Here is a 72,089-nt window from a genome sequence, read left to right on the forward strand (position 1 = left end):
AGGGGACCCACAAAAATTCAAGTTGGAGCTGACATTTTCTTCTTTGTAAAATAAGTAAGGTTTATACTAATGTACATTTCCTTGATACTCTCTGTTCAGTCTTGGATTTTTGGAGAATTATCCTGCTTCAAAAATTTAGCAAAGAAAACCCTGGTTACTGAAATTAGATACAGAACTAATACTTAGGAAGCATCTTGCAACATAAGTTAACAAAAGTACTTCCAGCTTTAAAGGGCTTGATCTCCATTTTACAGCCCAATTCCAACTTTTCACATACCATTTCCCAAACTTTTGCAGCACGAGGGCACCGCCACCACATGTGGATGAAATCACCCACCGGAGAATTACAACACCTGCAGTGCCCAGTTCAATTGTTACACATCACAGCTAACTTCTTCGGAGTAAGGTAAAGCCGGTGAACCATCTTAGCTAAATTTTCTTTGAGTGCAAGGGATATAGGTATGGAGAATACATAAAACAGGGTGAAACACAATACCATATTTTTCTAATTCAGGTGGAAACTATTAACATCACAATATGAAATGTGTTCACTTTTCAAAAATAATTTATGTTCCTATCAAACTCAGCCCAGAATTTCTTATGGTACATGTGTAAGGAGCTCTCACCGGCCGTTCAGCACTACCTGTCATTGTTAGAAGTAATAGTACAGGGTAAAAATGGATGGGCTCATGAGAGAAGGGCTCATGTAATGCGTTAGTGAAGAGAAGAAGCTTTTTTATTTTGCACGAGTGCATTGGATGCCTGCAAAACAAATACAGATACTGCCAGATGAGGTTTCTTAGCCTTGTCAACATGTATACTTATTTGTGTGTATACAAGGAAATGTTTTAAACAATGTGTTAATTTTAAAAGGTGCATCCCATGAAACCGAGCTATAATACTAAATCATATTTAAAGGTTGTGAGGAAGGGAGAGGAATGGGTGCTGGGGAGGGAGGAAGATGAGCATACCTTACTGCCTGCCAGCCCATTCCACCTTGGGTAGGAACCCCTGCTTTCTACCCCAGTGCTCCATTTCCATCAATCCTACCACATCTTCTGGTTCCAGTTTGGCAACCACTCACTTTTCCCTTTGGGTTGATTTGCTCTGGATTAGCCTGTAGGCAGGACATGATTTGGAGCAAAATAGCTTTAATTGGGCATCTAGTTTAAAGTAACACAACTGAACATTGTGTGAATTGAATGGCTTTTACTGACTCCTTGTCTTCTACTCCATATCTTGGTTAGGACAGTAAAGTTACTTGCTGCTGTCTCCCTTCCATCTTTTTCTCATTGGGACACTTAATGGGCCACGCTGGGACCCATGCATGCAAAGGACTTTAGCTATCCCTTTTCACCTTGGAATTCATAATCTAGTTCTTGATGTGTGGGGAATACCCTTCACATGACAATCAGAAAAGTAACGTTATAGCTCCACTTTTGGTGGTGCAATCTCCGAGATACATTGGCATAAGGGTCAGTCAGCTCCATCAGCCTATGTGTGCCCCCTCCCCAGGATTGCTCTGTTATTTATTTAGGATACATCTATGCTGCCTCTTCAGAGTGCTGCTTGAGGCAGCTTACAATAAAAAATACAAGCAGCATGAAACAGAAGTAGGGCATTAAAACGTTGATAAGGTAAAACCCTAATTAAAAGCCTGGGTGAAAATGTTATTAACTAGCTGGCTGCCATTTGGAGACTCATCTTTTTTGTAACCACTGGCCAGTTTAGTACATATGGAAGCAGAGCTACTGTATTTCTGGATTTATATCCCACCCTATCCCAGCTAAAGCTGGGCTCAGAGCGGATTACATAATAAAAACATATACATTATAAATACATAGTAAATAGTTTACCACTTAAAACCCTTAATACTAAAATCAGCTCTAAAATCCAATGACACCCATTTCATGGCATGGGGGTCAGTGGCCAGTCCAGAGGAAAGGCAGTCAGGTCTCCCAATTTATTCATAAGATCTAGTTTAACCAGATTTTTTTTTGTGGGGTGGGGAGGCCAACTGATGGAAACTGTTGCTGCCTGGTGGAACATCTCAGTCTTACAGGCCCTGCAGAACTGTGCAAAATTCTGCAGGGCCCAGGTCTCACTAGACAGAGAGTTCCACCAGGTTGGACCAGTGCCGAAAAAGCCAGATACTTCTTGGGCTGGGGTCTACCAGCAAGTTGTTATTCGTTGAATGGGGCATACCGGGAGAAATGGTTGCCAAGTAGATTTTTCATAATTACTTTCTTTACATTGGGGGGAAAAGAAACATTGTTTACTTTCCCATTTGAAAATGGTTGCTATTCCTTGGATGTAATTGCTGTTTAATAGACAGCAATGAAGGAAGAACAAGATGAGAAGTTTAATAGTGAAGAAAACTCTAGAAAACAAGAACTTGAATACAGGCTGCTTTTCCATCTTAAACATGAATAGTTTGCTATAAACTTTGGTCCTCAGAAATGGTGAGCAGCCAACCTCTTCCTATCTCGGACAATGGTAAAAGGAAAAAGAAAAAAAGGACCAGAGCTTCAGATCATTTCCCAGGAAGGTTTGAAGGTTGGTTTCGCATCTATATTGTATCTTGTATCAGTATAATCCTGCCTGATGTTATCAATTAAGATGTGTTAGTGATTTTTAGTTTCAACTTCTGTGTTCTTGTAGACATCAATATGAGTTGCGTCTGACCTTTATTTTCATTAGACTTTTTCCTATTTGTGCCTTGCTGCTTTTCCAAAGCAGCAAAATATCTGAACAGTCTAAATATTTTTGCATGCGTTGTTTGTCCTTGGAAATATTTAGAATTCTTTTGAGGGAAGGATCCCTAAGCATTTAACTCTGCACTCAAAACACTGTCCTTGAAGCTTTTGGACAATTTGCTCTCTGGATTATATCTCATGGTTAAATTTAAACTTACTATATTTCCTTGGGAGAACTGTGCTAGCCATAGATATGTTAGTTATCATGAGATTGGCCTGACAACTTGGATTTTTCCTGGAGAAAGATCTCTCTAAATTCAGGTCTAAAATTTTGGCTCAGTCATTATGTTGGCATTGGGCTATCGTTTTGTCCACTTTATCCTTTCTGGAGTTAATGGATTGTATCGAACTACTTTTTAAAACTAAGTGTGGAACCTTCTTCCAGTTCAAGGTAGCTCTTCCTCTAGAGGAAGCTCAGCACTTACTATTTTTAATGTAGAAAAGATTTACTCCCACATTGCTATTTGTTTTGACTTTGTTCTCATCAATGAATTAAATTGCTCATATAATTAAAACTGTTATCAACCCTGCTTGTTAGTACGGGAGCAACCGTTCTTGCCATATTGAAAAGAACCTTTAGCGCAATAGCCTGTCTTTGCCATTTTCCAGAGTGTCTTCTGCTAACTACATCTATATGCTGGTTTTCTTTGGCAGATTTATACAAACTTACTGCAGAGTTGCTTGGTGAAGGGTCCTATGCCAAAGTTCAGGGAGCTGTTAGCTTGCAAAATGGAAAGGAGTATGCAGTTAAGGTAAATATAGTTTAAGCTTTTTATTGCTTGGAATTCTCATGGAATCTTGGTAAGCATTCCCAAGAATGTTTGAGAAATAGAGATTGTCTGATATGCTGTAAAATTAATAGGCTATGAATAGGTAGAGTCATATAAATACATGTGGATCACCTTGTTACTTATGGCTTCTGGTCAAATGGATTATGAAAGCTTAGAAGCAATACAAAAACCTACTCTTCAAAGGTGAAGCTGAAATGCGTGCATGAACGATCTCTCAGATTGCCTGTAGTTGCTTAAAAATGTTTATAAAGTCAATAAGGTTCAAGTTTATGTCAGATTTAAGGCAGTTTTCGTTGTGTGTATTTTGGCAGGGGTTTTCCTTTAATTTTGTAACCCAGGCTTACTGTGTCTGTGTAAAGTGCCGTCAAGTCGCAGCCGACTTATGGCAACCCCTTTTGGGGTTTTCATGGCAAAAGACTAACAAAGGTGGTTTGCCAGTGGCTTTCTCTGCACAGCAACCGTGGTATTCCTTGGTGGTCTCCCATCCAAATACTAACCAGGGCTGACCCTGCTTCGCTTCTGAGATCTGACGAGATCAGGCTAGCCTGAGTCATCCAGGTCACAGGGCGACCCAGGCTTAATACTCTGTAGTCATTTGTTTCATTGTCCAGTCTTGTAACGCTGCATACTGTCTGCACTGTTGGTTCTGTGTATTGTACTGGCCTTACTTGAACTCCGCAAGAAAGGTGGGGACTATACATGATGGAAAGGTTGGAAAATTGATTTTATTTACATCTTTCAGTTACCAGCATGAAATAATTTAATGTCTAAGTTATTCAGAAGGGCCCATGGTGTGCACGTATGCTTGTGCGAATGCTTAACTTTTTAATCTGTGAACATGCATAGCAAGCAGTGCATGATGCTTTGGATTGTTGTAGCTGCTTAGTAAGAATCATTTCAACTGCTGAACTGGCAGCGTACCAATGTAGACACTAACTTTGTAGCTGTCAGTCATCATTTGCACTTAATGTTCCTGTATCAGCAAGATGACTGGAGGTTTTATTTATGCTGCCAGCAACAAATCTATTTATATTTGGGGTCTCTGTAAGAATTTACTCAATGCAGAGGTTCTTAGATTCAAAACTGTATCTGAATTATTCCTATCAAATGTCCTGAATAAATTATGTAGTTGGGAGTGTGTCTATTGACCTTGTGTGGCTGCCATAAGGATCTGTAAAAAAATTTGTTTGGATTTTTTGAGTACTAGGTTTAATGTAACAACCTGTGGTTTGGAGAGATGTGTGTGTGCATGTTAGCCTTCTTGAGTTCCTTAAAAAATAGAGCATTGCCCACCAACAATTTATTTTATTTTAAAATCTTTGGACTCTTCTTTTGAGAACGGGAGTGTTCTGCAGTCAAAGTACAGAAATAGAATTATGCCTCCTTGTATGGCTATCACTCATGGTCATTGACTAAATTAATGAGTCTGAGCTGCAAGAAGTTTAGTGAGAAAGTTAAGCTATGTATATTGAGAAGACTGTAATGTAGATGTGCCTATCTGTTGATTTCTCCTGTGTGTGTTTAAATATGTTAGGCTTATATGATGCCAGAAAAAAAATTACATTTTCAAAGAACAAAATTAAACATTTACTTTTTTAAATATAAGAAAGTTGCTGGGAAAATGCTGCCAGAACTGTCCAGGTGAATTTCTCACTTTGGAAAACAACATTCAATTTTTCTAACAGATAATTGAAAAAAGTGCTGGGCATAGCCGGAGTCGGGTGTTTCGGGAAGTGGAAACATTGTATCAGTGTCAAGGTAACAAGTAAGTAACTGTTGTAGCATTTAACAATATCTTTACACATTGCAAGAATTATTGATCTTTATGGCTTCTGTACAGTCCCACATGGGACTGCACATGTGTGCAGGTCTGCCACAGAGGCATTGAGCAGCTTGAGCTGGCTCGTCCCACTTAAACTAACACATGGCCAGGAAGGGAATGCTCCTTCCCTCAGTCCTTCCTTTCTCCTGCAGAGGTAGGAAATGCTGCATTTTCCTTTCCTCTGAGGTAAAATTGGCCTCTGAGGAGAATTTTTCTGTTCAACTGGAGAAAGATTTTTGGCAAGAGGAATTTGCTGATCTTCTAGCTGTTCATGTTCATCGTTTCTCTCAGTGGTGATTTTGTTGGGGGGAAGGAAGGTCATTGCCTCATGTTTCACGTTCACAATGGCCTTCTTCAAAAACTGAGTGTGGTACCAAGATGGCATAATCAGACGAGCACTCCCTGTGCCTGTTATGCCTGTGTGAATCCCGTAGTGTTGGTGCTTGTGATGCTTGCAAGCAGCTTACCCCAAAGGCCTTTAAGGGGAGGGCCTCCTGATTGAAAGCAGTTGCTATGGGAGAAGGCTCTTATGGCCCACAATGCCCAGTTTTGTTTAGCCCTGCTGAAGGTGAGAAACTGACCCATACACCCTCTGGTGTCTGCACAGTCGGCTATCATCTCAGCCAAAGCCTTGCCTAGGGCGGCTAACATCAATTAAAATATGAAAACAGAATAAACTACACGTTAATGTCAATACAGATTAAAACCAGTAATTCTAGAGCTAAAACACTGCCACTCAAGTTCTTTGGCTCACAGGATTCCAGCCAGCCCGTAACATGCAGTAAGTGTCCCTTATTTAGATGGCCTAATAAGATAAAAATGAAGGGGTGAGGGAGAGATGTCAGCAGTGATGGAAACTGTTGCTGCCCTCAGCCATGGGCCTGGCAGAACATTTCAGTCTTAGAGGCCCTGCAGAACTGTATTAGACCCCGCAGGGCCCTATTCTCATCAGAGAGAGCGTTCCACCAGGCCGGGACCAGGGCTGAAAAAGTATCAAGCCGTCTTCATATAAGAACTCTTCTGTTGTGTTCTTCACTATGTGGTGTTTTGAATATGCAGGGGGGGAAATCTGAACACGGTTTGTCCTTTCCTTTAAGGAACATTTTGGAATTAATAGAATTTTTTGAAGACGATGGAAGGTACTACCTTGTCTTTGAAAAACTGCTTGGAGGTATGGTATATACATCATGTGTGTGCATGTGTTCATAATAAATTGGCTTTGCAATATGTTAATTTATAAGTCTTTAAACTTCCAAGAGAAATTAGTATGGTGGAAAAAGTAATACAAGTACTTCCTTGATATAATATACATTATTCATTTTGCACTGTGCAAAATTCATCTGAAGAGATAATGCATATTGATATGTCTATGCATCCATTGATTATCCAGTCTCAAAGTGTCATAGCTTCTGAAGATTAGTCTATAAAGTCTACAAAGAATAGTTGTGTTATGTCCATTAGAGAGTTGGTGGGTAGGTTGGGTCAAGATTGGGGAAAAAAATGAACACATTAAAAGCTCAAAGTTTTTTCCTTGATGTAATTTACAACCTAAAAATCAAAGTCACTGTACCCTGCTATGCACTGTAATGAAATATTCTTTCAGCAATGCTAAATCTTATGAGTAAATATACAGCTGTATCATCCACAGCCTGCCTCACATGCCACTTCTGAGACTGTCATTTACCTTTATTTTAATTCCAAAATCCTGTCCTGCTTAAAAAAAATAGAAATTTGAGTGTGGTATGTGTTAGGATAACAAGTTTTACCCTTCACGGTTGTGGTAAAAAGCTTGAAAATGTGTGATGGTAACTCTAGATGGCTGAAGCATGAGAGGGATAATGTTAGGTTTCTGCAGTCTGTATACACATTTTCTCATTGGCTACTCTGCTCTTCGTGTTTACACCACTTGCGTATAAAAAGAGCACTCGACAATAATAGGGATAATAAAACCTAGATTGATACTCCTTATTTGCATAATTACTATCATTAGCAAGCTCTACACTCCCTGAATTCAACTTGACATTTTACTCCAGAGGGGTGGCAGTATTAAAGCAATAATAAGTAAGAATTTTGTGGCGCCTTAAAGATGAACAAGTTTTTATTTTAGCATAAGCTCTTGTGGACTGAAGTGCACTTCATCAGATGTGTACAAGTAGACCGCAGTCCACAAATGTTTATGCTGGAATAACTTGTTAACACGTTAAGATGCTGCTAGATTCCTCCTTAGTTCTGTTGCTTAGCATAACTCCTCTGAATGCATGAGGAGGAAAGGAAATACTGTGTACATAGTACTAATTTCTTGGTACTGCATAATATATAACATAGAAGAAAAACTGAACTCATTGTGTCAATGGCAGCAGGAGAGGAAGAGCCTCTTGTCTGGACACTTCTCAACCTCTTGTGCTTTCTTTCCCCATTGTTGGTGTCTCCTCTCTTAGTTCTGCTCCCCACAGAAATTTCTATCCTTTTTTCAGTTTCCCTCTTTTTGGTGGTGTCTTACTTCTTCCCATTTTTTTCCTTCAAACATCTCTCCCTGCCCCGTTCATATTTTTAGCTGGGGCAGGCAGGGAAATAGCATGGGAATTGAATGGCATGAGCACACCATGGTCTCATGTGACTTGAGTCATTCATCTGAGGTCCTGATCACGCAGAGGCACAGTTCATGTGGTTCTTGTCCTTTGCCTTTTATGCAGGGATACTTCCCCACAGTGACCCCATCGACTGCATTGGGGCTTCCTTTTGATTAATCATGCCTCCCCCCCCCCCATCAGAGGTTGCCTCACTCTCCCCGCGTGTTTTGCCCGCATTTTCCAGATTCTAGCTAAAACAGCATCTGGAAAACACGGGCAAATGCACAGGGAGAGAGAGGCGACCTCTGATGGGGGGGGGGAAGCCATTCATAATCAAAAGGAAGCCCCAAAGCAGTCGGCGGGGCTTTGTGTCCCTGCATAAAAGGCTCTTGTCTCTTTGGATGGTTCCATTCATGTATGTCTGAAAGGTTAAAAGTAACTCCCATGCCATTGAAGACAAATTAAATAATTTGGGTTTTACACCCCTAGCACTATGTCAGTTAGGGTGGGAGCAAGCTAAGTTAATTATAACTCAAAAGATTAAAGACATCGAGCGACAAGCAGATTTAGCAAGGGCGCCTCTATTCATGGCACCCATTCATTCTAAATTCATCCTTGCACCAGCAGCCTATCTCCATTACTTAGAGATTAATAATTATAGAAGGGCCTTTACCCTGGCCAGGTGTGCAGCCTTACCCTCTGCTATGCTAGAGGAGAAATTTAAGAAGATACCCAGGGAGGAGAGATTCTGCCCCTGTAAATCAGGGGACTTAGAAACTATTGAGCACGCCCTCCTGAACTGTAATTTTTACACGTTACCCCGTTCTAAGTTTATTGAGCCCCTCTTATTGAGAATGGTAACCGTCAGGCCAGGAGAAAACATTGAGTTGCTCCTATAAGGGGATAATCCTTCAATCGCTTTACAGGTTGCGAAATTTTGCTTGGCAGCAATGAAAATTCGACGCCATAGAACAGTCTCTTAGCCCAATTGGCAGAAGTGCTTCTGTTGTTTCTTTTTTTAAGTGTTATAAGACTCGGACTGTGATTCTGTGTTTGTAAGAATATTTTAGTCCATGTTTCTGGTTTTATTTGGCTAAGGGCCGTAAATAAACAATCTGAATCTAACTCCCATGCAACTTTTCCATGATACTATTTCAGTACCACTTATGCCTTAACTTAGGGGTCGGCAAACTCAATAGTCAAAAGAGCCAAATATCAACAGTACAATGATTGAGATTTCTTTTGAGAGCCAAATTTCTTAAACTTAAACTATATAGGTAGGTACACTGTTTATTAACTTAATAAACTTTAATTAAAGTTTTAAGTCTTCATTAAACTATAGGTACACTGAATAAAACTTGATATCATACTTAATAGTGATCTTATTTATTGATAAAAATTAAATTGTAAGTCCCTGCCATTTCATCCTCCCCGTCCGGAGTCCTTGTCTGGAGGCCTGGTCTACCGCCATAAAAGCCTATTGGTAGACCTGGCCTCCGGCTGAGTCCCATTGGGAGGCCAGGTCTACCCATTGGCTTTCTTGGCAGTAGACCTGGCCTCCGGAGGCCCATAGAAGCCAATTGGTAGACCTGGCCCCTGAAGGGGGACTTTTTCCCCTCCTCGGAGTCCAGGTCTACAGCCAAGAAAGCCAGTGGGTAGACATGGCCTCCCAATGGGACTCAGCCAGAGGCCAGGTCTACCAAAGGAAGCCCAAAAGCTGATAGGCGGGGGGGGCAGGAACTGCCAAGCCGCCTGCCCAGCAATCGCGCGACTAGAGGGGAGGGGAGGCTTTAGCCTCCCAACCATTGAGGGCAAGGGAAAGGGGGACCCGGCCATTCTCCACGGTGGGGGGGGGGAGAGACAGCGCGCCTGCTCGCCCGCTCTCTCTCTCTCTCTCTCTCAGGCACGCCGGCTCCGCAGCCTGGCTGCCGGCGCGAGCGTGCACAAGAGCAGGGGCTCCGAACCAAGTTCGGAGAGCTGCACTCAACGGGCCAAAGAGCCGCATACGGCTCTGGAGCTGCAGTTTTGAGACCCCTGCCTTAACTTATAAACTGAGGCGTTTGTGTTCCTTCTGATCTGTTTTCTGCAAACCTTTATTTCTCTTATGGCTCTCCTTCTTCTTCAAGGGTGAGCAAGACCTTATTTTTTAAGTTGGCAATCCTGTATCCACTTGTTTGGGAGTAAGTGTTGACATTCTTGATGGTGCCTCCTGTGAATTTGCAAAAGTGTTTGGCTGCATATTGCATAAAGTATTTATTGATGCAGCCAGTTTACCTACAAAAAGCAATACTTCTGGCCTGGTTGGCATTGAGCTCAGAAATATTGCTGTTCAGCTTGTATCAAACACATTGATTCAGAATAGATGATAGCATCTGTGGAATGTTGGAGTCTGGAATCACTTGCTTTTAAGTCCTTTTGTTCTAAAAAGCACCTGCTTATCCTCTTCACAGGCTCTATCCTGGCCCATATACAAAAGCAAAAGCACTTTAATGAGAGAGAAGCCAGCAGGGTAGTGAAAGACATTGCCTGTGCTCTGGATTTCCTCCACACAAAAGGTAAAATGCAAATGCTCCATTTTACAAACTCATTAATATTGCTTATCTTTCAGGTCAGACAGGGTCAATTCATATAAAGAATTCAGCATGAAACCTGGGATGTTTTTGGTAGTCATGTTAAAGGCTTATTATTTTCTCTTGGAAGACATAAAATGGGGTCTTTAGCAATACTATTGCTGGCTTTGTGCAACAGTTTCTGAAATTAGTAGAGATGAGCATGTTCTGTGCATAAGTCAGACCCAATGATTCAGGCTATGTACATGTCACTTGCAAAAGCCTGATTAAGGACTTCATGCCTGAAGCTGTCTGGTAGCCAAGTAAACTTACTGTTTTAGGAGGAAGGCTGGACAGATTTTTGGATTAAGGCCAATATGCACAGTTCCAGTCCATGACTAAAGAGGTGAGCTACAGATGTAGGCGATGTGTATGCCATTCTAGAGTGGCAGATGCTCTGCTGCACTGGTTCTTATATTGCCTCTTTAAATAGATTCAAGACCTTAAGTGGCTTCTGCAAATGCTTGTGGGGGGAGTTGATGCAGTGTCTGCAGTGCAGAAAATGGCACATCTTTTAGCAGACAATTACTGCAGCATCAGATGTGGTTTTGAATTGTTTGCATTTAATATAGCAAAAGTACTTATGTACTAGTTGGGACCTTCAGCAGAGTTTCAGATCATTATGACTTGCCAAAGGTGGCTATAAATGTGGGAATGATTCACAGGCATCTTGGGGGGGGGCGCTAAATTGCATATGCTGGGGCTGGCCTAGCAGATGATGCTGTCTATCACCTGAAGGTGGCTAGAAAATGTAAGACATGTGAGGAGTGAGAGGGAGTATCCCACCTCCCTGAACCCTTCTCTCTTAGTTTTTCCTGCTGTTGTGGACCATTTTTGTAGAAATACCATTGCTGAACTGAACAACTTGGCATATGATGAAGAAAGTTTGAACATAACTATTAAATTAGGGATTGTACAGTGTGGTTAAAGAATATGGTTTAGAATGAAAGACAATCTGGACAGGGAATGGGGAAGAAATGGACACCCCCCCCCAACAGATATAGCCATGTTGGCATTGAAGGTGTAGCATACTTGGAGGGAAGGAGATATTGCCCTGTGAAGTAACTCTGAAAAATAGTAAGTATTGCTAATATAACTGCAAATGTAATTATCAGCTGCTTTGGAGTCTAGTGAGTTGCTTGAGTTTTAAACTGTCCATTGAGAGTTTTCAGTTCCACTTGCTCATGTGAAGAAATGATGAGCAATAACTGGCAGAAAATACTTTAGAAGTTGCTGCTGGAATTATTTGAATAAGTTATGCAGCAAGGGATAAATGTTTGCAGAGTAATCTTCTGTAATATTTCTGATTTTTCATTTAGTATATGGTTCCACTGTGTAGTATTAAAATTCTTATTAAGTGATGACACACAGGCTATTAAATAGGAAGGTGAAACATTTGCTACAGATGACACTTAAGCATTTCACTGCTTCAAATTGTAGGCTTCTGAGAAGGGGACAGCCTTGCGCTTTATCACTCCTAAAATCTGCTAAAGATGAAGATCATAAGTTTCCTAGTGTGCTGCTTTTCTACTAGACGTCTTGTGTGAGATCTCTGTAGTGCATAGTATACTTAAAGAAATTACTTGTAGTCTGTGGCTTTAACAGACCTCTTACATATTTTATACTTTATTTTCAAAACATTTAACCTTTAAATGATGCTCAATGACTCAAATGACATTAATGCAAATGCCACCTTAAATTGGTTAGAATTCAAAATATGGCACTTAAACAAAAATATCCAAATCAGGACAGTCACAATGCAAAACTTGCAGTTAAAGCAATGTATTAGAACATTAGAAACAAAGCCACTTCTAACGCAACAAATATAGTTAGAACAGAGTTCCAAAACAATTACTAATATAATTTCTAAGGCTATGCCGGCAACGCTCGGCGAGATTCAGTTCGTAATCTGTAGTGTGCTAAACAGTCACTTCATGCAGCACCAGGAACCAAGAGTAGAGTAGCAATGGATATCCCGTAAAATTCCATTTCGTATAGACTTTCTCAAGCCTTTTGAAAGTTCCGTGCAATATTCTGTGAAGAGATGCATAATTCCATAACAGCCCATCTGTTGTAGAGCACCAATAAATAAATAAATACATAGCAATAAATACATAGCAATAAATAGTTAAATAGTTAAAATAGGATACCATTCAGAATTTGAAGGAGTGTACCTTTTCTTCTTTCTTGGGACGACAAAAGTAAGACGCTCCATAAGACGCACCTAGTTTTTAGAGGAGGAAAACAAGAAAAAATCTTGTTTTCCTCCTCTAAAAACGCGGGCAGGGAGCGGGCGCGCCAAGCGCTCAGAGCGGGCGGGGAGGAGGCGGGCGGGCGCTCCAAGAGCTCAGAGCGAGCTGGGAGGAGCCGGGCGGGAGAGGCGCGCCAAGCGCTCAGAGCGGGCGGGGAGGAGGCGGGCGGGCGCGCCAAGCCGCCCCCCCTCTGCTTCCCAGCTGGGAGGCGAGCAAGCGCACAGAGCCGGCTGGGCGGGTGCACAGAGCCGGCTGGGCGCGCTGGAACGGCGCGAGGCAGCTTTCCCCAGCTGCCTCCCAGCGCGCCCAGCCGGCTCTGTGCGCACATTCGCTCTATAAGACGCACCCACATTTCCCCTCACTTTTGAGAAGGAAAAAAGTGCGTCTTATGGAGCGAAAAATACGGTAAGTCTTTCTTTAGTTTATTCCCATGCCAACACTGGCCCTTTCAAACTTGGGCATTTCTGGAAGGGCAAAGGGCATAGAGTGGATATGTGACAAGAAGCTACACTTTTGTTGTTATGAATGCTACATGATGAAAGCTGTATTGCAATGATTTGTGTGTCCATAAAAGTAATTCTGTGTCTGTACACATCCATATGAAGTATTTTCCTTGTAATTCAGTGGTTGTTGTTTTATGCCCTGAAGTGACATTCAGCTGAGATTTCCTTGCTTCGCCTCCCCCCTGCCCTGCTCACTGATCAGTGCTTTGGGGTTTACAGTGCCCTCCAACAGGGAAAACGTTAAGAATACCCAATGCTGACATGGGGCAGGAGCTGTAAAAGGACTGTGCAAAATTCAGAGTAAAACACAAGCAAGTTTCTAGGCTTGGTATAGATGTTACATTTTATAATCTCAAGTTCATAAATTGTGGCTTGGCATCCTGCTTATGTCAGAATAACTTGGTAAACAGGAGTTTGTTATTGTTTCATTCATTGTGTTGCTTTTGAGTACTGTGAGTTCTGTTTCTGCAAAAAGTCATGCACACAATGAAAGGAGACTCTACTCTCCCATGCCCTGTCCCTGAATTCTCTGGCACTTGCAGAGTAGGTAGGGAAGTGCTTCTTCCCTTGCCAGGCTTTGGAGAAGGCAGAAGTCCTTTGAGTCTGTTGCCTTTTCCCTTTCTCTCCCTGAGGATAGTGGAAACTGACAGGGTCTCTTGTGTTGCTGCTTCCTTTCTTCAAAGGCAGTACAAAGGTGGCAGGGGAGAGCACGTTCATGGGGAAACTCTGGAAAGGGGCATTTGCTAGTGAGCGGGTGAGAATTTTGAGTACAGCTCATGACTTGCAGAATTTTATACTACCGTATATACTCGCGTATAAGCCGAGTTTTTCAGCCCAAAAAAAGGACTGAAAAAAGCCAACTCGGCTTATACGCGGGTCAATACGGTAGGGTAGGGGAGGGGGAGGAGGGAGGAGGGAAGAGAGAAACTTACCAGTGCAGCTGTCCTTCGCTGCTGGCCCGCTCGCCTTCCCGCGGCCTGGGAGCGGCCAGCGGGGCCTGCCTAGGAGCAGGCAGGCCTCGCGGCCGCCCCCCACACCCCCCACCCCACCCCGCCGCCGGCCCGCTCGCCTGGGAGCGGCCAACGGGGCCTGCCTGCTCCCAGGCAGGCCTCGCCACCGCCCCCACCGCCTCCCCGCTCTCCTTCCTGCGGCCTGGGAGCGGCCAGCAGGGCCTGCCTGGGAGCAGGCAGGCCTCGCCGCCCCCCCCCCCACCCACCCCCCCGCCGCCGGCCCGCTCGCCTGGGAGCGGCCAGCGGGGCCTGCCTGCTCCCAGGCAGGCCTCGCCGCCGCCCCCCCCGCCGCCGGCCCGCTCGCCTGGGAGCGGCCAGCGGGGCCTGCCTGCTCCCAGGCAGGCCTCGCCGCCGCCCCCCCCCCCCCGCCGCCACCGGCCCGCTCGCCTGGGAGCGGCCAGCGGAGCCTGCCTGGGAGGCTGCTGGGCCCGTGCCGCTTTCCGCCGCCCGGAGCGGCCTGGGGGCGGCCTCCAGCGGCTGCAGGAAAGCCGCCCCCACCGGGCCAGCGCCGCTTTTCGCCGCCAGGAGCCGGTCAGGTAAGCCTGCGGGGGGGGTGAGGAGTTATAAGCCGACCCTCGGCTTATACGCGGGTGCCTAATTTTTGCCCATTTTTGGGGAGAAATTAGGCACCTCGGCTTATACGCGGGTCGGCTTATACACGGGTATATACGGTACTTGCTAGCTTTAACCATGAAAAATCCAGCATGTCTAAATGCATAGATTCATATGAAAATATATAGAGCATTGGTGCTTGTAGTTTATCCAGGCTGTGTGACCGTGGTCTTGGTATTTTCTTTCCTGACGTTTCGCCAGCAGCTGTGGCAGGCATCTTCAGAGGAGTAACACTGAAGGACAGTATCTCTGAGTGTCAAGTGTGTAGGAAGAGTAATATATAGTCAGAAAGGGGGTGGGTTTGAGCTGAATCATTGTCCTGCAAAAAGTATCAAAGGTAATGTGCTAATCATTGTCCTGTAAGTATCAAGATAATGTGCTAATGAGGGTGTGGTATGTTAATATGGAACCATTGTATCCTAAAGTGATCTGTTAATGTGTGAAATCCAAAGCTAATCCGCATGGCTATTGTGTACAATTTGTCAGAATTCTTTATGGGTTGTTCTATGGTACAGAGTTAGTGGCTAAATTTTTGAGATTTTTCTTTTGGTTTCCTCTTGTGATCAGGAGGCGTGACCCCAACAGACCAGTTTCTTTGTTTAGTGCATATTTATCCTGCCCTTCCTCCAAGGAGCTCAAGGTGGTACTGTGTTCTGTTCTTCTCCGTTTTATCCTTGCAACAACCCAGTGAGGTAGGTTAGGCTGAATGTGCCTGAGACAGGCTTAATGTCACCCAGCAACTTCATCTCAGGGTAAGGATTTGAACTTGGGTCTCCCAGATCCAAGTTCTGTTATACCTTGCTGTCCAGAGCTTACACATAATCCTTTTTATCAGGCATCAGAAACTTGCATAGATTCTCACCAGGCACCCATCATGGTTGCACGAAAGGGGAGAAACTGAGGTGCAAAATTCTAGGAGAATGCTACAAGAGAATATTTGGGGGTAGCAGGGAAGAAAGCCAGGCATAGCTTTTCTCCGGAGATCTTTGGTAGAAGATCCAAAGACAACAGCTGAGCCAAAGCTCATGATCATCAAAAGGCTTAATCTTTGAGGCAGGCAAGCCTAGCATGGTAGATTCGTACAGCCGAGGACCTTGGTTAGGCAAGAGTCCAGGGAGCTTTTCCACTCAACAAGCCTCTTTTAATTTTTCCTTTCCTTTTCTTCCGTTAGCCTCTGCTTTAGTTTTTCACCTTGCCTTGTGAATACCTTCTCCATGGCTTCTGGGAGGAAATCCTATTTGCCTCTATCTTGTAGTCACAAGGCAGAGAGGTTGAGAGTTGGGGCAGTAAAGAAGATATAAATCATTTATCTTTTGGAGTGGAGAAACTCCCTGTGTTCCTTGGTTACCCAATATCTTGGGTCACTGTCTCTCTGGCAGTTCCTTCTTTCTAGGTGAACAGGGGCATAGAAGGAGGAATAGGAGGAATAGAAACCAAGCACTTGCGCCCCACCACACAGCGCTTTTTTTTGGGGGGGGGGAAGGTGTGAGGGCTTGCCCCTACACTTATGTTCTTAATTTTTTTTCTTGTTAGCTGATCTGACAGCTTTGGCCATGAAGTAAATTTAAACTCCAAGAATAATCATTGTTGCATTAGCCCAATTTTGGTTTATCTAGTACTGCTTAATATAATATTTCGCTGTGCCTTGAGATTGTTTTGGTACGTGGTGCAGTTGAAGAGCAATCTGTTTATAATTCTGTTTTTATGAGAACATCCCCTCAGTTTGACAGGACCTCTTTCTTTGTCTGTAGGCATTGCTCATCGAGATCTGAAGCCAGAAAACATACTGTGTGAATCTCCTGATAAGGTAATTCAAGTTTTGTAGTCCCTCTTGTTTATGTTTAACTGTTCTTCTGGATTAATAATTGCAGAGGGCCAGTTCTGTTACTGTTACTACAAGTTAATTTGTTTTACTGCACCTTAAAGACTAAACAGTTTGTATTCTAGCGTAAGTTTTGGACTAGAACCTGCTTTGTTATATGCAAGTTCTAGTTCATGGAAACTTATGTTAAAACAAACTTGTTAGTCTTTAAATTGTTGCAAGGTAAAGGTAGATAAAAATCAGTGATTTTTTAAAATTAAATTAAAATTAAATTAAATCAGATTTTTAAATTTAAATCAGATTTTTAAAAATAAGATGCTTTTTGAAGAAAAATCAAGTAAAGATACATTATAGTCCAAAGGTTATTCATCATGAAATAAGGATTAGTTTTAATTATGTGGCATGAGGCTATATACTCATGCAATATTTAAATTTTTTGGTAAATGAATTCCATCAATACATTCACAGTGTCATGCTCTTTCAGAGGTTTCTTTAAGACTGTTTTGGGCAATTTTGATATCTAAAATATCATAGATGCTTGGATTTGCAGTTCTCAAAACTGTGAATATGTATCTGCAGAGATAACATGCTTCTTCACAGCAAAAATGTTATAAAATGAACATACAGTTTAGAAAAAGACCTTAATCCCATTGTTCCTTTGCAAATCTGTGTACTCAGAATCAACCTTACCCCTCAAGTTTCAAGAAGTTCAGTGAATAGGAAATCGTTTGAAGTGGAATAGATCTGCACAAGGAGTTTAAGTGTGAGGAGGGCGCAAGCAGTAATAACGAAAGTGAAACTTTTTGAGCCGAATACTCCCCAAGTCTTGGGATCTTTGTGTGTCTATAGCCTGAGGTTTATCATGTTATACTGTCCCTGGAGGAGAAAACCTGTAATGGCAGCAAGCCGTAAAAGAGTGTAGAAAACCCTGGTTTAAATCTAGTCTTACTGACTAGTGATTTAAATTGATTTGATTTAAATCAAATCCACCCTGTGCAATATTTTAGTTTTCTTCAGGGTTGTGCTCATCATCTTGGTGCATTTTCCTCCATTTCAGGTGTCACCAGTAAAAATTTGTGACTTTGACCTTGGGAGTGGAGTGAAACTCAACAGTGCGTGTACTCCAATAACTACACCTGAATTGACTACTCCAGTATGTAGCTAAGTACATTCTTCTTACGTTTAGCTATGTTGTGGTAACGCAGGAGGAAGGAGAGGCATCAGTGAAATAAACTATTTTTTGCTTTAAAAATGTATAAACGTTGGGCATGTCACGCCATTCATGGCAGCTCTTGTCCTTGTCAAGACTTGTCTTCTGAAGATGAACCTCAAAATGTTGCTTAACTATTCCTCAGATCACCACCTCTGGCACTGATACCCATCAGCAAAATTGGGAATGGTGTTAGAGAGGTCTAAGTCAAAGGGACGGGCTACTTGCAAGCTTTATTGAATTTTTTCCCCTGGTAGTTTACCTGTCATACATAAAGCAATGTCAGATTTGGTTTCTCTCTGCAGTAAATCCCTTTCACATGAAATAGATACCTTCCACTCCTTCTTTTGTAAATTTGATTTACATCACCTGTGCACACCCACTTTGATATATTGGGTGGTGTTAAACATTAACAGCAGTGTGAAGCCCAGGTTAATTTGCATCTAGCAGAACTGCATTACACTGTACCTCAAAGCGCCCAATCTGCCTAGGTCTACTAATTAAATACAGCCTTCATCTTTGTTGGAGTGTCAAGCCCTATACCTAGCATGTGTTTCATGCACACTAGTCTTGAATCCAAACAGTCTTCAAACAAATATGTGCTAGGTGGCAGTCTAGTCCTTTAAACTTCGAAATGGATAACATGCAGGAGGTGCTCATTCTAGGTTCCTTCACCACCCGTATTTGGAGGGTTTGTCCCCTATGAACATCCTTTTGCACAGTCACTTCAGCCACTGATGCTGATTCACACGGACCTGGAATTTTAATGCAGTATATTGTCTGAAAATTGTACGCTGTACTTAAGTGAGGATGACACTCCGACATCATTCATTTATTTCCATCTGAGCATAGCCTAAAATGTGTGCATATTCAAATGCTGTATCGTGAAAAACCTAAGAATTAAAATTCTCCATTGCCTTCGTTTGCTTCTGCAGTAGCTGTTGCTCAGCAACTGGTACAGTAGTTTGCCAGTGTTGTGGGAGGCAGTCTCTTGCTTACTTGCAAGAAGCATGAAACTTGCCACGAGTGAAAAATCAGTGGGTTTAAATCTTTTGAATAAGGCTCTTATATAGAATTATAAGTATGAATTAGATCTGCATGCAGATTTCTCTGTTCCAGGTGTTTAATATCGGTATCTGCCAGCCCTGGAGCAAACAGTTTGTAATTTCAGAGCTTTAACTGCATTGCATCTGTGAGGTGCTTAACAGAGCTCTCAAGCTGAAGGTTACGGACTCTCTCCTATTACCTTAGGCAAAAATTTATGTGATTAAGTTCCCTCCTGGGCACTGACTCTGCTACTTGCTTATTGTCTTGCCTCGGTTTTTCTGGGCTTTGTGTTTAACGTTAATGATCCAGAGGTCTTCCTGTGTTGGGCTTATGCTCTACCAGTTGTGTGTGAAATGGCAGGCACTTCAGAGAGCCATGAGGTTTGGGGAAAATATTAATAATTGTAATCTGAAATACAAATATTGAAAAACTGTTTTAAATACCTTTAAACAGAACTTGTCAAAGGCAAATTCTCCCCGCCTCCAAAAGCACATAAATGTGCACTGTAAATCAGCCTTTGCTGTGATTTAGATGTTCTTAAATGCTAATATTGAATATTTCTGTTTTCATTTGGCCTTGATTGTGCTTACTTTATTTAACTTTATAATATGATCTCTCTTGCACATAAACTAGTGTGGTTCTGCAGAGTACATGGCCCCTGAAGTAGTTGAAGTATTCACAGATGAAGCCACGTTCTATGACAAGCGCTGCGATCTGTGGAGCTTGGGTGTGATTTTGTACATCATGTTAAGTGGCTATCCTCCTTTTGTGGGGAATTGTGGCACAGACTGTGGCTGGGACAGAGGAGAAGTCTGCAAAATTTGCCAGGTAACTAATTAAGTAAATTTGGGCATCTAATAGAAACTACAGTAGTGTCCTTGTTAATGAACAGCACTGGCCAAGTTGTTTATAGCCCGTCCAGCAGCAATCTGTAATATAACTCTTGAAGAGAAGGCTACAGTTGGTCCTATTCAGTACAATGTCTTAAGTCCCACGTTTCCTTCTTCCTGTTAGACCCCTTGTGCAGTAGAATGCAATGCACCACTTTGGACTGCAGGTGATGGTTCCAGTTTTGAATGTACCCTTGCGCTGTGAAAACATATTTAAAAAAAACACATTAGGAAGAGAGCTGCTGCCCCAGGGAGTTTTTTTTAACATAGACAAGCATTCCAAAGCATGGTCCTCTGCCTGTAGTCTAAAGTATTATTGTCTATTCTACAACCTCAGCATTTTTCCACCTATTCCCACCTCATTCTTTGGTTAGATTTATAGTTGCCTCTTAAGGAGGCTTACATTAGTAAGATGTGCAAGATATAGACTCTTGCCTTCAGCCTTACAGTCTAAAGACACACAAGAGAAGGGAGAGTATAGGGAAAAGGAAGAGCAAGGTAAATTTGAAAGAACTTAGAAAGAAAGCCTGAATTGTGAAATTTGAGGGTTGGGAGACGGAAGGGGAAAGTTTATGGTATGGGGGAATTCATACCCCGACACTAAAAGAAACATTTGCATGCAGAAAGTCCTGGGTTCAGTTCTTCCATCTGCACTTAACAGGATCCTAGGTGGGCTCTGAAAGACCCTGACAGAGCTCTAGTGCTGCTGCCAGTCAGATTGAACAGTACTGGCTGGTAGATTGAACCTTTAGAGAGCTTGATATGCATCCGGAGCAATGGGCATGTTCATTGCTAGAGTGAATTGTTATGCTATTTTATGATGAGTCAAAAATCAAAATCAAATTCAAAACTTTTAATGGCAAATATTATATGGTGAGTCATGAAATGCAGTGATGAGGAAAGGGGCCTCAAACCTGTCACAATTTTACGGTTGTGCAAAAAGGGTGGTATGGGCAAGCCCATGATAAATAAAAGGCTTGGGATTCTCAGACTGTCATCCATGTTTAACAGTGAATTGCTTAAGTAAATGTTCTGCACAAGACGTGGAGAATTTCAGCCCCACCGTTACACTGGCAGCTGACTTCTAGAATTCCCACACCTAAACGTGGAAAGCTGAATTGTAAGGACTTTAAGCAACCTTAAGCAGTAAAAATTTTAATGTAACCTTCAACATTTAGAGCAAGCAAATGTTTGTTGTTGTTAGAACAAGCTCTTTGAGAGTATCCAAGAAGGCAAGTATGAGTTTCCTGACAAGGATTGGTCTCATATCTCCAGTGATGCCAAAGATCTGATCTCCAAGTTGCTAGTTCGTGATGCCAAAGAGAGGCTTAGCGCTGCTCAGGTCCTGCAGCATCCATGGGTGCAAGGGGTAAGTAGTACTTTCCCAGGTCTTTACTTGTACACCATAATCTCAGCGTGCAGGCAGCGTTGCAGGAGCTGTCTCTGTCAATGGAGAAATCAATCTGTGTGGAGTCTAAGCACCCTTGGCTGCATTCCTTAATGCAGAATGCCCAACAACTGTTACGTCAGGTCCTTGTTATCTGTGTAGGTGCCATGCAAGAACCTGAATGTACAGCCTTCCCCATAAGAACACGTGTGTATTCTGCACCCCTACTCTTCCCATTCATCGTCAAAAGGCTGCTTCTAGCAATGTTGGGAAGGCTGTGCATTATGTTGCCAACGAAATTCTCCCGGTAATTGACATAAGTGAAATTCAGAGCCTTTTAGCTACTTCCGTTGTCTTATTACTTGGTCAGTGCACATTTAAATGTACACTGTCATCTTCCATGTTTTATCCTATAATTCATGTGGCGCATAACCCGCTCATGGAATGCTGTTCAAAATAGAGAGCTATGAAACATAACGATCATCTGTTTATCCTTCAGACAAACATTTATTATGCTAAAGAACCTCAGCTTATTTTTCCATGTTTCAAATCTTGTGTAGAATGCTTCTGAAAGAGGACTGCCTACACCACAAGTTCTTCAAAGGTAACTGTTTCTTAAGTACCTGTTGTAATGAGATGGAAAGTAATTGGAGGGTGACTACCTCCTGTCGGAGGATATTGGGAGAAAACGCTGGGCTGTATGAGCTGAACTGAGGGATAGAATTTTCTTGAGTGCCCTGTAGTTTATCTGATTTATTTCTTGGACAGCTGGGAATAACAGAGCCTAACCTGGTTATTTCTAAGCAAGAGAGTGAAGAGTCCTTGTGCCTTTTTCTAGCTTTAAGAACTGCATTTTTACTCTGCTGGTTTGTGTCATTCTTTTCACCACCTACAGGAACAGCAGCACAAAAGAGCTGACTCTCTTTGCAGCTGAGGCTATTGCTCTAAACCGCCAGCTGTCCCAGCATGAGAATCATCTCAGCGAAGAGGAAGAAAGTATCGCTCAGGCCATATGCTCCATGAAGCTTTCTCCCCCCTCGAAGTCCCGCCTTGCCAAACGCAGAGCTATGAGTCAGGCCACAAAGAACAGTGAATTCCAACCAGACACCCCTGCTGCCCTTTGATGCTAATTTTCTAGTTGTCAGCACTGGTTGGGGGGGGGCAGGGAGTGTCAATTTTTGTATAATTATTATAAAGGGCTCCAGCGTTTATCAGTGTTAAGACTTTGTAGAACAAAGCCTGTAATGAAGTAATTTAAAGGACAGTCTTGGAATGTCTTTTTAAAATTTGAAAAGTGTGATGAATTATATGAAGTTCTTAGATGATGTTACTGCTGCGTTAATGACACAACAAGACAGTATTTACACACCAGTTTTTGTAACTAGAGTATATACTTCCATGACCAGCCCTGTGGCTAGTAGAAATATGACGGAATGAGCTAGAAGTAGTTGTGTGATTCTGTTACTTTACCTGTATCTACCAGATAATTGTGGTGGTCCATCTTCCAGGAAGCTTCACATACTACAGCTTTCCTATAAGAGCAGAGTCAAATGTTACCCTTAACTTGTATGGGTGTATATAAGCATGATTTCAGAATGGACAGTGGCACAGCTGCTTCAATGTTAATGTGATCTTCATAGAAGTAACTGGCCCCTTCCATGTTCCATCACTGATGGAGACTGCCTCTTAAGTACGGCATTGACAAAAAGTGCTTTGAGGAGCAGCCCTTGCTATATAAAGGTTTCCGTCTTCAACAAAGTCTACATTGTAGTTCAGGTTTCCAAGTCACCCTATTACCTTGCTTCTACTTGAAGTGTTTTAACGTTTCTAAGCATTTTTCGAATGAGTGTACCTTCTCAATATCCATTACAGCTCCTACATAGAACGTCCTGGAAAATTCTTCCCTGTGATAATAGCATCTAAAAGCTCTTTTTTGGGTGTGTTTCTGCCCAAACATTTGCCATGAAAAATATGGGATGTTGTAGGTGTCTGAGCAGCAGTGGCGAAGTTTTATACTTCGCCGTTGTTTGGTGCATTCCCACCATAGGAAAGAGCTTACGGTGGTGCTTTGATTAGGTTGTGACTCAAAGGATGAGGGCATTCAAGGCTCAGTGCAGCGGATATGCTGTGCTGCTAGCCCCAGGTAAGTGTGTGTTGAAAAGCTTTAAGATGCCCAGTCTCTTGCTGCTGGTGGCCTTTGCAAGTAGACGCAAATGATTCTCAAAACTTTTGAAACTGGAGTCTTTGCATAGTACCTGCTTTCCCCCACCTCCCCCTTTGTCCTAGTAAGATACATCTAATTCTCCCAGTCACTTGCGTAAGCTTCCCCCCCCCCTGGTTTGATGTGCTAATTCCATATCTGTTTCCTTAATATTAGGATTGCGTTCTAGCAGGCACAAATTTTTGAACGTGTCTAGCATATTTGCAATCAATATTGCCTTTGCCATCTCACAAGCAAGCAGTTGGAGGCACCCAATTGTTTGAAATTGTATCATTTTGATAAGAATCTCTTCAGGTACAGTACTAAACTTCCAGTTGTACAAAAGTTTGCAGCTTTTGTGATAAGCAGTCATGTTTCAGTAAGAAAAAGGGTGCACCATATAGCTGGATAAACCAGTCCAACACTGCCTTTTTATTTTGGTCAGATTAGGAAAGTGTGACCTTGGGACATGCATTGCATTAGCAGTCTAAAGTTGATGGTGGGGCACCCATAGTATTGATGTATACAATTTCCTGGCCTGAAATGACATAACATTATCCCATGATCATCTATGCTTCTTTCCTTAGCTCAGCTGTGGCTGTGCCCCCACGTTCTGCCCTTCCCACAACAGAATTAGTCCAGTATTTCTCTCAAGCCATGCAAGCTCCAGCACCATGCAAGACCAGCTGATGGGAGCAAAATCATTATTTTTACATGTAACATACCACCGTGGTGCTAGTGTCTCTCAAAACCCAGTAGCTTCTGAAAACCGAGGTTCCATAATTGTCCATTTTAACACATAAGTTAATGACCATCTTGAGTACCCTAAGGAAAGTCTTTTACTGAAAGTGCTCAAGCTGATCACCCCAGCAAATACAATTCCCTTTTAAATTAAGATTGCTATTTCAATTTGTTTGCAGCTTTTGAAAGTTTAGGCCAGTGAATTATGAAAAACAGGGAGAAAATGCTTTTTAAAGAGATCTATCTATACTGGGCCTCCACTGTGCAGGAAGGAGAACAAATTAAACAAGCAAAAAAATCAGATTCTCCTAACTGTTCGCCAGAACAGCTTTGCATTTTTCCTTTAGGTGTAAAATGTGTATATTAAATACATGCTGCTGTGACATACTGGTGGTTAATGTGAAAAATGCATCATGCCATTATGTTGGTTTTAAATAATACTTTTAAACTGTTACAGTTGTCACATACTTCATAGTCAACTGTTTTTAAAAGCAATGGAAAACTCAGGAAGAAATATTGCTGTGATACATTTTTAGTATTGTGTACTGAAAATTAAACTTACCACGTTTCTGACCCTCTTGTTCTTGCGTTGATCTGTTAATCTTCCCTCCACAGTAGATCTAAAAAGTTCATACACTTGGGTATAATAGAGTGCTGATCTTTTGGAACCCCTTGCATAATTCTAGTCACAGGCTTCAAGGTTTTCAGGTTTCCAGCTGCTGGCTATTAGTCCGCTTAAGGAAGGCAATCTGGAAGCCTTTTCTATAGTAGTTCCCATCCTAAGGAATGGTTTCCTGAGGAGGGCTGAGCTTAGAAGGCCATTTTACTAGGCCATTTTATTTAGCAGGGCTTTTAAGGGTGTATAAACTGCCGGCATAATCTTGGGTTAATTAGAGCTTTATTCCTTATATGTGGTTAAATGTGGAATTGTGAGCTACAAGTGAACATTAGGGTGTAAATATTGAAATGTCTGAATCTATCAGTGACAGTTCTCCATGCTGCTTTAATTTCCACTGCAAAGGTAGGTGTTTGCAGCAGCAATAGAACCTCCACGTGATTGGTTGAGCAGTGAATTCCTGCTTTGCTCCAGCTGGCTTGCGGCTTCCTTCTCTCCCCATTCTTTTCCAGGTAATATGGGCAAAACCTGCCTGCACCTTTCCCCTTACATCTGCAATGGAAAGGGCTAGAGACTATCACATCTTTAAATGAAAGCAGGGAGTTCAGAGGAACTAATAAAATGTTGCAATAGATTATTATAATACTGTACCAATCGCTGTTTTTTTAAAAGTCCTTCAGTGATCTAGTGGGAAAAATCATGGCGATGAAGAGCCATCAAATACACACCTTCACATCAAGACAGAATGCAAATATATTGGACTGTATTTTTTTTTTTATCATAGTTAAGGAAGTTTACATAATAGCCTTGCTGGATCAGACCAGTGATCCTTCTTATCCAGCAGCCTGCTCACGCAGCCAACCAATGGCCCTGGAAGGTAAAAAACGGCATAGTTGCCAAGGCCTGCCCCCTGATGTTGCCTCCTAGCACTGTTGTTCAGAGGTTTGCTGCCTCTAAATGTGGAGATTCCCTTCAGTTGCCGTGGTGAGTAACTACTGATGGACCCATCCTCCATTAAGCTGTGTCAAGTTTATTAATACAGTCAATAGGCCAATCACATGCCAACACATCAAAATTTCCAGACACAGTAGTTTTGCACCGTAGACCATTAAGCTGTGAATGCTTATGGCTATCACTACCTCTGAAGGAAGTGAATTCTACAGTTCATTGAATAAAGAATTATTTCCTTTTGTCTGTCTTGAATCTGTTGCCCATCTCCTTCATTGGGTGCCTCTAAGTTCTAGTGTTTTGAACACACAAAGCTGCCTTATACTGAATCAGACCCTTGGTCCATCAAAGCCAGTGTTTTCTACTCAGACTGGCAGCGGCCCTCCAGGGTCTCAGGGAGATGTCTTTCATATCACCTACTTGCCTAGTCTCTTTAACTGGTGATGCTGGGGATTGAACCTGGGACCTTCTACATTCCAAGCAGAGGCTCTACCATTGAGCCACAGCCCCTTCCCTTAGGAGAGGGAGAAAAGATTTCCATCTTTCTCTACCCCATGTAAAATTTTATCAACATCTATCATGCCCCTCCATTTGTTTTCTAAATTGAAAAGTTCTCTTCTGCTTTTCCTCATGGGAAAGGTGCTCCAACTCAATCATTTTGGTTGTCCTCTTCTGTATTCTTTCCAGCTCTGCAATGTCTTTTTTGGGGCACAGTGACCAGGACAGTGTGCGTTACTCCAAATGAAACTGCACCATAGATCTGTACAGAGACATGACTATTGGCTGTTTTATTTTCAATTACAGTGCTCTGCCTAGTAACATCAGGGACCCGCAGGACCTTAAAGAGTTCTGCGGGGCCTGTAAGACACTATCCCACCTGGCCTATAACTGAGGGCAGCTGCAGGTGTGATCAATGCTGGCCTCCCTATTCCCCCCATTTCTTGATATTTAGTGTAATTGTGCTAAGTTGAGCCTGCCTATTTGACACAGTGGGTACTGCATGAATTGTGTGCCATCTATGTTTTAATGATTGGTATGTCTGGATATTGTTTTAAACATTTTAATGATATGTGTGTGTGTATAACAGGCAATTTTATTGTTGCTACCCACCCTCAGCCTGGCCTTGGCTGGGGAGGGTGGGCATCAAATTAAACAAATAATAATATAATAATAATTCTTTTCATGGTAATTCTCAGTATGGAGTTTGCCTTTTTGATCACTACTGCACACGGAGTCATTTTCATTGAGCTCTCTATCCCATCAGCATATACTGAAAGTTAAGGTTTCTTGTTCCAGCATGGATCACCTTACACTTGTTTACATTGAACTTCCTTTGCTGTGTTGTCCAATCTCCCAGTTTAGGGAGACCTTCCTGGATCTGCTGTGGTTTTTTGCCATCCATCAATTCTCACAATGGAGGGATGTGAGCAGTGTGGTTCCTCAGGGATCTGTTTTGAGACAGGTGCTTTTCAACCTGTTCATCAATTACCTGGAGTTGGGGGTGAACAGAGAGGTGGCCAAGTTTGCAGATGACACCAAATTATTTAGGGTGGTTAAAACAAAACTCAGACTGTAAAGAGCTCCAAAAGTATCTTCAAACTGGAGGAATGGGCATTAAAATGGCAAATGAGATTAAATGTGAGCAAGTGTAAAATGATGCATATTGGGGCAAAAAATCCCATGTTCACATATACACTGATGGGATCTGTGCTGGCAGCAACAGACCAAGAAAGGGATCTTAGTCAAGGAATAGAGACATGGAATTAGACAAGGAGTAGAGAATAAAACTGCTGCTGCCCTTGTACAAATCTATGGTGAGACCACACTTGGAATATTGTGTACAGTTCTGGTCACCACACTGAAAAAAGAATATTGCAGAGCTTGAGGAGGTGCAGAAAAGAGCAACCAAAATTATCAGGGGGCTAGAGCAATGGCCCTATGAGTAGCGGTTAAAATGCTTAGGGCTGTTTAGCTTAGAAAGAAGGTGGTTAAGGGGAGACATCATAGAGGTCTATAAAATTATGCACGGTATGCAGAGTGAACATGGAGAAGCTTTTCTCCCTCATAATACTAGAATGTGGGGTCATCTGCTGAAGCTGGAAAGTGAGCGATTCAAAACAATTCCTTTTAAGTATTTCTTCACACAATGCATAGTTAAATTGTGGAACTCCCTGCCCCAGGATGTGATGATGACTGCCAACTTGGAAGGCTTTAAGAGGGGAGTGGACATGTTAATGGAGGAGAGGGGTATTCATGGCTACTAGTAAAAATGGATATTACTCATGATGCATACCTATTCTCTCCAGGATCAGAGGAGCATACCTATTATATTAGGTGCTGTGAACACAGGCAGGACAGTGCTGCTGCAGTCATCTTGTTTGTGGGCTTCCTAGAGGCACCTGGTTGGCCACTGTGTGAACAGACTGTGCTGGACTTGATGGGCCTTGGTCTGATCCAGCATGGCTTCTCTTATGTTCTTATCCTGAATAATTTGATATTATCTCAGCACTTTTACCATACTTTCAAATAATTTGTGAACAAATTAAATGGCACCACTCCCAATACTGTTTCTGTACCACTGTTCGCATCCCTCCATTGTGACAACTATCCACTATTCCTCTTCTTTGCTTCTTGTCAATCAACTTTTAATCCAAAAGAGGATCCATCCTCTAATTCCATGACTGCTAATTTTTTTAGGAGTCTTTGGTGAGGTGCATTATCAAAAGCCTCTGGGAAAGATTGCAGCAAATCAAAGGAAAACTTGGGAAGCAGACAGTAGGTAGAGAACATCAAGTGGTTGTCCAAAGCACTCACTTTAAGAATCAAAAGTGGAGCAGAACGTCCATGTGGAAGCCGTGGTAGGAGATATGCTCTTGCGCTTCTGTATCAAGTTCTTTGTTTTATGCCAAGAATGTTTCTAATATTGGGATTCTCTAACGTTTTTAAACTTCAGCCAGGGAATTGGAATGGTGCTGCCTTATTAGTTAGTGTATCACTCTAAACTACTAGTGTGAAAGAGTTATGTTCATGTGTTTTAATCTATCTGGACCGGGTGAACAGTTAATTTTTGTTGCTTGCCTTTCTGCTTTTTTTTTTTTTGGGGGGGGTGTCATTTTGGAATATTGTGGTGTAGTGGTTAAGAGTGGAGGTTTGGAGTGGTGGAGTCTGATCAGTTGAACCGGGTTTGATTCCCCACTCCTCCACATGAGCGGCGGAGGCTAATCTGATGAACTGGATTTGTTTCCCCACTCCTACACATGAAGTCAGCTGGGTGTCCTTGGGCTAGTCATAGTTCTCTCTGAACTCTCAGCCCCACCTACCTCACAGGGTGTCTGTTGTGGGGAGGGGAAGGGAAAGTGATTGTAAGCCGATTTGAGTCTTCCTTAAGTGGGAGAGAAAGTCGACATATAAAAACCAACTCTTCTTTTGAGAGAAAGCAGGAGAAACATTTCCCCAAATATGTTGCGTGTGTTTGGCAAAGAATATTCCACAGGGTGGCCCAGCCCAGCCACTGTGCCAGGTCCAGTGGTGGTAAGAAAAATACAATGTAAGCATTTAATGATGATAAAGGAGACAATGACTTAACTTGTCCAGCCATTAATAAAGTAAAAATTCCCAAGATTTGATAATCTGTAGGTGGTTGTACCTATACTTCATTTGAGACCTGATAATCATCCAAATATGAATTTACTCTGAGTATATTGTAGAGATGCATAAAGGGGATAGTAGCAGCACTCACAATCCTTAAACACCCTTGCTAACTGAGGAAACTGAGAAAATGAATGAGAAGAACCCTGAACTCTGCATAACCACTTTCAAATTGTTTTGAAACTGACATTATCACATTGCTTTGTTAAAGCTGCGCTGAATGAATCCTCTGCAGAGAACATAAGAACATAAGAAAGGCCCTCCTGGATCAGACCAAGGCCCATCAAGTCCAGCAGTCTATTCACACAGTGGCCAACCAGGTGCCTTTAGGAAGCCCTCAAACAAGACGAGTGCAAAGCACCATCCTGCCTGTGTTCCACCGCACCCAAAATAATAGGCATGCTCCTCTGATAGAATAGGTATGCAGCATGACCAGTATCCATTCTAACTAATAACCATGAATACCCCTCTCCTCCATGAATATGTCCACTCCCCTCTTAAAGCCCTCCAAGCTGGCAGCCATCACCACATCCTGGGGCAGGGAGTTCCACAATTTAACTATGCGTTGTATGAAAAAATATTTCCTTTTATCTGTTTTGAATCTCTCGCTCTCCAGCTTTAGCAGATGACCCTGTGTTCTAGTATTATGAGATTGTGTGTTTTCTCCAGAAACTTTACGTTGGTAAACTTAATTCAACTCTAAAACATCTTGCTCTTGGGACCTTGTATTTTTTTTTTGGTGTGGGAATAAAATTTACCTGGACCTGTGCTCTAAACGCTGTGTTCAGGGTAATACATGAATTGTAGAAGGAAACATATGCCTGATTTGTCCCCAGTCCATACAAGCTCTCTTGCATATATTTTCGTTATAGCTTCTAGATCTGTGCTAGGCTGCTTAGAGGCAGAACTTGTGTGTGAACATCTCAGAAGTTCAAGCCTGGGTGGTACAAACAGAGCAGGTAGAAGGAAAGACACCAACATTTGCAAAAAGAAAATTGGAACCATTGTTTAAAGTGTTGACTAAACATTTGGTTCTGGATATATCTAGTAGGTCATTGTAAGGGTTGTGCAAAAAAATAATAATGGTGAATTTCAGGTTTGGGTTTATTGGCCCTGATTTTTTCGGTAAACTCTGAATAAACTGAATACCCACACCAGTAAATATTATTCGGCTTATTTCTGGGTTTACCAAAAAAATCAGGTCATTATACTCTATGGGGATTTTTTTCAAAGCTCCCGTGGGAGCATTTTTGGAGGTAGAGCCCCCAAATTTGCAGTGTGGCTGCAAGGGACTTTAGATGGTTACCAAAGTTTGGTGAACTTTGGGACAGGGGATCCAATTTTATGGGTCCTAAAGGGGTCGCCCCCATCCTCCAGGCATTTGCGAACCAAGCCATTCATCGGTTTTCAGGTTCAGAAGTTCAGCATTGCTGAGGACTGGCAGAAAGAGCTGATTGACAGGCTGGCGCCTCAATTTGGGGGGGCTCTGTTCGTATCTGGGGTGCATAGCATGATGTTCATGCAAACTAGCTTCCAAACTGAGGAAAAAGGCTTAAATGCAAGAAACGCAAAGCACAGAAAACATTTCTTTTGGTGGCAAATGACACCCTGTGAGCAGTCCTTTATTATAGTCATCAAAAATCTGATTTCAAGAGATGGTCACGGTGTGGGGAAACGAAGCCTCTATTCAGGGCGACCTTCAGTTTGAGAGCAAGTTTTCGGGGGGGGGGTTGATAATCGGAGCCAGCTGAAGTCTCGACCACGGGGACTGTCTGAAGGAGATTGCTCATCTGCACGGGTGAGGGAGTCTCCTTTGGAAGCTTGGTGGTAGCAGCAGTCGAAGCTGGCACTTTTTAGTTGGAGGGTATATCTCTCTGGACAGGAGTTGGTGAGCCCTGTCTTTTAAAAAAACCCTTATGCTTAATCCATATCAACCCACTAAATGGTTGGTCAGACCAAGCTGGCTCTGATTACACAACCTCGACCTCAAAAGGGCCTTAACTATGGGGCCCTAACAAAACCAGTAAAAAAAAAAAGATAGAAAAATGGGAGAAAGCACGGAGTTGTGCCTCTGAGCAAAAACAAAAAGCCGAATAATTTTTCGGGAATAATTTTTCAGGAAATGCCTAATTGGCTTCGGGAAGAGCCCCAGGTTTTGGTGTTCAGTAAACCTGAAAATTATCAAAACGACTTATTTTGGGATTATTTTTGGTTTGGGTTTATCGATGTGCACAACCCTTGTCATTGCACCTCTTCCTGCTCTTTCTAGTCCTTTCTCTGTGTATATATGCACACACCCTTCTGTGATGTCAATTGCACAGGCAGAGGAAGAAAAAACTGAGAGTGAGTGACCTGGGTATATAAGGGTCAGTGGTCTTATATATTGGCTGGATGAGTTGACTATTTTGTCTTGAAAGAGAGGTTATCAGACGTGAAGAATCATCATTCCTTGTGATGCACCTACTCACTATAAAAAAAATAAACACATGTATGAGCATTTCCAAACAATTTTAGCTATGCCGGTGAAACAGCAGCTGGATATATATTGCTTTTCTGTGGCTTACTTCACTTAGTAGAATGTTTACTGCTGGTTGATAATAGGACACATAACCTAGCAAATTTTGGAGTTTCTGATCTTGCAGTACAAGGGTTCGGCAGGTGTGCCCTTGGCTGGGCTCCTTATTTTTAGTAACCTTAAAACAGATAATTCATCTTTGAGCAGCTGTAGCATAGCAATGTACTGCTGTTAGATCCATGTAGTATGTTTTATCCACCAGCGACAGTAATTCAATGGGATCTTAGAAATAGGACTGGTTTATCAGTCTTTAAAAATCCTGTTTATTTAATTCTCACGGCTAATGTCTTTCTCTGGACCGGCCTGGTGACAAAGCACAAGTACCTAATTTGGTTTCTTTAGGAACATGCTACCATGGCAACCGAAGACTTGACAATTCCGAAGAAGCATATGCCGGTGCCCACTCTCTAAGCTTCCCCTCTTTCCGTACACTTTCATTTGTTGCTTCACTGTTTGCTTCTGACACAATCATGAAGACACTGCTAAAAACGTTGGCAGTGATTAAGGTGAAGTATCCAAGTTTTTAAATGCAAGATGTCATTTCTAGTTTTGAAGAAAGGACGCTCCGGAGGCTGGGTTAGTTCTTTCTATATGAGCCCCTACCCAATAAGGGTACATAGACTATAGATGGCCTTGCATGAATACCACACTGCTTACTGACCACTGTGGTGTGCTCTACTGTTGAGATCTAGGCAAGGTTGCTTCTTAAACAATTTGGAACTGCCTACCAAGGGTACTGAGTACTGAGGCCCTCTCTACCATGGGTACTGAGAAGTAACATGAGCACTAGGCTAACTTGCCTTGATTGGACTTCCTCATGGTGCAAGCTCCTGATCAGATTGCCTCCAATGTTGTTTGGGCAAAAATGTGCCTTGAGCACTGAGCTGAGCCGCTTTTTCTCCTGTGCAATAGCCAGTGCTGCAAGTAACACATTTGTGTTGTAGTTTGTGGTTCCTTTTAGATGGCGCAGCTCGCAAACAAAATCCACTTGATTGCGAAAGAAGAGGGAAGTGCACCCTGGGATCCAGCATGGGCCATTACAGTGACTGCCTTGCCCAGTACAGAATCATGTGCGCTTCATCCGTCCTTTGTGCCTGTGCATTTGGATGCATCCTTTAAATAGCTGGTGTCAGATCCATTGCCTGCTTTTTGCGCCTTGGCGGCTATTCATGAAGAGACTGTAAGAAGGGATCACAGGATTTGCTAGGTTCATGTTCAAGAGACATAAAAGAAATAACTAGATTCTTAAGCAACTTTCTCTCTCTTAACTTAGCCATATTTTTAATAAAGAATATTTACACTAACAGCCAAACTTATACCGAAGCATATACAAAAAATGATTTCCATCAGCCCAAACAAATTATGTGGGAGTACTGAAATCCATTTTCTAGGCAAGAAATTTGATATAATTGCATTGCAAGAGACCTGGACAACTGAGTTGTATGGTTATTTTTCATATAAGGTGGGAGCAATTACAGGGCGAGGGCTGGGGAGGCTAAAGAGTGGACTGGGTATCTTGGTGTCAAATGCCATCTTTAGACCAGCTGGCCATGGCCATTTTATTAAGCTGAGAGGTGAGAAAATTGCTAATTATTAATGTGTATTTACCCCCAAAGCATAGAGATAAGGATACTCTAACTTGGTGTCTTTTATCAACTGCTGGTAGTAGCAGCACCAGGTTGGAGGGGGGCAGCTGCAACAAAGCACTCTGATCAGTTGGATACTTTGGATTAGGGTTGCCAATCTCCAGGGACTAGCTGGAGATCTCTTGCTATTACAACTGATCTCCAGCCGATAGAGATCAGTCCCCCTGGAGAAAATGGCCACTTTGGCAATTGGACTCTATGGCATTGAAGTCCCTCCCCTACCCAAACCCCACCCTCCTCAGGCTCTGCCCCCAAAACCTCCGGCCAATGGCGAAGAGGGACCTGGCAACCCTACTTTGGATACATGCAAAGAGCTCTGAATGATTGGCTCCATTACTGTGTCTGGCAAGGAAGACACAAGTTGAACCAAGTGAGTGGTCAAGCATCCTTGTTTCCAGCTAGTACAAAGTACAGTGCCCTGACTACTGGTGGCAGTTGCAGACAGCCGAGAATGCCAGTCTTCTGTAAGCTCTAATGGCTGCCTGTTGGTTTCCAGGTCAAATCAAAAGTGGTAATGTCCTGCCTTTTTAAATTTAAGTTATTTACAGCAGAGAACAAGTTATCCATATCTCACTATCTTCCACATGTACACCCTGTCTATATATATCTAATAGACTCCTTGGAGGAAAGGTGGGATAAAAATGCCATAGATTAGTAGACCATTTGCAAGTACAGAACCAGTGTGACATAGTGGTTAGTGTCAGATTGCAACCAGGGAAACCAGGATCACATCCTCATTTTGCCATGAAGCTCTCTGGGTTATAGGGTTGCCAGGTCCCTCTTTGCCACCGGCAGGAGGTTTTTGGGGCGAAGTCTGAGGAGGGCGGGGTTTGGGGAGGGGAGGAACTTCAATGCCATAGAGTCCAATCGCCAAAGCGGCCGTTTTCTCCAGGTGAACTGATCTCTATCGGCTGGAGATCAGTTGTAAAAGCAGGAGATCTCCAGCTGATACCTGGAGGTTAAATACAATGATCACCTGTACTGTATAGTATATAATGCTAAAGAAAAGTCAGCACGTAGCTCTACTGTATATGCAAAAGTATCAAAACAGTGTATTACAATAAAGTGAAGACAATAGTGAAGTGCAAACAAACGTAAACACAACTAAACATAAATTCTATATACACTCAATATTGGTAACTCTTCTTAGTGAGTCCAAACAAAGACTTTTAAAGGTTACACATAAGAAAGTCTTAACTAATGTCTGAAAAGACTGAGTTACGTCTTGGCGCTTTCAAAGGAAAAAATCCCAGTTTTTTTGATGAGATGTTTGATGTTATAGATGAGATGGAAAACTTGGAAGGAAAAGAAGCAGCCCAATTTGCGGCGCCTATGAACTTCATTATTACAGGCTGAAGAAGCGGAACCCCACGAAAAACGTTTACAAATTCCGGAAGACGTTTCCATCTCATCTATAACATCAAACATCTGATCAAAAAAACTGGGATTTTTTCCTTTGAAAGCGCCAAGACGTAACTCAGTCTTTTCAGACATTAGTTAAGACTTTCTTATGTGTAACCTTTAAAAGTCTTTGTTTGGACTCACTAAGAAGAGTTACCAATATTGAGTGTATATAGAATTTATGTTTAGTTGTGTTTACGTTTCTGTTTGCACTTCACTATTGTCTTCACTTTATTGTAATACACTGTTTTGATACCTGGAGGTTGGTAACCCTACTGGGTTACCTTGGGTGAGTCACTCTGTCTTGGACTTGCCCACCTGGCAGGGTGGTAGTGAGGATAAAAGTGAAGAGGGGAAGAGAAGTATGCTATCCTGAGGTATTGGGAAGGGTGATTAAAAATGTAATGATTTAAAATGTAGCTGTAATTGCTTCAGTAAAATCACTGGTGATGGCAGAAATGATTTTCTTCTTAGTTCTGCAGTCTTGTACATCTTCTGCAAAAAACATCCATCAGTTCCAGGAGCTTTGTTCACCTAAATGAAAGCCTTATTTATTCTTATTAGGGTTTGACTGTGGGAAAATGCCAGTTAGAGCTGCTGTTGTTATTGCTTGTCACTGCAGTCTGAAATGATTTGATTGTCTTTACTGTTTGATTTATTGATTTCATTTTTGTTCTGTTGTTCCTTGCCGTAGGGATATCCTACTGAACCAGGTTAAAAGCTTTCTAAGTTTTATTATCAGTGATGAGAGCTTGAGGGAAGTAAGAGAGCCTCATTTCCTGATATCACTGGGAGGGATCAGTTTTGAATGGGAAGCATGAATTTCCTGGAAAGTTTGCCGAAGTTTTATCACTGTGTCTGTCTCAGAACATCAAATACATCTAATTGAAGTTAGTGTTTATTGTACTTTCAGCACACAAGACTTTTGATATTATTGAATTTAGTTTATTCTGCCTTTTTGCTGTACCCAAATGAAGTGATTTTATGTGCAAGGAAATTAATAAGGAAGTTTTGGACTGTTCTTGACTACATGTGACTGTCTGACAGGAAGCTACAGTAGTCTGTTATCTAAAGCTGCGGCATGCAGGGGGCACTTTCATTTCATTCTTGTTCCTGTAGAAAGAAATCTTGAACTTTTTCATATCAAGGAAATATAATACCATTTCCCCCCGTCTTCTGATGGCCACAGGTGCCCCGTCTTTCCATCCACTCCAGTCTGGAAGGCAAAGGTGAGCTACAAAACCATTTGCGGCTATTTTGTTCAGCCTGTCCTTGGATCCAGTTAAGGGTTCTGATAAGTGAACAATTCACTCTAAAATGAAGGAGCAATCTGCTAAAATAAGCAACAATATTCTCCACTAGTGACAAGCAAAAATAGGTATTTCGGAAAGAATTGGCCTCCCCCCCGCAAAGCCCCCAGAGGCAATCTGTGAGTTCTTTCTTGTTGGAGAAAAGGTGTCATCCTTACATGTGAATTTTTCTTCTAGAAACATGGTAGGCTCAATATTTTTTCCTGAGGATTTCAGAGAAAGCAGTGTGACATCCCTAGTGTGTTTCTAATTCTAGTTACATAGCCTCCAGCTTGTTCCTAATTGAGCTACACTAAATCTACTATAAATTCTCTGAAATAAGGTCAGGACATACAATGTCTGAGTTTTCCCCACCTTTAAAATTCGCACATTAGTTTCTGCTCAAGTATACAATCTCAGGATTTGTATGTGTTACATTTTATCAGGACCAGCATTTATTTGACTGTTTTTCTGGGCCCAATACACTTCAGGTCCTTTCAGTGTGAACGATATCCTGATGGGTAGTGTCTGCCATCAAGTATGCATATGTCATACTTGGGATTCCTTTCCCTTTCCAAGGGAAGGCACACTCCACCAGGGCATCAGCATCTTCTGCAGCGATTCTGGCCAGAGTCTCCATAGCTGAGGTCTGCAAGGTGGTGACTTGGTCCACGCCATCCACATTCATGAAGCTCTATTCAATAGACATTGATTCCAGGAGTGAGGCACATGTGGGAAAAGCAGTGCTTCAGATATTCTGGTAGCTGACCCACATGCTCCTCCAGAGCATCATGTGATCTTGCTATTCTCCCATGTGGGACTGCACAGAAGCCATGAAGATGCAAACGGGGTTGCACTTACCTGTAACTGTTGTTCATCTAGTGGTCTTCTGTGCGGGCACACATCCCTCCCTCCTTTCCTCCTTAAACCCTGGCTTTCCCAGGCTCCACCCCCAAATCTCCAGGAATTTCCCAACCCAGAGTTGGCAGCCTCATGGGGAAAGTAGTATATATGCTGCCCTAAGATCTTTGGAGAGCCCCGTGCTGCAGAGTGGTAAGCTGCAGTACTGCAGTCCAAGCTCTGCTCACGACCTGAGTTCGATCTCAACAGAAGTTGGTTTCAGGTAGCCGGCTCAAGGTTGACTTAGCCTTCCATCCTTCCGAGGTGGGTAAAATGAGTACCCAGCTTGCTGGGGGTAAAGGGAAGATGACTGGGGAAGGCACTGGCAAACCACCCCATAAACAAAGTCTGCCTAGGAAATGTTGAGATGTGATGTCACCCCATGGGTCAAGAATGACCTGGTGCTTGCACAGGGGACCTTTACCTTTTAAGATCTTTGGAGGAAGGGCTGGGTATAAAATAGGATGAGCCATTTCCCGCAGATCTTTTGCTCTGGTGTCCATAGCATTGACAGAAGGACTGAGGGAAGCTATGAGAAGCACTAGAAAGAAAACAACTTTTTAACTCAATACTTCTGCTGCAGGCCTACATGCATGTGTAATCCCATGTGTACCTGCAGAGAAGACCACTCGATGAACCACAGTTACAGGTAAGTGCAACCCCATTTTCTCCCTATGCCTAGGCTGTATGAGAGTCTCCCCACTGGCTCATCACAGGCAAGCAACCCTATTCTTTTGAGCCTTTCTTTACATATGATCCCTTTTCAATATCCTGTTCCTTCACAGGAAAATAGTTGGGCTGTATAATATTGGGGATGGTTGGGAAGGAGGACTTTGGAGTACTGCTGCCAGAATAAAGCCATTCCTTCTTGCCCCCAGAAACTATTTGGAACAAGAGTACAGTAAAAGCTGTACCAATCTGGTCAGCTACTGAGAGACTCAATTTCAAAGCTGTGAAACTCACAAGATGATCTTGGGCCAGCATTATTCATGTTTCAACTTAACCTTACTCTCACAGCTGTGGTGATAGGATGGGTAGATAGGGTTGCCAACCTCCAGTGGATCTCTCAGAATTACAACTAGGGCTGTTGAATTAAAAAAAATTCAGCATAGTTCGGATTCGGCTGAATTCGGCCCGTTTAGATTCGGGATATGCCGAAGTCCGAACTCCCCCGCTTCGGGTCCGTGCAATTCGGCGGGAATTCAAAGTTCGGAAAAGAAATTCGGCCGAATAAAGCCATTAAAAACACAACCGCGCCTTTTCACGGCTCTGGGGGGGCATTTTTGGGGGTAAAGGTCCCAAACTTTCAGAGGAGCTTCAAAGGATGCTTCTTGAAAGACCCCCCAAGTTTTGTAAAGATTGGGTCAGGGGGGGCTGAGATATGGGCCCCGAAAGGTGTCCCCCCACCCTTAATGTGTATCTCCCAGCAGAGCTTGCCGCCCACCCACAAAGCTCCCAGCCCCGACAAACAGCTGAGAGCAAGGGCGGGGCAGGTGTGAAAAAAATTGCAAAGCAATACAACTGCAAAGCAACACAAGCACGCAATGCAACACCTTTGCAACAGTGCAAAGCAACACCTGACACCTGGGAGTTTGCAAACCATGGAAAGGGACAGAGGCAGCTAGCTATACATAATGAGCAGGAAGGGGTGGAATTTCTCCTTTTGCATTGGACTTGGGACCAGGCAGATGCATTCTTTAAGTCACCATTTGAAAACCAGTTTTGAGCAAGCATCAAAATAACCTAACTGATCTTATGAATGAGGGAAAACCTGAAGACACAAAGCTGAAGCCCCCCCCCCTCAAACCAGGGAGAGAGAGACTGGAGGGGGAACACACACCCCAGGCAGAACCGGCAAAAGCCCCCTTTGGCTCCCCCCACCCAAAGAAACTGCTCCCTCCCCACACACACACAGACTCTGCTTCCCCCCCCACACACACACAGAAAGGAAAAATTATAGATTAAAGCCCCCAAAGGGGTCTTACTGTGGCTGTCTTCTGTTCCATCAGGAGGGGCTGGGAGGCTGGGTAATCCAATATGATTCCATTTGTATCCAATATGAGATCCATATGTATGCATCTCTCGAGGGTGATCCATTCATCCCAATAGGGAAAAGGGGAAAGCCCATATCTCGGGCCCCCCTGACCCAATGTTTACAAAACTTGGGTGGTCTCTTAAGAAGCCTTGTCTGAAGCTCCACTGAAAGTCTGGGGTCGGCACACCCAAAAATGCGCCCCCTGCAGCCACGGAAAGAGAAAAGGGGGGGAGCCGATATTTCTGCCCCCACTGAACCCATCTTTACAAAACTTGGGTGGTCTCTTAAGAAGGATTGTCTGAAGCTATGCTGAAAGTTTGGGGGCTGCACCCCCCAAAAAGCGCCCCCTGCAGCCACGGAAATGGAAAAGGGGGAGAGGAAAAAGGGGTGGAGCCCATATCTCGGGCCCCCCTGACCCAATGTTTACAAAACTTGGGGGGTCTCTTAAGAAGGCTTGTCTGAATCTCCGCTGAAAGTTTGGGGTCTGTACCCTCAAAAATGCACCCCCTGCAGCCACGGAAAGGAGCGAATGTGCACAAGCACCCCCCACCACACACAGGAGGATTTCCCTCTCTCTCTCTCTCCCCGGCCGGGCCGCACATCAGCTGATTCCTCCAGTATTCAGTCCTGACTGATTGGCCATAAGGAGGCCCAGCTTGGCCACCGATTGGCCGGGGCAGGAGAATGCTGCTTACTGACGGTTATGCTGCTTACTGACGCCCCGAATTTGCCGGATTTATTTGTGAACTCCCGAACTCGCTGAATTCGGCTCCCCGGTTGCCTGCCAGTTTTGAGTTCGGTTCGTCCCGAACTAAAAACCGCCGAATCAAGGGAAATTCGACTGATTTTCAGTTCGGGCCGAACCGAATCAACAGCCCTAATTACAACTGATCTTCAGATGACAGAGATCAGTTCCCCTGGAGAAAATGGCTGCTTTGGAGGGTGGACTCTATGATATTATATGCCACTAAGTACCCAGGTTGCTGGGGGTAAAGTGTAGAAGACTGGGGAAGGTAATGGCAAACCACCCCGTAAACATAGTCTGCCTAATAAATGTCGGGATGTGAGTCACTCCATGTGTCAGGAATGACCTGGTGCTTGCACAGGGGACTACCTTTACCTTTTAAGTTCCCTATCCTCCTCAAACCCTGGCTTTCCCAGACTCCACCCCCAAATCTCCAGGAATTTCCCAACCCAGAGTTGGCAACCCTATGAGGAAAGTGATGCCCTAAGATTTTTGGAGGAAGGGCTGGGCATAAAATAGGATTGAAATCCTATGCTTGCTTGCTAAAAGAGATCCTCTTTGAGTCCTAGTAAAGATAAAAGCATCATAAACATGGCTTCAAGTAGTTGTGTGTGTGTGGGAGCATCTGATGAGCCCTCTGGGTGAGGAGAGAGGAAGGTGGGAGTTTCAAATGTACTTGCAGCCTGCTTGCTTGGCTTGTGTCCTCTATCCTCAGTGGTTTCAGTAAAGTCTGTTAATCTGAAATGATGGAAGAAGGTAGCCAGGGTGTGTACATGCATAGGACTCAAACGGCAGGGAGAGGGGCAGTTCAGATCTAATTTCTGCTGTCACCATCTAGGTCAAGTGCTATGCTTGTCCCAGTCCCTGCAATCCAAAATGCATGAGAAGCAGGAGCAATAAACAGAACAATTCTGTGGTCAACTCCCCAGGGCCTAGGGTTGCCAACTTCCAGGTAATAGCTGGAGGTTGCCTGCTATTACAACTGATCTCCAGTCGACACAGATCAGTTCCCCTGGTGAAAATGGCCGCTTTGGCAACTGGACTCTATGGCATTGAAGTCCCTCCCCTCCTCAGGCTCCACCCCCAAAATCTCCAGGTGTTTCCCAGTCCACAGCTGGCAACCCTAATTGGTGCTTAAGAGGGGCTTCTGGGGGCCTGGCCCCTTAGTAGGGATGCCAAATCCCTCTTCGCCACCGGCGGGAGATTTTTGGGGTGGAGCCTGAGGAGGGTGGGGTTTGGGGAGGGGAGGAACTTCAATGCCATAGAGTTCAACGGCCAAAGCTGCCATTTTTCTCCAGGTGATGTGATCTCTATCGGCTGGAGATCAGTTGAATTAGCAGGAGATCTCCTGCTACTACCTGGCAGTTGGCAACCCTACCCCTCAGATATTCTAGGCCTCTGCTTTAAATTTTTCAACTTAAATGAAGGTGTATATCCATCTTAACTGTAGCACTCTCAGCTGAAACATGCAAGAGTGTTTTGCCCAGTTGCTCAGTAAGTAACAAAGCTGTTCTCACTTCCCAGTGTTCTGGCCAGAAGTTGTGAAGGCACTGCAAAACTTCCAAGCACTATGCCTTTAAAAAAGTTTAATGCAGTTAACTTTTTAAATTTGATATTACACTAAAACTCAATAAGCTGCATGCATTTAGGATCTGTGCTTGTTTTCTCTCCTGTGTTCTGGTTCCTTAGGGGCCCCCTCACCAAAACATTTCTAGCTGCAGGCTAGAAAGCATGTGCCAAAGTCCCATCCCACAGCTGCTGTCATACATATACTGTTTGTGTGTGGCTTCAAACACAATAGAAACTAGACTTCCTTCTGCTATTGAGTAGTCCATCATTAGTGTAACTAACTTCTGCCTGTACTGTATCTTACCATCCTCCTGGAATATGATGATTCAACCTCATGTAGAAGTGGGATGCTCAGTGCCTGAGGGTAAAAATAGGTGCCCAACGAGGGTCGTAGGTCTGATGGAATGATCCAGTAATTGTTCCTGATGGGCGGTAACAAAAGACTGCCAGAAGCACCACTTGAATCATGGTACCCTATTTTTAGATGCAGTTGCCTGTTGGTGTTACTCCGTTAAATATTTGATTAATTTTTTTATTTTGTAGCAGCTGAAGCAGTAATTGGATGAGGGATCTTCAATTAGGGTTGCCAGCTCCTGGTTGGGAAATACCTGTAGATTTTGGGGGAGCCTGAGAACGGTGGGGTTTGGGTAGGGTTGCCAACCACCAGGTACTAGCTGGAGAACTCGTGCTATTACAACTGATCTCCAGCCAATAGAGATCAGTTCACCTGGAGAAAATGGCCACTTTGACAATTGGACTCTATGACTTGAAGTCCCTCCCCTTCCCAAACCCCATCCTCCTCAGGCTCCACCCCCAAAATCTCCCACCGGTGGCGAAGAGAGGCAACCCTAGGTTTGGGGAGGGGGGGAGACTTCAATGAGGTATAATGCTATAGAGTCTACCTTCCAAAGCAGCCATTTTCTCCAGATGAACTGATATCTGTCGCCTGGAGATCAGTTGTAATTGTGGGAGATCTCCAGCCATGACCTGGAGGCTGGCAACCCTATGTTCAATATATTATCTAAAATGTCTTAGCTCAGTACCATCACTTGTTAATGGAGTATATAGTCTAGCTGCAAGTTCGAGAGGTAAAGCTTATACTTCCCCTCAGAACCTGATTCTCCCTACACTTCGGCTCAAACTACATGCCATTCCTGTTAGTCGAGCTGCTTCCTTTCCCCCCTTTTTTCAGTAAATTTGAAGACCTGCTTCTTCAGCCAAGCCATTTTTTGACTACCAGAAGAGCCAAATTAGATGTCACAAGGTCAGCCATTTTGTTGGTTCAGATGCTTTCCCAGAGGACATAGAAATATCTGATTTTAGCTTTAAATGGGGCTGAGCCCTTTCTTCTTACTACAGCTCATCACCTACAGTCCTCAGTCCACATCACTTGCAGTATCTAAACCTGAGATAAAGCAATTTGGCTACCAGCATGTAGAGAGGTAAGGTGCAGGAGAAGTATGGTTGCCAACCTCCAGGTACTAGCTAGAGATCTCCTGCTATTATAACTGATCTCCAGCTGATGGAGATCAATTCACCTGGAGAAAATGTCCACTTTGGCAATTGGACTCTATGGCATTGAAGTCCCTCCCCTCCTCAAACCCCACCCTTCTCAGGCCCCACCCCCAAAACCTCCTGCCGGGGGTGAAGGGGGACCTGACGATCCTAAGGAGAAGGAGGTTCAGCTCCCCTTACCTATGCACCCTGTTGATGTACAATTCATACCCCCATGTGTGTTTTCATTACTTATTGGTAGACCTTAATCCTCACCTTAACTTTTTTCCCTACTCTCCTGACTTCTCCCTTCCTTTCTACTCCACCACAACCAACAAGCTGTTAGCCCTTAACAACTTTTCCATTTGTTCTAGAGGTTTCTCTCCACCCCGCTCCCCCCAAGCAAGAACCATATCACTCTTCTGCTTAGCTAAAAAGCAGAAGTGGCAGCAGCGTGATGAGGGACACTTAGCTGGGGCATGAAGAGGCATGGTACAGACAGGACAATGTGCACACAGTTCTTAAAACATCATTTTTTCCCATTAAAACTGCAGGATTTTGCAATATGTGTTAATTTGCATATGCTGCTGGTTTCTCATAACTTGTTCTGCTGTGGCTAGTCAGAGTAGGGTGGGGAGAAACAAAGAACCTGACTGTACACTCAAGTGTTACTGGATATAACCCCCTGGAATGAATGCAAAATATTTACTTCTGAAGAAATTCAACAGTCCATGAATTTTCCCTTTCCCCTTTTACATTCTCTGTGGTGGCTCTCACTTCTGTGTTAATCCTTGCCAGTGAAGTCAAATAATTTTAGCTGCACCATTAAGTAGGGTTGCCAACCTCCAGGTGGTCAGCGAACTAGAAACAGCACTTCACAAGCTAGACACAATGAATATAAAGTAGTGGTATTTAATAACCATAACAGAACCGGGCTTCTGTTGAGAACAACTGCACTACTGAATTGCTACTCTCAAGAAGCATATCTGTGGAAGAAAGGGAGGTTGGCACCCCCTTTCATGGACTTACCTATAATACTGTTATTTGTTTGTAACAAGGCATAGTCCTCTCTCTGGTGTTACTTTTAAGGCAATAATTAACAACACATGTTTTTGCCTATATACTATCAGTGGTGGATATGTTATTAAATACCACTACTTTATATTCATTGTGTCTAGCTTGTGAAGTGCTGTTTCTAGTTTGCTGAGTATCCTACAGCACGCTAACCTTTGTTTACCAAACCTCCAGGTGGTGGCTGGAGATCTCCTGCTATTACTACTGATCTCCAGGCAACATAGATCATCAGTTCACCTGGAGAAAACGGCCACTTTGGATGGTAGACTCTATGGCACAATACCCCATAGAGGTTCCTGCCCAAGCCTCACCCTCCTCAGGCTCCACACTCAAAATCTCCAGGTATTTCCCAACCCAGACATGGCATTAAGGCACTCAAGAGCTGGAGTACTTAAAACCGTGTGCCATTTTCTACTGCCATAGACACTTGACTACAAAGGAGCATCAAAAACGTATATTAGAATAACATTTGGGATCTTGGCACAACATGAAGCTGCCTTATACTGAATCAGACCCTCGGTCCATCAAAGTCAGTATTGTCTACTCAGACCAGCAGCGGCTCTCCAGGGTCTCAGGCGAAGGTCTTTCACATCACCTACTCGCCTAGTCCCTTTAATTGGAGATGCCGGGGACTGAGCCTGGGACCTTCTGCATGGCAAGCAGATGCTCTACCCCTGAGCCACAGCCCTTCCCCAACATCAAAAAGTTGCTGTAGGAGGGATGAGTTGACACAAGCTATCAAGAATGGTTGGGGGAGGATTTGGTGTGGGATTTATGTTCAAGGTGTTCTCATATTTCTGACTGAAATATTGGTTGAAAAAGCCGTGTTTCAGCCTGAAACAAGTGCCTGAGGTCTGTTCACAGATGGTTATGCTATCTAAATGTGGGATACCATTCAGTCCAATAAGTATTCACGTTGTAGACTTGAACTGGCAATGTGTAAGGCTGCTCATCTTTTACTGTCATGCCCAGTTGTAGTGTGGGTTGATTATTCTGCTGTTGCAGCGCTTTTATCTTTTCTTGGCTCTGTCATGGTCTACTTTGTATCAGGGTCACCAATACAACTTGCTGGTTGAAGCAGGAATTGAATTTCTGGTTGGTGTCACCAGGGGAAGATATAAGTATGAAAGGACTTCCCTGCAACCTCTTCCTGGCATTTGGATCAGGATTCCAGTAATACAGATAAAATTGCCAGTTTCAAACAAGGAATTCTAAAGCTCAGCCGGGGTGGTGATTGTGGAAGATGCTTTAATTCCAGTTAATTTCACACTGGAATGAGATTGTCACCATGCTCCCAAATACACAGCCCTGAAAAATGTCTGCAGCAGCAAAGGGAGACCATCATTTATTTATGATTTTTTGTGTATGGGGAGGTTCAACTAATTGCCAGCCAATCTTCTATAGTTCTGTACAGAAAAATGAACAAACAGTAAGGAGTGTGTAGCAGCCTGCAGGAGCTGGCAATTGTTCTGTTTCTTCCAAATACGCTATATATAACAATGTAAACAGGAAAAAAAAATTGGAGGCTAATCATGGAAAATACTCTTAAGAAGAAGAAGGTGCTGCAGACTGAAGAATCATGGCAGTGTGAATGATACCTAATGACCAGCAGCTGGACTATATTATGAATAAGCTCTATGGTTGCCAGGTCCCTCTTTGCTACCTGCGGGAGGTGTTTGGGGTGGAGCCTAAGGAGGGTGGGGAATGGGGAGGGGAGGGACTTCAATGCCATAGAGTCCAATTGGCAAAGCGGCCATTTTCTCCAGGTGAACTGATCTCTATCGGCTGGAGATCAGTTGTAATAGCAGGAGATCTAGTACCTGGTGGTTCGCCACCCTAGTAAGCTCTAAAGCTTTTGTGCAAACAAAATGATTGCCATGTGAGGAGGCATGTATAGCCTATTTCCTTTTGGGCAGTTCATATTCAGTGGCCTGCTGCATTATTGAGGGGATTTTCTCTGCCCAATTTATCTTTTTCTTTAATATGGGGTAGAACTCCTTGTGATCCATGTGGTGTCCTGCAGTTCATGGAGGGATAGGAGGACAGCTGCATGTCATCCGTTTTGTGTGCATCAGTTCTTAGAATTGTGAGACACAGTGCAAGTGAAAAATTGATATTAATGCATTACAGCCTTACTGTCTTCAATATGCCTTATTTTTAAAATCAATGTACTATCTAGCACTTTCAACTTGAACCAGTTTCCTTATGACTGGTTCATTAAAAAGCATGACTCTAACGATGATCCAAAGGTCTGCCAAGAACTTGCTGTTGCTATTTTCCTATTTTATGGGTGCAAGAGTTTATCCGCAAACAGCTAGTGTGTGCGCATTATTAAAGTCTAGTTGAGCATGATTTCAAAACAATTTCCTGTGGCAGGTAAAAGTACACTAGACTGGCAGTGTCTGTGCTGGTTTTTAAAGCCTAAAAATAGAATATATGATGTCTAGATGAAATCCATTTTTTTAATTAAAAGAGACTGGGTAGCGTGATAATTAATCATCCTGCCACTCCTTGGAATCTAACTGTCCAATCCTAAGGAGAGTTACACCAGTCTAAGCCCATTCATTTTAATGGGTTTAGAATGGAGTGACTGCATAGGATTGCACTGGGGCAGCCCATTCCTGAAAAAGGGGGGAAGCCTCATAGGAGCCAGCATGACTCCTAGGCCAGCGTCTGTGCCACTTACACCATGCACACTGGCACCGATTCCAGTGTAGGGCAACTGATGCCGGCCCCACTGGATGCCGGCAGCAGTGCAGGGCTCGGACACCAGCACTGCCTCCTGGCAGCTTTTTTCCAGTGTATCTCCCCACCCCGACATTCAGGGGGGCGTTCCCAGGGGCAGAGCTGCCTTTAGGCAGCTTCCTAAGCCCTTTCGGGCCAGGAAGGCACCATTTTTCAGGCATCAGTTGCGCCTGCAAAAATCGTAGTGTAGCCCAGTGGAACTCTATGGGGAGTTCCATAGGGTTTTTTTATCCAGAAAAATTCATTTTAATTCTTTTTTTCAGATTGCTGTGCTAGCAAGTTGCTCTGGAGGCAGCATACTTGTGCCGCCTCCGGCCGCTGTCTAACCCCCCCCTTCAGGAATGGGCTGTTAAGTCTGTATAATACTTCTGAGGCCCACAGATGCCTTTTATCTCCCTTGGGTTTTTAAATAAATCACTTAGGATAATAGCATGTATTAAAAATAAATTGCAAAACACACCACGAACAATGGCAACTACAGCGTAATGATTTTAAGAGCCCCTCTGCAGAATTCACTGCATATTCCATGTAGGAGATTCACAGCTGAATCTCATGCATATTGATGTGGAAGCAAGTCCCACAGCATTTAACGGAGCATTCTTACAAGAAAGTAACCCTAGGGAAGAGTGGGAGTGTATGGCCCTAACACTTTTACTGGGCACAGAATTAATGGAGTAATTTTACCACACCTGTATTTTAATATTTTGTATACGCTGCTTAGACCAGATAAAAATAGATGTCCCTTTTTTGTCATAATCCATGGTGACTAATAGCTCACTGTGCAAGTCTAGACTCCCTTGCACAGTCTCTTTGCTCAGGACTATTTATTACTGCACTGTGTGTGTACAAGGAGCTTTTTATAACAACACAGCAAAGAGGTCAGTTCTTTTCCCCAGACTATTACAATCTAACATATGGTGGGGAACAAAAGTAACAATTAGAATCGAAAGTAGAATGAGTAAGGCGAGGGTGGAAAAGGATAGCTGTGAGCAGATTCACTCTAAATAGGCACAGGATTTAGTCCTAACCTTTGAAGCGTCTTTTGGTAGCCAGAACCCCTTCAGCCAGTGTCTAGGGTTGCCAGGTGGTCGCTGGAGATCTCCTACTGGAGAAAATGGCTGTTCTGTGACATTATACACTGATGAAGTTCCTCCCTTCTCAAACCCTGCCCTCCTCAGGCTTCACCTCCAAAATCTTATGAGGAAAGCCAACTGAATGTATAGGGTTGCCAACCTCCAGGTACTAGCTGGAGATCTCCCGCTATTACAACTGACTTCCAGCTGATAGAGATCAGTTCCCCTGGAGAAAATGGCCGCTTTGGCAATTGGACTCTATGGCATTGAAGTCCCTCCCCTCCCCAAACCCCCCGCTCCTCAGGCTCTGCCCCAAAAACCTCCCACCAGTGGCGAAGAGGGACCTGGCGACCCTATGAATGCAACATAATGGGATTTAATCCTGAGTAAACATGTACAGGCTCAGGCTACTTCATGAGTGTAGGGTAACCGCTTAAGTTGGTGGTGCACTATAAAATTTAAGATATTTTGGGCCAAAGCCAAAAGGGACATGCAATCCCCCAAGAGGAGGTGCAAGTGTTGGTCCTTACCACCTGACTGGCTGTTACTAATGCAAGATGGCTTTGAGATCCTCCTGGAGCTCTTCACAGTCAGCCTTGGTTTTCACCATCCTGAATAATTTTGTGTCATCTGCAGACTTGGCATCTACACTGCTCACACTCAGTTCCAGATGCCAGCCAACTAATTTTTCAAAACCTCGGTACAATCTGCTTGCATCCCAGACCATGCCTCCTAATGTGACATGACTGTGAGGGTCAGATGTGCTGATGCTGAAGTTATGAGCTTGATACCCTGGGATAGCTCAGGCAAGATGCTTGGTTTGTCAGTGCAGAAGGGGCAGGGACAACAACGAGCAGAATGGGGCCAGGGTGTGCAGATCCTGTGCCCACCTGCCTCCACCCTGCTTGTTGCTCCTGCCACAGTTTGGTGCATTTGCCCATCCAAAATGGCAACAGCCCCCTTAGTTACTTTTATGGCTCCTTTCACCACCCTGGCTATTTCAGTCTCCTCTCCTAAGGAAGGTACCACACCCACCTCCTGATAATTTTGCTTGTGTTTCTCGGTACCTGTTCCAGATGATACAGGAAAGCTTCCCACCCGAACTTCAGAGAACACACACATCTCTTACTGTTTTATGATAAATAAAAATGTTTTCTTGATCTCTAAAGGAATTTCGGAGAGCTTGTATACTGTTGCACACCACCAATCCTCTTGGGACAAAGCATTTCAAGTTCTCTTACGTATGTTTTATTTGTTTAGATTGTATTACGTCCCTCAAGGGATCTACTTGAAATGACACAGGAGGGAAAACAACACAAAAATCATAAAGGAATTATCATAAAACAAACAATAAAACAGCATAAAGCAACAACCAGCAGCCGTATACATAAAATAGTCCTCAGGCTTGGAACAGAGCCTAACCACAGCTTTAAAACACTGAGATCCTCAGTTAAAAGTAAAAAAAGAAATGTTGTGGCCTAGAATATTTGGTCTTTATGCAATTTTGGCTAAGCAGATGCTTGAAGCCTGGGTGAGGCAAAATGCTTAGAAGTAGAACCTGGTTTTACCTTGGGTTTGCAATTTGCAGAGCTTATTAAAATACCTACAGTTATAGTTCTGAATTCTCACTCTCGAGGTGTTCAGTTGGCCTGGAACAAGCTGGAGTGTTACTAGAGAGTTGCATTAAATGCCAGCTGGGTTGCTGATTCAAGCGGCTGGATGTCAGACTCAAGGATGGCTCTCGTGACTCTTCACCTTTCTCGTGGTGGGATGCGACTCATATTGACTATTAAATCCACGCTGAAGTGGATCGATACGCTCACACAAAACAGCGGCAGCCAGTACATCTATCGGTGAGAAGGACTGAACACCCCCCACCAGTGCCGCCTTCTGCCACCACAGCTGAGTAATGATTATAAATTGTCAGTTGTTTCTGTTTTGTTTTGGTTGTAAACCACCTGGGGAACTGTTCTGCTTGGAAGGCAGCCCAAAAGCAGCTTGCCTCCCCATCACAAAACATGGGTGATTTGGGTAAATGGTAATACATTCAGACATCCACTTCTGAGCAGGAATAGTAGACTGCCCATCATCCTCTTCAGATGTAGTGATTGTAGGAGCTGTTCATCTGTATCCAGACAGCTTGAGGGGAAAAGATGACCATGCATGCACAGTTGCATGCTGCTTTCTCACATTGCCTCCTCACACTGCTCTGTCTGGCACTGCTGTCACCTCCAGTTGAAAAGGTTTAAAGGTTGTTTTTTTTTTAAATCCACATTTGGTGTTGAGACTTATTCCTTCAGGATGCCCATGCACCTTACTATGGTAGCATAACTGAGTAATGTTGTGATGTAATTATGATCGCAATCAATGCCACTGGCTGCACGGGTGCAAAGAGCTGGCAATGCAGCCTCGATGAGTCACTTCAATGACACCTCCTGCTGCAAAGTGGGGGCAAAGTTTGAGTGATCTCTGTTTGAAAAGTTAGTCCGTTTGGTAATCTGACCATGATCGGGGAAAGATCTCCACCCGCCATCTGGAGGTTGGCAACCCTAACCTGTCAGCATGGAGACTGCAAGACTTGGGGTTTTCATCAGAGGTCAGACATGTTTTATTACAGTCTTGCAAGCTGTCCACCAGAAGATCTTATGAGCATAAATGGAAGTTGGTTCTTGTAGGTTATCCGGGCTGTGTAACCATGGACAGTGAGACTGTCCTTCAGTGTTACTCCTCTGAAGATGCCTGCCACAGCTGTGGGCGAAACGTCAGGAAAGAAAATATCAACACCACGGTTACACAGCCCGGATAACCTACAAGAACCAATGAACTCTGACTGTGAAAGCCTTCGACAATATAAATGGAAGTGTTTCTCAGTTTAGGCTAAGGCTACAGGGGCCTCTCCTTATGCAACTCCACTTGCTCTCATTTTTGACTATCTGTTGACCTAAAGTTGAAAGGGTTGGCCCACTCCTCAATGAAAGTACGCAATGCTGCTATCTCATCTTACCATCCTAAGGTAGAAGGTAGCACAGTATTCTCACATAAGTTGTCTAGGCAGTTTTTGAAGGGCCTGTTCAATACATACCCTGCCAAAAGTGCCACTTGTTCTGCAGTGGAGTGATCTGCTTATGCTGTCTTGACTCTCAACAGCTGCATCTAAAGTTGTTTGGTTTGCTCAGTTTTTGTACCGGCTGCTGCCTCAAAATAGGCAGAAGTTCTTTCTTTTGCTGGCTCAGCACTTCATTTTAAAATGCGTTAAGTGCTGATGTGCTGAAGGCGGGGAAGAAGCCCAGAGCAAAAAGTGAGGTTTGTTGGAAAGGGGGGGGGTGGTCAGGACTGCCAGGTCTTGACATCTCCTATGGCAAGAGAGGGATTTATTTGCCCCTGGGCAGATATCAAGATGTAGACCAACAATTTAAATTATTTTTCTGCCTTCTCTGATATCTCCCGAGTGGTGATCTTCAGAAATCCCCCTGCGGTACTGGTTTGCAGGCTCCACTGTTATCAGCTGGAGTTATATTTTCTCTTGCTTTTATAGATCTTCTTCCTTGCTCCCTGAAGTTGTGTTTGACTGGTAAATCTCCAACAGTGAGAGTTGATGTCCACAGGTATTTTCCAGGAAGTGGACTGATTAGTAAATAGGCCCCCCATGGAGAACTCTTCTTAGAGGAGTGCCAAGAGAGGGAAGAGGAAAACAGGAGGAGGGATAATACACTGTATAGATGAGTGCCTTCTACATGCTATATTCTTTCCAAAGAGAGATTAGTTTGCTTTCTCAACACACATGTAAATTGATTTTTGGTTTCTGTTAAGTCTGCCTGGGGAAGACACACGAGGTCGAGATGGAGTTCCAACAACAACGCTTTATTGTAGTGAAAAAGAGAACTGTGAAAACCGGCCCCGCTTATATGCCTCCCTGGCCACCTGCGGCCACTCCCCCCCCCCCCGATCCGTGATAGGGGGGAACAACCACCAGGTCGCCAATGGCGCGTCCCGGCTTAGGGCCAATGGGGTGCGCCGGCTAGGGCCAATAGTGCGTGCAGGGTTTAGGAGCCTTCGTTGGGGACTCAAGCTCTTAAGTTTTCCCCCTGTTTACTTGCCTTCTAATTACATACAGTGAGGGAAAAAAGTATTTGATCCCCTGCTAAATTTGCCCATTTGCCCTCTGACGAAGAAATGACCAGTCCATAATTTTAATGGTAGGTTTATTGAAGCTGTGAGAGACAGAATAACAACAGGAAAAACCCCAGAAACCCAGAAGACAAAAGTCAGAGATTGATGTGCATTATAATGAGTGAAATAAATATTTGATCCCCTATCAACCAGCCAGATTAGGGTTAGGGTTCTGCTGTCGACATAAGCAATCAATCCATCAGATTCCAAACTAGCCACCATGACCAAGACCAAAGAGCTTTCCAAGGATGTCAGGGACAAGATTGTAGACCTGCACAAGGCTGGACTGGGCTACAAGACTATTGCGAAGCAGCTTGGTGAGAAGGTGACAACCCTAACCCTAACTGTCAACCTCCCTCGGTCTGGGGCTCCATGCAAGATCTCATCTCGTGGAGTTGCAATGATCATGAGAACGGTGATGAAGCAGCCCAGAACTACATGGGGGGAACTTGTCAATGATCTGAGGGCAGCTGGGACCATAGTCACCATGAAAACAGTTGGTAACACACTACGCCGTGAAGGACTGAGATCTTGCAGAGCCCGCAAGGTCCCCTTGCTCAAGACAGCACATGTACAGGCCCATCTGAAGTTTGCCAATGCACATCTGAATGACCCAGAGGAGAACTGGGTGAAAGTGTTGTGGTCAGATGAGACCAAAATCGAGCTCTTTGGCATCAACTCAACTCGTTGTGTTTGGAGGAGGAGGAATGCTGCCTATGACCCCAAGAACACCATCCCCACAGTCAAACATGGAGGGGGACATATTATGCTTTGGGGGTGTTTTTCTGCTAAGGGGACAGGACACCTTCACCGCATCGAAGGGACAATGGACGGGACCATGTATCGTTAAATCTTGGGTGAGCACCTCCTTCCCTCAGCCAGGGCATTGAAAATGGGTCGAAGATGGGTATTCCAGCATGACAATGACCCAAAACACACGGCCAAGGCAACAAAGGAGTGGCTCAAGAAGAAGCACATTAAGGTCCTGGAGTGGCCTAGCCAGTCTCCAGACCTTAATCCCATCGAAAATCTGTGGAGGGAGCTGAAGGTTCAAGTAGCTACACATCAGCCTCGAAATCTTACTGACTTGGAGAGGATCTGCAAAGAGGAGTGGGACAAAATACCTCCTGAGATGTGTGCAAACCTGGTGGCCACCTACAAGAAATGTCTGACCTCTGTAATTGCCAACAAGAGTTTTGCCACCAAGTACTAAGTCATCTTTTGCAAAGGGATCAAATACTTATTTCACTTATTATAATGCACATCAATCTGCTTCCCGAAAGTTGCTTGTCGAGGCTTTTGGGGATATCGCATTTGTGTATTTGATACTGAAGAACTTTCTAGTTCCCCAAACATAATTCACTGGGTTGCTCTTCCTGCATTACAGCAGTGCCATGGGAGTTGCTTATTGATAAGTGGTAGCAGGAGATCTCCCGCTATTACAACTGATCTCCAGCCGATAGCGATCAGTTCACCTGGAGAAAATGGCTGCGTTGGCCATTGGACTCTATGGCATTGAAGTCCCTCCTCTCCCCAAACCCTGCCCTCCTCAGTCTCTGCCCCAAAAACCTCCCGCTGATGGCAAAGAGGGATCTGGCAACCCTACTTATTAACACCCTCAACCCACACTGCTTCTGTAATGGTTAAAGGTCCAGTATTAAGTGGATGTGCATGCATGTGTTTTTTCCACACAGTTTCAGGCTTTTATATGTTATAGCAGCAGCATAAGATAAGGCCAGTGGTGAACAACTTGCTTGCAGCTGCCTTGATGTCTGAATGATGCCTGAGTCTACTGAGGAACACAGGAGTTATTTTTGTAAGTCCCTTCTTTAGGCAAAGGGATTTGAGTGCCTACTTGATGGTTAGAACTCTAGAAGTTATTAGAATTGGTCCTGCACTATATGCATGATTATACTGATGGTTACTTGAAGAACATCAATTAAAGGTATGCAACAGTTTTTTTTAACTGAATGTATACTTTGGATTGCACTTTGATGTCATGCTATTTTTCCCAGACTGTAGATCTCATACTATATTTATATGGCACTCTGGATACAACTGCATCATGGATTTCATACATTCACACTGACATACTAGAACAGGGGTACCCAAGTGGTTCTGGTGGGTGCCATGGTGCCCGCCGACATCTTACCTGGTGCCTGCTAATCTTTTTCAAAAAGTGGGTGGGGCCAGGTGGGATTCTTGCCTAGCATGATGTCTGACTGGTAGGGTTGCCAGCTCTGGACTGGGAAATACCTGGAGATTTTAAGGGTGGAGCTTGAAGAGGGTGGGGTTTTGGGAGGGGTGGGACTTCAATGGTATATAAGGCTGTAGAATCTACCTTCCAAAGAGGCCATTTTCTCCAGCTGAACTGATCTCTATCAGCTGGGGATAAGTTGTAATAGCGGGAGATCTCCAGCCACCACCTGGAGGTTGGCAACCCTACTAATTGGTCACTGGAGATCTGATTGGCTGTGCAGATTAAAATAATGATGATTTGGCAGCAGTGGCTACTAGTGTTGGTTTTACTCTCTCTCACTCTTCTTTTGCAGTGTATTTTTAAGTTACCCTTCTTCTCCCTTACACTTGGACTTCCTCGGGGTGTGTGTGTGTGTGTGTGTGTGTGTCTGCTTTCTGCAGCAGCTATTTTGTGGCTGCGCCCCCCACCCTGTGTCAAAATTGCAAGGTGCCCACAAGCTCAAAAATGTTGGGGACCCCTTGTATTTGAAGATTATGATCTTTGTGACATAGCATTAATCATTTTTACAATTAATAGTGTTTTTACCAGAACTGAAAGTACTTGCTAGATTTTGGCAGTGTGTATTCCCCCTTATTCTCCTGTATAGTTGTTGCACTTCAGATATTATATTAATACGTTTTTTTCTTTTTTTTTCAATGATCAGGACAGTGTGCGTCTTCCTGAACTTCTAAAGTAAGTAATCACGTTCCTAGGAACTATTTTATGTGTTTTTGATTCAATTTTATATTTTAACTGTGTTTAAATTGTTTTAATTTTTTTATGTTCGCCACCGTAGAGACCTTAATTGGGTAGAAAGGAGGCATAAAAATGTTCTAAATAAATAAATATTTCAGAGTTTGTATGAAGACCCTCTTTCTTCCTGTCAGCTTTCTTTAGGTTGTCAACCTCCAGGTACTAGCTGGAGATCTCCTGCTATTATAACTGATCTCCAGCTGATTGAGATCAGTTCCCCTAGAGAAAATGGCCACTTTGGCAATCGGACTCTATGGCATTGAAGTCCCTCCCCTCCCCAAACCCCGCCCTCCTCGGGTTCTGCCCCCAAAACCTCCCACTGGTGGCAAAGAGGGACCTGGCAACCTTAGCTTTCTTCACTGTCCAACGTTTAGTAATGGGAAATCCTATGGTATGAATTACCTTGATCTTGGTTGTGGGCGACACATTCTTACACTTAGAGATCTTTTCTAGCTCCTTCATGGCTACTCTTCCCAGCCTCAATTTCCTTCTGATTTGTTGCTTGCAGTCTCCCTTTTGGTTGATGAGGGAGCCAAGGAATAGGTAATGGAGCCAAGAGATACAAAATCTTGAACAATTTCAATTTCCTACCCTCCATGACATATGGTATAGCCCGATCATGTCAGATCTTGGAAGCTAAGCAGGATCAGTACTTGGAAGAGAGACTACCGAGGGAAGCTCTGCAGAGAAAGGCAATGGCTAACCACCTCTGCTTCTCACATGCAATGAAAGTCCCTTGCTGGGGTTGCCGTAAGTCAGCTGCAACTTGATGGCACTTCACATACACACACCCTCCATGAATGCAGCCACCTATTGAGTGGCTGAACACCTGGAAGCCCCTACCCAAAGCATGTTCTTTTTCTTTTGGAACACGTGTGTGTAGCTAAATGTCAGCAGCTATGATTTGTCATCAAGTTTTTTAAGCACGGCACTCTCCCCATAATCTGTCATCTTTCTTTATCTAGACATTTTTACCATGCTTTACAATATAATATTCCAACATACTGGGCTGGTGTTGGTTTCACTAGCTTGGGTCACTGGGTTAAGAGAGAAGCCTGGGTTAAGGGACAAAGGGGCACACCCCAGGTGGACTCCTGCAACCACGGGAGAGAAGGAGGAGAAGAAGGAGAAGAAGAAGATTTGGGTTTTATATGCCGACTTTCTCTACCACTTAAGGAAGAATCAAACCAGTTTACAATCTCTTTCTCTTCCCTGTGAGGTAGGTGAGGCTGAGAGAGTGTGACTACTCTAAGGTCACCCAGCTGGCTTCATGTGTAGGAGTGGGGGAACAAATCCAGTTCACCAGCTTAGCCTTCGCTGCTCATGTGGAGTTGTGGGGAATCAAACCCCGCTCTCCAGATCAGAGTCCACTGCTCCAAACCACCGCTCTTAACCATTACACCAGTCCAGGTCTTTTTAGCAGGCAAAAAGATATAGCCAACCTTCCTCTCCTGCTAGAAAAGTCTGTCACCTGCCCAGTCTATGAGGAAGTGAGGCTGACGGGGGTGGGGGGAGGCTGGCCCTTAAGCCAAGTGAGGTTAGCGCTGATCTGCTCACCTAAAGTGCCCGGTACTGTTTTTCGCTCTTCCAGCTATCTTGTGACTGTTCAAGGTGGCCTTGTGCCTCATTGTGATTTCACAGTCCCAGCCCAATGTTTGTGCCTGCTTCGACATTAATCGGAGAAACAGCAACAGGGTACATTTAGTGTGTGCAATGCAGAATTATATTATTTTCAGCCACGTGGTTGTTACAGCTGCAGGACCAGGGGGGAAAAAAGTATTGTTCTTATTGTGCTAATTCCATTAATTAAACTTGCACTTCTCACTGTGCTAATACCAGCAGCAAGGAACATTGGAACATTGGGTTCCATAACTAATATCCTGTCTTGGTGAAGAATATAAATTTGCACAAAACTTTTAACAATTTCTCTCTCTTGAGATTTTGAGGCTGTGCCCACATTAAGAAAACAAAGCCTAACAAGTGTGAGTGTGTCTTCATAATAATTTGTGACTGTGTCATACAGTAATATCACCTATAAAGCTGTTCCATCAGAAAACTCTTTGTTCTCGGAGTGATTTTAAAAAATAAAATAGGGGGCAGGGGTGCTGACCAGGTAGTCTCAGCTCTCCCGGGAGGAAGCCTCAATGTGGAAGGTGACCCAGAAAGACATCTTGGGCCCTTGCAGCACAGGAGCCTTACAAAGGCAATCAGCTGGTGAGTGCCCCATCCTCCAGTTGCTGCCTCATATATAACTAGGGTTGCCAATCTCCAGGGTCTTATAAACAATAGTGGTATTAAACTATCATATCCACTATCTTACTCGTGAGTAATTACAGCAAAACTATACCGCGAAAGTTCAGGGTCAATGCCCAACACACATATATACTTTGCAAAACCAAAAGATATCGTCATAAGGTCAAAGTCCTTTCTGAAGTATGTTCCATTCCTTTCCGTCCAAGAGGTATGTTAAAGTTCACTTCCACTTCTACAGAAGTCCGGTAATCTTTCTGTTTCGGCTATGGAAGCCTTCCTCAGGGACCACTACATAAACCAAACAGCAATATGTACAACGCAAATTGGCATGGATAACAGAATCAAAAAACCATAAAATATAATAGTATACTTAAACGCTAGCTGTTAATAACTTGCTTGCATGTTGGCAAAATGGCCATGATGAAACAACATTTTTAAGGAGTCTAGTCACATGATTCTAAGTGATCCTAAATTATATTTTATGATTTTTTGATTCTGTTATCTATGCCAATTTGTGTTGTACATGATGCCACTTAAAGCACATTGGTGGCATTCCGCAGCTCTGGGGGGCATTTTTGGAGGTAGATGTCCCAAACTTTCAGGGTAGCTTGAGGGGACCCTTCTTGCATGAACCCCCATGTTTTGTGAAGATTGGATCAGAGGGTCCTGAGATATGGGGCCTGGAAGGGGTTGCCCCCCCAAAATTGCCCACAGGAATAAAGCCACTTAAAGCACATTGGCGGCATTCTGCGGCTCCGGGGGGGGGCGCATTTTTGGAGGTAGAAGTCCCAAACTTTCAGGGTAGCTTGAGAGGACCCTTCTTGCAAGAACCCCCAAGTTTTGTGAAGATTGGATCAGACAATCCTGAGATATGCCCCCCCCCCAACTGCCCATTGGGATGAATGGGATCAGGTGATCCTGAAAGTGCATCTCTACAGAGCTGCAAATCCAAGGTAAAACCTCCCGTGCATAAGTGGCCAGAGAGTCGTGAGAGATCCTGAGCAGCTGCTGCTGCCCTGCTTCTGCTGGAACAGAAGTCATCCACAGTTTGACCCATTTTTGGGCTTTTATCTATCACTTTTTTCCTGTGTGTGTGTGTGTGTGGGGGGGAAGCAGATTCTGTGTGTGCGTGTGAGGGGGGAAGCCAAAGTGGGGTGGGTTTGATTGCCTCTGTGTGGGACTGTGCTTTCTCCTGTTTTCATTGGTTGCCAACTTCGTCTGGAGTTAACTGTGGGTCAGTGAGTCTCTTTCTGGCTGGCTGCTATTGTTTCCAATGGGCTGTGCAGCCGCTCCTGTTGTTTCGAATGGGCTAGCCTGTCATTCGTTTTAGTACATCCCCTGTAATGTATTTCAGTGGAGTCAATGCAAGTCAACCAACATTCCCCTCTCCCATTATCTTCAATGGGCTGGGCAGCCTCTCCCATTGTTTCCAATGGGCTGACTTGTCATTCCTTTTAGTACATCCCTTTTAAGGGCTTTATTCCCCCAGGCCGGGGTGATGGTATGGCCCAACTGCCAAGGCAGCCAGACCCCCGGCTGGGCAGATGGGTGGGGGGACCCCTTCTGGGCCCCATATCTCGGGACCCTCTGATCCAATCTTCACAAAACCGGGGGGTTCTTGCAAGAAGGGTCCCCTCAAACTACCCTGAAAGTTTCAGACCTCTACCCCAAAAAATGCCCCCCTGGAGACACGGAAAGGCGCAAATGTGTTTTTAATGGCTTTATTTGGCCAAATTTTTCCTTGAACTCGGAACTGGGCGCCGAATTCCACGGATCTGAATCGGGGGAGTTCGGACTTTGGCATTTCCTGAATTAAAACGGGCCGAATTTTGCTGAATCCGAATTTTACCAAAAAAACTTTTTCAACAGCCGTAACTGTTTTGGCTCCAAACTACTGGGGCTTCATAGCAGGCTCTCTCTTATATCTGACCCAGCTATATCCCCTGAGAGAAAGTACAGAGCAGGATGGGAATGGCATCAATAATCAGCTGTTATGCACTCTTGACTCTCACAACTGTTTAGAAACGATGTTGTTGGAAGATTTACACGTTACCTCAGTGGGACCATACAAGGCACCAGGTAAGCATGCAAGGATAGTGATGGGGGATGCTGAAAGGGAAGTAAATCAACAGGAGAGGGAGGAGTGGAGGATAGATAGGCAGATATATGAACTAATATGGGAGGCAGAGAGAAGACAGATGTTTGCAGTAGAGTTTTCAATGCTCCTATTTCAAAGTTCAATCTCTGCACCATGAAGACAGAAAACCCTTTACTCCAACATGTTAAACATGTAGAAAATCCGAACACAACCAAGCCAAAGCTAATCATCTCCAAGCCTCATTACTTACAATGGGGAAAATATTACTCTATGCTCAATTCTTCCATTGAAATGAAAGGGGCTTAAAGAGCTTGACTTGAGCTGAATCCTAGTATCAACTTTGCAATTCTGTATTTAGTTGAGTATTTTTCTGTTATAAATGTGTTATTATGTATCCCGGTAGATAGGATGGTTTCAGCACCATTCATCTTCCTGCTTGCCTGCATATAGGGGCAATGGGCAGTGACAAGCCATGCAAAGTTGAGGGAAAGCACTGACAACTCAATCATGGATGCTCCAGATCGGTGGGAACAATGGCCCTCAGTGTGGTAAGCAATAACTAGATAAGTGAAGAAAAGGTTCAGGCATTATGTAATGCAACATTCTGTGGATTAACTTCTCTGCTGTGTTTTATGTTCTGTAGAGCCTGTGTTCTCTTTTTAACATCTGCAGATATGTTGATGGTTCATTGTTTTCGTTTTCTTTTTGTTCCAGTTACTGCTCTCTATCTTTGCCAGTGTTTGCCTAGGCCTTTTATTTTAAGCTCAGATGTCCCAAATTGTTGTTCTGTTACCAGCAAATTCAAAGAGAGGTTTATTAAAAGAATGTCATCCTATCATTTTGCCTCTGCAAAGAACAGATAGCACTGGAGAACCTCATGGCAAAGCACTGAGTTTAACCTACACCTGCTGTACAACTCTGAAAGCACTTTTTAACTTGTGTAGCAAACTGCCATTGTATTCCAATTTCAGCCAGTTTGATGCCTCCAGACATTGCTGGACTTTGGACAGATGGTGGTGCCAGCTGATATAAACCTTGGGTGGGTCTTCCCCCTCACCCTGCTTGAAGTTGTTGGGATCCAGCTCTGCTAGAGGGCTCCCACACAGTGTGGCCTGCTTGTCTGCCTGCTGCATAGGATGGATCTGTGGTTCAGGCAGAAGGGTCCCACCTTAGGTTTGCCAGGTCCCTGTGGTCACCGATGGGGGATGGGGGTAAGGTTGCCAGATCTAGGTTGGGAAACTCCTGGAGATTTGCGGATGGAGTCCAGGGAGGACAGGGACCTCAGTGGCCATAGGTCCCACCCTCCAAAACATCCATTTTCTCCAGGGGAACTGATCTCTGTAGTCTGGAGATGAGCTGTAATTCCAGAGGATCCCCATGTCCCACCTGGAGGCTGGCATCCCTACACCAGATGTGAGGTTGCAGCTGAGGCATCCCCAAGGGGGCAGGATTTGGTCACTGCACATTTTTCTGGGTGAGGAGCAATACAATGGAGCACCTGGTACATTTGATTAACTGGCAACTCCCATTCTCTATGAGTGCTGGATAAGAAAACTTTTACTGTACTTAGTTTCTGAGGTGGGATTAGGAGATCTGAAACACCAACACCCAACCTACTTTGATGTTCCTTATATCAGTCTATTCTCTACAACCTCCTCAGTAGGGGGTCAAAGCCTAGACTGTGCACAGTTTTCTTTCTTTGTTCCATGTAATGAACAACATCATTACTGAAAATTTCCAAACAGTTTGTGCCTATGGTTGTCCAGCCTGTTCCTCTCATGTTGAGGAAATAGCTGCCACATTTTCAGATAGGGTTGCCAACCTCCAGGTACTAGCTGGAGATCTCCTGCTATTACAACTGATCTCCAGCTGATAGAGATCTGTTCACCTAGAGAAAATGGCTGCTTTGGCAGTTGGACTGAAGTTCCTTCCCTCCCCAAACCCCACCCTCCTCAGGCTCCGTCCCCAAAACCTGGCAACCCTATTTTCAGATGTGGCAAAATAGAAAAGACCTCAGCAAAGTGAAAGAGTATGTGACAGACTGAATGAGGTAGACACAGTCACAGAACGGGGCTATACTCCTCTCCAGCAGTGGCGTTGAATGTTTTGCAAACCAGTCAAGAATTTATGGGTCAGTAGTTCACTGGATATGGTCTCTTTTAATACAGTGAGCTTCTTCAGAAGGACCTAAAAACATTCAACGCCACCACTGGAGAGGAGTATGGCCCTGTTCTGTGACTGCATCTACCTTGTTCAGTTTGTCCTAAAAGAGAGTGCAGCAAGTTAAGCATGAATTAGTTTCCCTTCTGCAGTCCACATGAATGTTTGAGTGTTCAGATTCACAGTGTCAAGTGGCAAGACTCATTTAGACTCTGTGTCTTCTTAAGGTTATCTAGATGCTTGTAACATTGGAGCAGAGTGAAGCTCCAGCAGGCTAATGAGGAGCATGGAGGAGACCATCTAGAACCACGTATTTATCCTTTGCAGAGTATATTCTTGTGCATCTCCACAACCACATGGCAAGCTAGAGACCTGCATTCCCTCTCCTGAAAACCATTGTTTATACTAATTCTATTTTGCTTCTTGCAACTTTATTGGCAATCTGGACTAGCCATTTTACAATCAGATAATGCATCTGATGGAGTTTAAACGAATCATTTGCCCACCCTGCCAACACTGAGTACCCCCAGTGAGTGCTTTTCCCTAAGGGAGCTTTAGGGTAATCTGTCAGGTTCTCCTGCTCTTTACATTATGCAGAATGTAGAACTCCCTGGGCATAAAATATTCATCTGTGTTTGAGAACTGAGAGTTACCAAACAGCAATGAATTCATAAATCCTTCTGCAGCGGTACCGGAGAGCCCTCTTGGGTGGCATTGAAGGCTTTATTAGCACTATTTAGCAAATGGCTGATAAAAAAGTGCATGTATGTGATGTGACTCAAAATCAAGCAGCACTGAGAGGAGGTTTTTTAATGTACATCCCCATGTATACATAAATCGAATGGGTGCTTAAGTGGTAGACGTGACCCGAAAGGTTTAAATTAACCCAGACCCCTAAACAGAGATAATTAATTACTACTTTCTGACAGGGGTGAAGGGAGAGCTGAGCCTTCTAGCCAAGACCTTGCACTGTGCAAAGCATTCTTAGCAGCCTGAAAGATGCAGCCTGGGTGCTTATGTCGGGATTAATTTTCACCTTCAGCTCTGGTGCTGCTGTTGCCACTGCGGGGGCTGGCTTCTAGCTGCTGGTACACCCAAGACAATCACGTGTTTGCATGTTGTATATGCATCAAGGTTGGGCAGGATGCTGGCAGCATCTCTCCCAGCATTGGAAGGAACATGCTAAACTCAGTGCACACAGAGATCCACAAATAATGTCAACCAACATCAATCCTTGTGTGGTACTGTTGTCTAGAAGACAGTGTATGCTGTGGCTGCTATACCGACCCCAGTCATGAAATGATTTTCAATTGCAGTGGGTCACAGTTAGGCAACAGGCTGGGCAGAATTGCTGGCAATAGCAATGGGACTTGAATAAAACTGAATTTGTATGCCTAAATTGGTGTGCTCAGAATGTGGATTGGATTCAGAATCTGGCAGGCTCTGGTGAAGCACTTGTGTGGTTGCTTCCACACTTGCCCAGCTTGTAACTCAAGCCATATCAATCACATCACCACCAAGCACCCAATGTATATTGAGCTGTCAATTAAACATGATATAGCAGTCACACAAATGCTATCCCCGTGTGCCAGGCACTGTAAGTATCTATCATCTCCCATTCTTAGCACAACAATTTAGTCATATGGCCCTAAGGACCAATTCCAAAAAAAATTGTGTGCTTGCATTCCAAGATACTCATGAACAATTGGATTTCAAAAACCCCATGAATATGATGGGTTTCACTAATCCATGGCAGTTCCTTCATTGCCCTTTCAAGCAGACCCTTTATGCTTATATGAGCAGTCATTCTGATGTTACACTGCTCATGTGAGAAGACGACTCACATGAACAGTTACTTTGTAAAAGTCATTGACCTATTGATGGGCCTGATTCCTAGAATCCAGTACATTAAAAATATCTCTCTTTTGTCAAAAACCCAATCCTCTTGATCAATTTTAATAAACCAGCATAAACTCACAAAATGTGAAGAGGTTTCACATATTTGGAAAGCTGACAGTTTAATTAATAAAATTAATATAGATTAGATATGACCTTTTGTTTCCATGGCTCTCAATACTTGGTAAGCCTCTCATCTTCACTTTCCCTTTCACCTTAAAACCCCCCCACTAAATTTCCTCATTTTTGAGAAATGTCATCTTTCGATGTCCAATGTGACCAATGTTGGATTTCCTGGGCAATTTTCCACTTGGTAAACTTGATGATTGCTTCAACAACACTTACGTCAAACAATAGTTCCTGGCCACCATCCATAAACCCAGGATTGCTTCTTTTCTAGTTAGTCCCATGGTAGAGTTTTCCAAAGTGCAATCATTTATTTATATCTAGAAATAAATCACTTTGTTACAAATTTAATATACCGGTATGTTTTTCCAGTTAATGTGATGTTAATTGGAGTTATGTGGTATTCTCTGATTTTCTTCTCCATCTCAAGATTATGAACGCAGCAATGTGTTGTGAATGTGTTAGACAGTTGTATCTTCAATGCTGATCCAGGCAGATTGGCAGCCATTAATTAAGAACTACTTAGACAAAAAAAATGTATTTTTTTTAAAAATAGCATTTATTTATGACTGATTTGCTATCTATGGTTACATCCACATAGTGAGTCACATTTCTCCCTCCATTTTTCACCTGTCATGCTTTTAGAGGTTTTTTTTTAAAAAATGGTAATTGCTCAATTAACATTCTAACAATGTATTACCACATTTGAACACATGAACACATGAAGCTGCCTTATATTGAATCAGACCCTTGGTTCATCAAAGTCAGTATTGTCTACTCAGACTGGCAGCGGCTCTCCAGGGTCTCAGGATGAGGCCTTCCACATCACCTACTTGCCTAGTCCCTGGGAGCTTCTGCATGCTAAGCAGAGGTTCTACCACTGAGCCACAGCCCTTCCTTCAGAAGTCCTAGCATCTTCTGTTGAAGAGTTATAAGGGGAAATGTGTTGTCTACACCACAAGGGAAATGGTGGCCATAGCTGTAGGAAAAACCAGTTGTACTATACTGCACTGTTAAGAAGGAACACAGTGAAGCAGACTGTTGCATAGCCATAAACCAGTTGATAAACATTCACACTGATCACTGAAAAGTCAGCTTCTTGTTTGTGACTGGTAAACAGAATGTGAGCTGAACCAGCGGCCATTCAAACACCCCTACTCAAGTTCACCTTCAGATAGGGTTGTGCATATTGATATACCTGAACCGGAAATAAAGCCAAAAGACCCTTTTACCGGTATGGGTATTCGGCTTATTCCGGGTTCGGGCCCAATAAATTTTACTGAAGGGGTTTTTGTGTGTGTGCACAACTTTACTTTCAGAGTTCTGGATGAAAGAACAATAATATGTCCCCAGGATGAAGATACTTTGAAAGCCATGGTGGTCTAATGGAATACTTCAGTTGCCTTTAGTTTTTTGGACTCTGTGCAATATAGAACAACACTATCTCCAATATACTGTTCCCTGTCCTTTGCATAGATCTTATATCCGTTCTGTTAATTCTGTCTGTTCTACCAGATTTCAGATATTCCTACTACATGAATTTTCTCTTTAATCACAAAACACTCCACCACCACCCCAGTTTTAGTAGCCTTCTTATCTACATGTCTATACATTGCATGCCCCATAAACTTTTTTTGGGGTTCAGTTTCTCATACAACCTACTGATATCTTTAAACGACTATCATTTCTTGTTGCATGTCCATTGCTAGGTCAATTCCAACTCCACTTTGGCAACCTACCTTAACTGGAAACTGGATGCTACCCAGTTCCTCTTGACTCTACATAGAAGTCAGTTTTAGAAGCTACAGTGACAGACAGGCTGGGTTCCGCCTTTCCCTAAGAGCGACCAATAGGAGTGGACTGTATGTTGGGAGAGAGTTGAAAAACCACAGCTTACAGCAGTTGGGGAGTTGGCGGCTGGGGACTTGAGAGGGAAAAGGAGGATGTCTGACTGAGTGAAAATGTGCAGAAGAGCTGCAGAAAATAGTCAGTTCATAGCCAAAGGATCCCAATTGCCCCAATAGGAACACAGTTCAAAAGTTCAATGGAAGTGAAACTTTGTAACTTCTACCTTAGTCTTCAGTCTTATGTTAGTACCATAAATAAAAGTTAACCTTGTTTTGTTTAACCCTATGGGCTGCGTGTCTAAGGGAAACACCCACCCACACAGTTTAATATCTCTGTGAATATATATATATTACAGGATATGAATAGGGTTGCCAGCTCTGGGTTGGAAAATACCTGGAGATTTTGGGGGCGGAGCCTGAAGAGGGTGGGGTTTGGGGAGGGGTGGGACTTCAATGGGGTATAATGCCATAGCGTCCATCCTCCAAAGCAGCCATTTTCTCCAGGGGAACTGATCTTTGTCACCTGGAGATCAGTTGTAATAGCAGGAGATCTCCAGACACCACCTTGCGGTTGGCAACCCTGGATATGAATAAATGGTGGCAGCATACGAATGGAACAGTGTTTGAGCCCCCAACCCCAATAACTCTGTGTGTGTGAGGGCCTGTTATTAAAGGGGGCTGGGCTACCCTCTTTGTGGATGTCTCTGTGAGTGAGAGAGAGGAACTGATGTGTGAAGGCTTTCTATATATTCTAAAAGAGACAAGAAGGGCGGTGAATGTAACATCCTGACCTACATGTAACCCATCACCCAAGAGAAAGGTTTAAGAGGGTGGTAGAGACTCCATGTAAGTGGAGAAGGGGCCTCACAGCTACTCTGGGATTTTTGGATGTTAAGTATAGCAATTAAGTTCCATCTTGATTCAAATGGAGTCCATTTCTTCCGAACAGGCTTGGGGTATCCTAAAATGTTTCCTGGTGCTTATCAAATCCCAACACCATCATTTACCCTGCAATTCCACCAGCCTGGATGGCACTGAATGTAGAACTGGCTGCATTTCTGAAAATGCTACCTTGAAGATCCTTGACTTCAGCATCCTAGCAAACTTAATCTTTCTTCCAGGACCACACAGCTATATGCCCAAATATCATTTGGTGTGAACAGTGCTGTCACTGCTTTATTCACCACCACATCATCTCCCAGCCTATCTCCAAGGTGTGCTGTGTCCTTGTACAGATGATACTGTCTTTCTGTCCAATCACTGTGAACATTTGTCTCAGCTGTGTAGCCAAGATTAGGTCATTACGAATCCATTTCTGGTACAAAGCTAAAGTCTTGTATTTCTGTGCACACTTCCCTTGAGAACACAGATTTTAGAAGTAGGATCTCAAACTCATTTCAGAACTTTCAGAACTAATAACACATACAAATTGAGTAAATTAGTCTGGAATTGGATTCCATGGATTATAAAGGCATAGTGAATAATTACACATTATTGCATTTACCTCCTGTGTGATGTGGGCTTTACAAACTGACTCACCAAGTCATTCCTCTAGGAAATCTGGCTCATGGCTCAGGCCCAATAGCTTCTCAGCTGCCAAATAAACTCTTGGATCAAGGTAAGGAATTACAGCAGCAATGCAATGCAGCACCATCAGTATCAGTGCAGTGCTGCCAGGTGTATCACTGCCTAGTCTACACAGGCTGAATGAAAAGGTTGTGCTTATGTAGCAGCAGCGTATTTATGATGCTGGGTAGCAAGGCATTGAGTACTGGCAATGCATAAAGGGGGGAGGATAAGACATAGAAATGAATGGAGTGGGAATGTGGCAAAAGCAAGACAGAGGCTGTACTAGATATGACTCACATGCAGCATGGAACAGAGGAGGCCTCACGCTGGACAACTTGCATGGCAAAGGCCAATTGTTGCATGTAATTAATACTACCCATGGTATTTTAATGCAGATGCTCATTTGCATTTGCTACTATACTATACTGTTGCTAGTCAACTGGCTGCCTGTGCTGTGCTCTCAGTATTGCTGTTTCTCTATGTTTCAGATCATGCAGTTTTGAAAAGAAATCTGCAGATATAATCTTCCTATCTGTATAGTGAACACTGATCATTGCCCATGTGCAGCAGAATCCGCTGTGGCTTTCCACACATAGGAAGGCAAAGCAGAGGGTGTGCTCTTGTTTTCTGCAGATAGAAGAATGCTGAAACATACTCGGTATGCAGTATAGCGTTTCCATGCATGCAGTATCCTTAATGTATGCAGGAAAAGGTCATTGGTTCATGGAGCTTTCATAGGGCGAAAATGCACGGTCGCTTTAACCTCCTTTATTCCCTGTTTCAGCCAGGATTCAGCCAAGATCGAACGCATGTTCGGCGAAACACATGTGTTTGATCCTGGCTGAATCCTGGCTGAAACAGGGAATAAAGGAGGCTAAAGAGACCATGTGTTTTCGCCCATAGTGACTCCGTGTACTCATTATATTGCTATATTTATAATGTAACTGACAAGGAGCTTAAGAAGACACTATGGGCAAAAACGCATGGTCGCTTTAGTCTCCTTTATTCCCTGTTTCAGCCAGGATTCAGCCAGGATTGAACGCATGGATTTCACCGAAAGTGTGTTTGATCCTGGCTGAATCCTGGCTGAAAAAGGGAATAAAGGAGGCTAAAGCGACCATGCGTTTTCGCCCTTAGCCTCCTTTATTCCCTGTTTCAGCCAGGATTCAGCCAGGATCAAATGCATATGTTTTGCCGAATGTGCGTTCGATCCTGGCTGAATCCTGGCTGAAACAGGGAATAAAGGAGGCTAAAGCGACCATGCGTTTTCGCCCTGTGACTCCAACTGTTGGTAGTTGCAGTACTTACAGTGGTGCAGGCATCTGTTTGCACGCATCCCTTCACTCTCTCGTATTCAATTTAAGGTTCAAAGGGATTTGATGTTATCAATGGGTGTGAAAAAGCCATCCTGGGAATATCCATTAAGCCAATTATAGGACATTTTGCTAGCCCCATAGAAGAAGCATATCACAACTCATGCTTAATTAGCTATTTAGCTATGCATCATTTGCATGGAGGTAGCAGACGCAAAGTCACAGCTGCAGGCATCATGTGACATTCTTCGGTGATAATCTTATTAGGAGATATCCTTCATGCTGACACTATTAGCACAAAGTGCAACTACTGTGAGTCAGCTCATTACAAATTGTCAAATGGTCTTAGACGTAATATATTTTTTTTAAAAAGAATGAATTTCGGTTTTTGTTTTTGTTTTTTAACTATCTTTTGGTTTCAGAATTTTGCTATTGCTATTGCAGGATTGCAGACGGAAGGCCAAGAGTACCTGGCTCATTAAGAATTTAGATAAGGTTTGCTGAGTGTTCAAACTGCATCATATACATTAGACCCTTTAAAGGTAGGTGTTATAGGGCTAATGAGGGATAGCACTGAGAATTCCCCTGCATGGAGCCTCCATTGCCACTACAAAAGCAGAGGCAATGAGAGCACAATGCGGAATCATCCCCATGTGGAGGCAACTTTCTAACAGAAAAATGTTACAACCAGCATTGCGAGGTTTGCACAGAAACAGAGAATACAGTTTATTGCAGCAAATGCTATAAATAGGTCATGTGTAAGCCCCGTGGTGCAGAGTGGTAAGCTGCAGTACTGCAGTCCAAGCTCTGCTCACGATCTGAGTTCGATCCCGATGGAAGTTGGTTTCACGTAGCCCGCTCAAGGTTGACTCAGCCTTCCATCCTTCTGAGGTCGGTGAAATGAGTACCCAGCTTGGGGAAGGCACTGGCAAACCACTCCATAAACAAAGTCTGCCTAGTAAACGTCGGGATGTGATGTCACCCCATGGGTCAGGAATGACCCGGTGCTTGCACAGGGGACCTTTACTTTTACTTTACTAAGATGTACCTTTAAATATATGGAGTGCTTACACTTTTTTTAAACCTTTGGTGCCTTTTTATCCTTTGCCTTTAATCGGGATGAGATTTTATAATAATCAAATTGTTTAAACAATATCTTTTTTACTGCCTCAGCATCTGTAAGAATGGACATGCCGCCAGACCATCTGCTTGACAGTTTCCCGCCCCCCCCCCACTTTTCTAGCTGGGCATCAGTCAACTCTATATTATAATGGTGGCAATCATTAGCTAACAAATCCAAATGATTCTGAAGGATCTCTCTCAAGGGAATGAAGCTGAATAGCAGGAAGGCAGGGTTTCAAATGTAGCTGCTTTGCTAATTGTGTTGCAGATGGGAATGTCTGAGAGTTAAACACTGTTGGCACAGAATTCCCAGAAAGTTAATTAAAAATATTTGCCTTTTGCTGATAAGTGACCCAGCAACATTATCCCGTTGAAGACAGCTTTATAAGCTTCAAAGGACATTAGGCAAATTAACAGTGGGCCAGTCCATCTACAGCTATTAACAAGGATGCCCAAATGGAACTCCATATTCAGAGGGAGCGTTCATCTGAAAGTGTTGGGTATTAGATAGTGAGCTTTGCTACATGTCAGACAGTTAAGGGTTAATATTGTAACTGACCAAGTGGTCAGTATGGTGGCCATTGCAATCGTGCCTGGTGGTCATGTATACAACAATTTGCATGTTTAACTGCTTTCGATATCCTCTGTTTGGAAGTGAAAGTAGTTCAGTTGTTATCCTTTTGGAAGCCAGTCTGCTAGGATGGAGAGGCTTTCTTGTCGTTTAAGAATGCCTACTCGTGAGTAAGCTTAGTGCCTGCCAGAGGCTTCTGGCAAGCATAGGAAACCTAGAATGTAGGAAGGATTATTTGTTTTGCTCCCAGTGAATTTCCCTTACCCTGAGTTTAGAGTAAATCTTGTTTATTACCAAGACAAACGTTTTGTGTCTTTGTGCGTGTGTGTGATCAAGCTTTATTTTCAATAGACCATGATCAATGATCCACTCCCTCTGAATGGTAGAAGTATGCCCTTAAGAATCTCATAGAAAGGCAGTCACTAAGTTGGGGGTAATAACAGGAGAAAGCCTGGACACTGTTTGTGAGCCTTGCTGCAGCATCTGATTGGCCACTGCAGGAAAAAAAAGATGCTGATGGACTTCTGGTCTGGTCCAGTAGGGTTCTTACATTGTAAGGCATAATGTTCAGCTCACAAAGTGCTGTTAAACCTCACCCTTGTGTACTGAGAGTGCAACATACACACGTAACTGCCTTCTGGCCACTGGTCTATTTACTTCAGTACTGTTTCCCCTGACTGGCAGCACCGTTCCTGGTTCTCAGGCAGAGAAATCTTTTACCAGCACTTGTTACCAGAGACCTTTTGACTGGAGATGCCAGTGACTGGACGTGGGACTTTGCACATGTAAAGCATGTGCTCTACACAGTGATAGGGAAGTTTGTATTTCTGCCTCCACTGTTCTCATGGTCAAACTGAACATTTTCCATGCAGATGTGTGGAACAGATACGTTTAGCTCAAGAACAGTCATTTTGCAGGAATCAGGGAGTCTCCAATTGCAAATTTGTCCAACAGCTTTGGGGGTTACCACACTTGTATTCCCAGCAATGTATTAAGAGTTTGAAAACATTGTAAAAAATACTGTTCGCACTTTGCTTGGCCCCTTTAGCTGTGAAGACGTCTTCCAACCATTTATAAGCCATGGTATCCAAAAACCCTTTTAAAGCGATGTTTTTTATAACATTTTCAAACTCTTAATACATCGCTGGGAATACAAAGTGGGAATACAAACCCCACTTTGTATCTTTGTTTTCCACACAACAGTTTATTACCTTTGCTAATGCAGGGTAGTTGAACTGAATGGCTTTGACTGACTTTCCAAATGTATATACTTTTTTTTTTTTTTTTTTGGCTAAAGTCATTTTCAAAAGAGTTAGTAGAATGAGGACATTTCTAGAAAAAATACATTTGGCTGTTCTTCATTACACATAACATTTACAATATTCAGAGGCAACAACCACAACTAAAGGATGTTTTTACCATCGTTTGTGAAAGTGCCTTATTAGTTCTCTTGCGTATCTCCTTGAGGAAAGATCTCTTCATCCTGCAGGGTCCATTATGGACAAGCTTGGGCTGTGACCTGGCTGCCTTGATGCAGATCATCCAGCACTGGCTGGATGTCTAGTTCATCACCATTTGTGCACGTTAGACCTCTCATGACACAAGGCCACAAAATCTTTGTGGTAAGATGGGTACCCTGAAGCTTCGCTAAACAGAGCCCTAAGCATGTAATGCTTTCAATAAAACCTTCCCTTTCTTATTGCTCATGCTACAGCCCATTAAGCAGAAAGTGTGATAGAGAGTCCTGCTACAGCTGCTGGAAATCTGTTGTGGCTGCAATGGTATTTCAGTATAATGATTTTTGTATCATTGAGTCATAGCTAATCAGATGGCTTATAAGTAAAGGACATGGATCCCAAACAAATTAAACAGGGCAAGCCAGAGATAGGGTCCATCTCTTGATATTGACATGAAGTAACAAGTATACCACCCCAGAAGACCAGCTGTTTCTGCTATAAACAGCATCTTGCTGCTCAGAAAACGAAGAAAAGC

General features: G+C 43.5%; 1 protein-coding gene across 1 annotated transcript; it reads left to right on the top strand.

Annotated features, from left to right (window-relative positions):
- Positions 1-2,455: 2,455 nt before the first annotated feature.
- Positions 2,456-22,434, top strand: MKNK1 (MAPK interacting serine/threonine kinase 1). The gene is made up of 11 exons (XM_056844098.1): positions 2,456-2,556; positions 3,411-3,508; positions 5,233-5,312; positions 6,467-6,540; positions 10,390-10,494; positions 16,677-16,732; positions 17,805-17,900; positions 19,638-19,832; positions 21,099-21,263; positions 21,842-21,885; positions 22,177-22,434. Exons 1-11 carry the CDS (start codon positions 2,460-2,462, stop codon positions 22,403-22,405), a joined length of 1,239 nt encoding a protein of 412 aa, XP_056700076.1. The 5' UTR covers positions 2,456-2,459; the 3' UTR covers positions 22,406-22,434.
- Positions 22,435-72,089: the final 49,655 nt, after the last annotated feature.

Source organism: Euleptes europaea, chromosome 2 (assembly GCF_029931775.1).
Source record: "Euleptes europaea isolate rEulEur1 chromosome 2, rEulEur1.hap1, whole genome shotgun sequence".
Lineage (NCBI taxonomy): Eukaryota > Metazoa > Chordata > Lepidosauria > Squamata > Sphaerodactylidae > Euleptes > Euleptes europaea.

Bases quoted from the DNA above. Each gene is read 5' to 3' on its own strand.
- MKNK1 (XM_056844098.1), top strand. From the start codon at position 2,460: ATGGTGAGCAGCCAACCTCTTCCTATCTCGGACAATGGTAAAAGGAAA. The intron at 10,495-16,676 runs GTAAAATGCAAA...CTTTGTCTGTAG, and splicing joins GGATTTCCTCCACACAAAAG to GCATTGCTCATCGAGATCTG. The intron at 16,733-17,804 runs GTAATTCAAGTT...CCTCCATTTCAG, and splicing joins TGTGTGAATCTCCTGATAAG to GTGTCACCAGTAAAAATTTG.